General features: G+C 65.0%; 1 protein-coding gene across 1 annotated transcript; it reads right to left on the bottom strand.

The window, feature by feature from the left end:
- Positions 1–34401: 34401 nt before the first annotated feature.
- On the bottom strand, positions 34402–55786 carry CPZ (carboxypeptidase Z). Its single transcript, XM_079779145.1, is given in 12 exon segments — positions 34402–34838; positions 35488–35587; positions 39960–40099; positions 41849–41930; positions 41932–41985; positions 43619–43777; positions 44128–44289; positions 45840–46036; positions 48705–48917; positions 51124–51498; positions 52452–52484; positions 55655–55786. Coding segments are annotated over 12 exon segments (1950 nt in total). The 5' UTR covers positions 55731–55786; the 3' UTR covers positions 34402–34479.
- Positions 55787–70134: the final 14348 nt, after the last annotated feature.

Raw genomic sequence — 70134 nt, 5'->3', positions numbered from 1 at the left:
CCCTCCCCACAGCACCCCTCATCTCCCCTCCCCACAGCACCCCTCACCTCCCCTCCCCACAGCACCCCTCACCTCCCCTCCCCACAGCACCCCTCATCTCCCCTCCCCACAGCACCCCTCATCTCCCCTCCCCACAGCACCCCTCATCTCCCCCTCCCCACAGCACCCCTCATCTCCCCCTCCCCACAGCACCCCTCATCTCCCCTCCCCACAGCACCCCTCATCTCCCCGGGGTAGGAGAAGGCAGCTCAGAGGCCGGCTTGTGGATGAACTCACTTCTTGGCCAGAGCGCAGGACATCTGCACAGAACCCCCTTCATGAGGCTCTAGAATGGGGGAGCCCGAGGGCCTCTCAGGGGCTTTGAGAGCACACACACACGTACACACACACACACACACATGCACACAACAGACACACTCACTCACACACTCACAGATACACAGACACACTCTCACACTCACACACACACACACAGACACACTCACACACTCACACTCAGACACACACACACACTCACACACTCACACTCAGACACATACACACTCACAGATACATACACACTCACAGATACACACACTCACAGACACACACACTCACACACACACTCACACACACACAGACACACTCACACACACACACACTCACAGACACACACACTCACACACACACTCACACACACACAGACACACTCACAGACACACAGACACACTCACAGACACACAGACACACTCACAGTCACACACACACAGACACACACACTCACACTCACAGACACATACACACTCACAGACACACACAGACACACTCACACATTCACACACACAGACACACTCACAGACATACACATACACAAACATACACACACACACACACACAGACACACAGGGACACACACAGAAACACAGACACATGCAGGCACGTTTTGCGAGCAAACCAGTTCCTTGAAGGGAAACCTTGCCTAGAAATGCTGCTGCAGCGAGAAATGACCGATCGGGAGGACCTTAGCGCCCCCCCCCCCAGGGTTGGGTCCGCATCGGGGTGCTGGGAGCCCAGGCCGCCGCCCCGACGGCAGAGGTGCCCGATCCGGAGCCTCCCCGCCTCGCCCCACCCGCGTGCGGCCACGCCCGTCTCCTCCGCAGAAGGAGGAATTCGATCAAATGCTAATCCTCTCCACATGTCGAAGGTTCCAGATAGCCCCGAGCTCAGAGCGCCTTTTGAACTGTGAACAGAAATTGATTCAAGGTGACGAATTTGTAATCAGGTTATGATGGATGGGCCGCGTTTCCAGGGAGGCAGCTCCCTGTCCCTCCTCCGGCAGCAATGTGGTTCACTTTATCTCGCCGGGACGAGGACGGGGGAGAGTCAACTGCCAGGTTTAACTCCCCGGGACCGAGGCCACTTAATGAGGCCCCGGGCGGAAGCGCCGGAGCGGCCGGCCGGGCCGCGTCTGGACGGAGGGCGGATCGGATGCTGCGCCATTAGCGTGATTAGGCGGTAATGACTTTGGAACCCATTTCGCCGGCTTGGACAGAGAGCAGGACCGGAGGAAAACAGAAACATCTGCCCGAGCATTCTCATTTCAAAGGGTAATTGCCGAGGGCCTGCGCCGCCGCCCGCCTTCCCTTCTGCCTCGTCCTCGTCCTCCTTCGCTTTTCTTGACGTGGAAAAGGCCTCGCAGCCCCTCAGAGTTCAGTCCTCAGAGTCCACGGGAAGTTCCAGGGCGGAGCGGGCAGCGCCAGGCAGAGCACCCGGCAGAGCCCACGCCCGAGGCTCGGGAAGCGCCCGCCCAGGATGCCCGCCCGCCCGCCCGCCCGCCCGCCCGCCCTGCCGGGGAGACGCGCCCGTGGCTGGTCCGCAGGGGGCAGGGGCGCGGGCAGCGCAGAGCCTCCACCTTCTGGGCTTGGAATGCCTTTGAGAACCTGATGAAAGCCATAAGCCACCCGTCCCGGTGATAAAAGAACCGGCGCCCAGCACAACCGCCTCCGGCAGGTTCCGGGCCCTCACTGGCCCCCTCCCCGGCCCCGCGTCCCCGGCTTCTGCTCGCCTCTCCTCTCTCTCCAGGTGCCAGGGCTGGCGAGCCCAGGCTCAGAGCAAAACCCAAAAGAACACCCCTGGATGAGCAGCATCTGCCCATGACTGTGGTGTAAATGCCCCTGCAAGGCCCATTGCCAGCCACCAGTAGGGACCCCCTGACAGGGAGGCAGGGCCGTGAGGAGCCGGGGAGTGGGGAGCGTCCCTGGCAGGTGCAATAAGGAAACGGAGACAAAAATAATCAGACAAGGCCAAGAGCCATTCCCAGCCAGCTAATGGGCCCCAAGGTGTCACCTTCCCTCACCCAGGACACCAGGGAGCCGACGGCTTACACATTCCAGACCGTCCCGGGCAGACTGGCCTCGGTCCCGGTCTCTCCTCAATGACGTTATGACGTTCTTTCAAAATGAAACGAACCAGCCTGGCTCCGTGGGTGAGCGTCTACCTGTGGGCCAGGAGGTCAGCGTTCGATTCCCGGTCAGGGCGATGCCCAGGTGGCGGGCTCGATTCCCAGCGTGGGGCGTGCAGGAGGCAGCCGGTGGATGATTCTCTCACATGGAGGATGTGTATTGTGTGCATGTGTGTGTGTGTGTGCCCGGGCGTGTGTCTGAGACAGAGAGGAAGGACCTGACCCCGTGGGCCCTTCGCTCCCGCGGGGACCCCGCCTTGATGTCTGCACCACCTCGCACGCGGGTGCGCAGTGGCTGTGGGGCCCCCGCGTGAGCACGGCCCTGGCAGAGGCCGAGTGTCCACACCGGGCAGCCCCGAGCGCCTCGCCCCCCCCCCCCCCCCCCCCGCTCCCGGCAATTTCCTGGAGAAGAAAGCCAGGGCCGGAGAAGGCAGGTCACCCTTCTTAAGTCCCGGGGGCTGGGGGCGGGGGGTGACAGGTGGGTCAGGAGCCACCAGATCTCAGGCCCTGGCTGTGCCCAGCCCTCATGCCCTCATCCACACAGGCTGGACCCTTCCCTGGCACGAACACCCACAACCAGAGGCCACGCGGCTCTCTTGGGAGGGGACTCCCCTCGCCCCCCACATTCCTGGTCTGCTGATCCCCAAGCCCTGCAGCCCCTTTGAAGTTGGCCCCTGAAATCTGACAAGGCTTGACCCCCCTGTGGTCTCCCTCCCGGGGTCCTGGCGCTGCTCTGCCTCCTCCTGCCTTCGGGAAACAGCACATCCATGGGAGGGGGTGGGGGTGAGGCTGGGTGGGGCCGGGCCGGAGGGGCCCGAGGGCGGGGCTCACAGCCCTCACTCCCGCCCCGCCCGCTCCCGCACACCCCGAGGAAGTGTCTGACCTTGAGGTCAGAGTCAGCGCTCTGTGAAGTCCCAGCGGCATCCTCAGGACCTTGTGCGGGCTGCCCTCCCCCGCCGCCGACCGCTCCCCTCCCCCATCCTCACCCACCTGGCTCCTGCCCTGGCCCCTCCCGTCTGCACAGGGTCACCAGGGGACATGGCCGTCCCCACCGAGCACAGCCCTCCGCTCACCTCTGCTCTGTGCACCCTCCTCCAGGGGAGTGCTCCTCTCTTCCTTGGGGAAGCACAGCTGCCCTGGTCCTCGTCTCCCCTCCCCTCCCCTCCCCTCCCCTCCCCTCCCCTCCCTTCCCCTCCCCTCCCCTCCTCTCTCTTGGGACCGTTTCAGCCGGCTCATCTAGACACCTCTGGGAGCTCCTGCTGTCTTCCGGACACTTCCACCCGCTGGCCCTGCAAATTCAAGTCGAAGACAGAATTCACGCCTCTCCTCCCAGCCCTCCGGCCCTGCCGCTTCTCCAAGCCTCGATGGGCTCACCAGCCCCACATACCCCCTCCCGCCTCCCCCTCCAGCCCGGACATCTCTGTCTAGTCAGCCTCCAGCCCTGTGACCCCGTCCCCTAGCCCCTAGCTCGTGGTCTGTGTTTCCGCCCACCCCAGGCCCCGCCCCAGCCCTCCCAACGCCGTCCGCCCTGTTACCTATTTCATAGGCATTTGGGCTCCTGACTATGATGGAGACGTTTGTAAAAGACCAACACCAAGAACCACTCAAAAAACATTTAAAAACATGCGTGGAGGCCTCAGAGCGTCTCCCACGGGACCTGCAATGGCGAGGCAGACCCAGAGAGGCTCCCCGCCAGCGGCTTCCCCTCGAGACATTTGCCGAATCTTTACGCTTCTCGGAGGAAACCAAACCACGGCGAGCCGGCCGGGAATCTGCGTGGAGCTCTGGCCTCACCGTCCTAAAGGGTCAGATTTGCTATTTGAGGTCCCCCGACAAGGAGGGGTCCCAGAAGGCACCTGGAGGAAGACAGCCTGGGGGTGGGGGCGAGCCTGAGGGAGAACAAGGCTTACAGAGACTGTGACCCAGCCGCCGGGCGCTGGTGCCCTGGCCGCGTTAAAGCCCTCTGCCTCCCGCCCGGCCCACCTCTGCGAGGCTGAAGCCGACCCTTCCTGGAGAAATGCAGCACCATCCAGAACCTCTACCGTGTGTTACTCACGAGGCCTCACCGTCGTTCACAAGTTTCCAAGCAAAACGAGAAGCAGAGTCAAGAGAGAAAACAGACAGCAGAAGCAGACCCACGGATGACCTGGGTGTGAGTCACTGGAATGACCGGAGGGAGCGTGTGAGCAGAGAAAGGGGAGTGTAAAGAGCTGTCAATGGGGTTTGAAGAACTGGCGGTCCAGCCACTAAAACGAAGAACTCGGTGGATGGACTCCCCCGCCCAGGGGGCGGAGCAGAAGAAAAGGCTGGTGAATTGTAAGCTGGGGGGCGGGGGGGGGTTGGGTAGGGGCGTAAACTATCCCGGCTGAGATGAGGGGAGCGGAAGGAGGGAATGACAGACAAAAGAAAGAAAATCTGCTTGAAAAGGCCAAAGATAAATGGATGTACTTAGGTTCCGAGGTGGGGAAGAGAGCAAAGGAGCAGGATCGGGAGAAGTAACGGCTGGGGGTTTCCAAAACGGAAGAAAAGCACCAACGGCTGACTCCGAAGCCGGTAGGCAACCTAAGGAGGGAGACACAAGGACCATAATGATTCAAAGGCCCCAGACAGGCCGACGGCCGCTGAGACAGACCGCGGGAGCGCTCAACGCAGGCGAGAGAGGGGGCGCGGTGCCTTCCAAGGGGCGGCAACAGGACAGACAGACGACTTCTCCGCAAAGCCCCGCCATCCTGAGAGCGATGGAGGGCGAACCCTGGGACCCAGGTCTGCCCTGGCACCACGTCCTTCCAGGGTGAGGGGGTGAGGTCGTGTCCTAAGGAGCCAGGCCTGAGGGAAAGCCGCAGAGAGGGCAGCTGCGTGGGCACAGCTCAGTGGATGAAGATAATGCAGACGACACATGTCACACACACGTACAGGGGACATGAAGGACACGCGAGGCAGGGGAGGGTGCCTGGGGTCCGCGTGTTCTCTGAGCGTGTCCGCGTTGGCTGGGTGTGGTGGGCGCGGCGGGCAGCGTTTGGCTTTAATAAATGAAGAATGTCCTTCATCGCCAGGATGGCCAGTGAGGCAGGTAGCTACTCAGCCAGGAGAGGGAGAAAAGGGGCGTAAAATCCATGGTTGGTCTAAAGGAGGCATAAGACGGTGGGACAAACTGGAAACAAATACAAAGACGATGGAAATGCCGCTGTAATTCCATTAAAGGGGAACTGACTAAAATGCCAACAGCCACGATTGGCAGCCCACAGTCAAGCATACACTGAGTGGCCAGGTTATTATGATCTCTGAACGCATAATAATCTGGCCACTCAGTGTATATCCTATATAATAAAAGGCTAATATGCAAATTGTCCCCTCGACCGTTCGACCAGCAGGCAGGCCGGCCAACCGCCCATGTCCCCTCCCCCTGGCCAGGCTGGCCAGACCCCACCCATGTACGAATTCATGCACCGGGCCTCTAGAATATATATTAGAATATATATACACTGAGTGGCCTGATTATTATGGGTTCAGAGATCATCATAATCTGGCCACTCACTGTAGATGCCGCATAGAAGAGACACACCCGGAGGAGAAGGGTTCAGGAAGAGTAACGTGTGGGGGACGTGCAGGCAAACGCAGCGATTGTGGGTTCGGGTCCCGCCCGCTGCAATAAAGGGAATATCGCAATAAAGCGACTCACACACATAGACTGTTTTACACTCTAGCATGTGAAGTGGCAATAGCATTAAATTTAAAGAAACGCTGTACATCATGCTGATTCAAAACGCTTCATTGTTAAAAACTGCTAGCCATCACCTGAGCCTCCTGGCAAATGGCTCCGACGGACGTGCTCGATCGACGCAGGGTGGCCACCGACTTTCAATGTGTACAAGGCGCAGCGTCCGCGGAGCGCAGCAGAACGAGGGGCGCCGTGCCGGGTGGAACAGTCTTTAGGCCGAGACCGGGTCCGAAGACGAGAGCATAATGATTGAAAGGCCATTCACCAGGAATCCAGGCTCAACTCTGTATAATAACACAGCTTCAAAATACGACGAGAGAAAAAATAGCACGAAAAAAACAAACAAACAAACAAACAAAAATACGATGAGCAAAATCTGACAGCCCCAAAGGCAGGCTTGGCCACCTTCCGTCTCGGGGGGTCTGGGCCCAGCCCTGTGGGGCGCACGAGGTGCCAACCACTCACTGAACCTGACTTGCTGACGTTGGCACAGCACTGCCCCGGGCAGGGAGTCTGTGTCCCCTCCGTGCGCCTGGACAGTGTCTGACGCGGGCCAGGCCTGCCCACAGCACCGCGGGGTTACTCCAAAACGCAGCCCCACCCCCTTCCGCTCCTGCATTAAGCCCTCCAGATGCCCCTTTAGCCAAAGCGTAAGTTCCAGCAAGAGTCTCATGATCTAGACCCAGTCCTCCGCCCCTTCCCTGAACCCCCAACCCTCCACCCGGAGGTTACCCCGAGGCCCTGAGCTCCAACCCTGCACACGGAGCTCACAAGCCTTCCCATCGACCTTACACCACCATCAGGTACCCAGTGATCACAGCGTCCCCGGTCCCTGGGCACTTATCTGGGGATGAAGCTGAGGGCCAGACATTGACTCCAAGTCCGTGAACAATCCAGCCCCAGGCACCTGTGACCCGGCACCACCCCGGCCAGGCTCATAGGCATCCTAGTGCACGCCTTTGAAATTAGCACGCTGTTTGATTCCTTTCCACTGCTCTGTGCGAGGCGAGCCATCATCTGCTTCTTACCCCTCCCTGTGCCCGTGCACACACACACAGACACACACACCCACACGAACACGAACACACACACACACACTTACACACACACACGAACACCCCCCACACACATACACACGAACACACACACACACACACACAAACACTTACACACACACACACACATTGCTCCTGTTCAAAGCGAGCCATCATCTGCTTCTTACCCCTCCCTGTGCCCGTGCACACACACACACACACACTTACACACACACACGAACACCCCCCACACACATACACACGAACACACAAACACACACCAACACTTACACACACACACACACATTGCTCCTGTTCAAAGCGAGCCATCATCTGCTTCTTACCCCTCCCTGTGCCCGTGCACACACACACACACACGCACGCACGCGCACACACACGAACACACACACACACACACACACACTGCTCCTGTGCGAGGCGAGCCATCATCTGCTTCTTACCCCCTCCCTGTGCCCGTGCACACACACACACACACACACGCACGCACACACACACACGAACACGAACACACATACACACACACGAACACACACACACAAACGAACACACACTTACACACACACACGCACAGGAAGCCTGACGTCTGGCTGTGAACATTCCCTTCTGAACACGGGTGAGCAGCATTTCTTCGCAGCGACACCGTCTGGTCTGTTGGTTTGGTTTTGTCATTGTCTGGGCGTGAGACAGGAGCCTGCGCCCTCAGATCTTAGCCCGCTGCCAAGACTGCTTTTGGGTGCATTTTGGGGAGTCCTTCCCGAGGGAACCAGCAGCCAGAGCTGTGATGGGCCTGGGAGAAGGGGCCCCGCGGTCGGGGCCCACGTGCAGAGCCAGGACGGGCAGCGGCTCACCGGACGGGCAGAGCTCACCAGGACGGGCAGCGGCTCACCGGACGGGCAGAGCTCACCAGGACGGGCAGCGGCTCACCAGGACGAGGACGGGCAGCGGCTCACCAGGACGGGCAGCGGCTCACCGGATGGGCAGAGCTCACCAGGACGGAAGCGCCCAGCGCCTCCCTAGGAAAGGCCGGGCCTGGGGTCTGCACTGAGGGGAACGTAGGTCGTTATTGGGGTGGCAAAAGGAAATAATGTCTTGATTCAGGGGTTTCCCACAGTTCATGCGCTTTAATTAGAGAAACTATAGAATATGCTGAATGTAAAACCCGGAAGCTGTTATGAGAAAGGAAGGTGACGGTAGAGGGACTTTAAACGCGGAAAAGAAACAGCTAAGGAGGGGACCCGCTGGGTGGAAAGTGCGCCACATAGTGGCCATGCGGGGGAATGCAGCCCAGAGGCGTGGGAAAAGGACAAAATCTTTGTACCTGTGCTCTGCCCGAGGACTGAAAACGCTGAAAAATAGAAAGAAAAAAATCTTCCACAGAATCCCCCACTTTTTTCTCTAATGCTCTCTTGCTGTTGCTGTCTTCCTGTGTGTGTGTGTGTGTGTGTGTGTGTGTGTGTGCTATAGAGACACACAGATACAGCACCGCAAGGGGTGAGGGATGGACAGAGACGGAGAGCGCGTGGGGACCGAGGGGGAGCGGAGCACAGGCCTGCCGGAGGGAGGGTCCTGCCTCTGCCCACCGCTGAGGCCTTCTCCCTGGCCTCCACCTCCGGTGCGCACAGCGATGGGAAGGAGCTGCCCACCCCCAGGAACTGCCTTGTGTGTCTACGTCTCAAACCTTGGAAAGTTCAAAGGGCAAAACCGCCTTGGACTGGGCCTGGGCAACATTGTATCCAAAAAACTGGGCAAGGATAAGAAACAGAACTATGACTACCAGACGGATGACGCTGAGCTGAATTAAAAACACTGTTCAGACTCAGCGCCACCATGTTGGCTTGTCTGCGCCAATAGCCACGCCTTCCTCCTGTGGTGACGGGTCCCCTTCCCTTTCTCGTACGCACCCCCCGCCTTTGTCTCCTAATTGGACACCCTCCGGGCGGCGTACCTGGAGGAACTGCTCCCAGTTCCGCACACGCCATTGCTGGTGAGACCGCCCACCGGGCGGAGCGGGGCTGTGGCTCTTGGGGAGAGGACCCTGGTGGTGTTGCCAACACCACATTGTCATCCCAGGCGGCTCTAAGGTCAATACTTTGTTTGACCCTGAAGAGAAGGGGGCGAAGCTCCCTGCTCCCTGTGGATGACAATGTGCTCACTCTTTAGAGCCAGACAGCGTGGATCCCTCACCCACCCACCCACTCACTCACCCACCCACCCATTCACCCATCCACTCACTCACCCATCCACCCACCCACCCATTCATCCACCTACTCACTCACCCATCCACCCACCCACCCATTCATCCACCTACTCACTCACCCACCCACCCACCCACCCACCCATTCATCCACCTACTCACTCACCCACCCACCCACTCACCCATCCACCCACCTACTCACTCACCCATCCACCCACCCACCCATTCATCCATCCACCCACCCACTCACTCACCCACCCACCCACTCACCCATCCACCCACCTACTCACTCACCCATCCACCCACCCATTCATCCATCCACCCACCCACTCACTCACCCACCCACCCACTCACCCATCCACCCACCTACTCACTCATCCATCCACCCACCCATTCATCCATCCACCCACCCACCTACTCACCCATCCACCCACCCACCCATTCATCCACCTACTCACTCACCCATCCACCCACCCATTCATCCATCCACCCACCCACCCATTCATCCATCCATCCACCGACCCATCTAACTATCGCCCATCCATCTACCTGTTCACTCATCCATTCACTCACCCATCCACCTAACCACCCATTCACCCACCTACTCACCCATCCATCCACTGACCCATCTAACCATCACCCATCCATCTACCTATTCATCCATCCATCACTCACCCATCTATCCACTCACTCATCTACTCACCCACCCATCTAACCATCCATCAGTTCATCCATCCATCCATCCATCCATCCATCCACTCACCTATTCACCCATCCATCCACTCACCCATCCACTCATCCACCCACCTAAGCACCCATTCATCCACCCACCCATTTAACCATCCATCCATCCATCCACCTATTTACCCATCCATCCACTCACCCATCTAACCATTCATCCAACCATCCACCTAGTCACTTATCCACCCACTCATCTATCCACCCACCCACCCGTCCATCCACCTACTCACTCGTCCATCCACCCACCCATCCATCCACCTACTCATCCATCCATCCATCCATCCATCCATCCATCCATCCATCCATCCATCCACACACCTATTCACCCATCCATCCACCCATCCATCCACCCATCCATCCATCCACCCACCCATCCATCCACCTACCCATCTAACCACCCACTCATCTAACCATCTATCCACCCATAGATTTATTCAACAAACTTCCCCTTGAAATCATCAAGGTCAAGATCACTGCCCGTCTTCATCAAGCTCATGTCCAGAATTTCCACCTGCCGCTCTACCAAACCTCTCGGAGGCCTCATGGCGCCTGGGCACCAGGGCCCTCCATGCCCATCATGCTGGCAGTGGGCACAGGAGCCACGCTGCGGTCCTGCACAGCCACTCTGGGGCCCTCCACCCCACAGCAGCTTTGTCTCCACCCCGGAGCACATTCCCATCTTTCCCGTGACTCCCAGGACCCCGTCTCAGCCCCGGGGCCCCGTGAGAGGGGAACCCCGCGGGGGTGGGGTGGGGGGGCGGGCAGGCCTTTCCTCACGCCCATTGCTCAGTCTGCTGGGGCTTGAAAACTGATCTGCCGTCAAGGAGGGCGCAGCTGAACCCGAAATGGAAAACAGACCCGGGGCAGCTCGCAAACCGGCCGACAGCGGGGATCAAAGCCGCGGAGCTGTCCGCGCGCCCCAGCATGGCGTCTGGTTGTCAAATTTGCACTTGGCAGTGTCTCTCTGCTCACTCTCCTGGGGGGAGGGAAGATCCGGCCAAGCCCGGAGGACACCCCGCATGGGGCTGGCAGGACGCCCCAGGCCGAAGGGCCGCTGCCTCCGGCCTGAACCCCACTGCCAGGGTCCTTCTTGAATGCCAACCGTGTGCCCGACACTCGGCATCCAGCACGCGTGTCTGACCGCGGCTCCGGCACGCAGGTGCTAGTCCGCATCCGCCCGCCCCCCGCAGGGAAGGAGGTGGCTGCCCACGGTGTGTGCCGTGGCCGCGGCTGCGGGGCTGGGCCCAGCCTCCCACACCGGCACCGCCGAGCTCTGCTCTGCGGCTGTGCGTCCTGCGGCGGGAGGGGCCGGGTAGGGTCAGGCCGAGAGCCGGGTGTCCTGAGGGGAATGGAACCCAAAGGGACCGGCGGTCTGTCTGGGCCGGTGAGGGGGTGAGGAAGGAAGAGGCAGGACGGCCGGTGTCCACGCCACGCAGGCCTCCGGCCACTCAGTGCAGCTGCACAGCCCCCGAGGCTCGGGCGCCGGGGCCGGTGGCCGCTGCAGACCCGGAGCTCTGCACCCTGCCCGCCCCCGGGGAGCCGGCTGGGCCGTGTGCTCTGCGTGTCCCTGGGCTCCAGGCGCCTGGCACATCCGCACGGTGAGGGGCGAGGCCGGCGGAGCCGGAGGAGCGGCCGTGGCCCTGCAGCCAGACTGGGAGCCGGCGCAGTCACTTCCCGCATCCTGGGGTCAGGAGTCCCGGGGCCGATGGCCACGCACGGGCAGTGCGGCTGAGTCCATGGCACAGTGGGGGGGGGGGGTCAGGGGGATGGGGGGGCTGAGGCCACACACGGGCAGTGCAGTTGAGTCCATGGCACAGTGGGGGGGGGGGGTTGGGGGGATGGGGGGGGCGGGGAGCAGAGGATGGAGCCGCGGTCGGCGGCGCCAGCGCACAGGCGTTCTCGCTGTCTCAGGCTGAGAGCGGTTTCCGTCCATCGCGGGCCCAGGCTCCGTGTCCGGGGTCCGTGTGTGAATGTGCTCTTCCAGACGCGTCAGGGCCACTTCGCTGTCCTGTGCTGACATGTTTTTGTATGTATCGATACTGCTGCTTCCTTACATGTAACATGTGTCCATGCTCCCCTCAGGATGAAGGCGGCCCAGAGAGCTGGGAAGCATGTCCATCGAACCCCTGCGGGCCGCGGCCAGGCTCAGGCCGCCACTGCCCGCTGTCTCGGCGGGGCGCTCCCGCCTCAGCCCACCTCCGCCTGCTTGCCCGCTTAAATGCCGCCGTGGCCGCGGGCGTCCGAGCCCGTGGTCACTCGGCCTGCAGCGACCCCTGACCCCGCGGCGTGGTGTGGGCCTCTCTCCCGCAGCCAGGGTGACAGCACGGCAGACGGGCGGCCCCTGTTGGCTCCCGGTCCCCGCCCGGCCGGGCCCGCAGCCCCGGGCCGCTGGCTGAGCGGCGGCAGGAAGACGGATGGCCGGCCCCGGGCCTCACCTCGCGGAGCCCGCCTCGTCCATTATCGGCCAGGGCCGCCTGTCATCACGGTCCGGGCGCAAATCAGAATCAAATGCGGCCCGGACGGCGAGCGGCTGCACAGTGCAGAGCGCGGGGAGGGGCCGACTTGAAAGGGAAGGAGAGGCCGCGAGAGGCAAGAAGCTGCGAGGGTCCCCCCGACTTTGTTTCTCATTCCCCTCCCGCTCCGCGGGCTCACGCGGGACCGCCGCATCCCACAAGAAAGGCTGCGGCCGGGCCTAAGCGAAGCCACGTGTCCCCGGAGCGCGTCAGATGTCTCGGAATGCTTTTCAAACGTCCGGGCCCCCGGCTCTCCCACGTGCCTGCTGGGGGCCCCCAGCCGAGGGCGAGGGCGCGCTTCTCAGATGGAGGCGCCCCGGCCACATGCCCCTCAGGGGCCCCCCTGCCTCCCACTCAGACCAGGAGCCACAGGGGTCACATCACCCCCCAGGGACCACTTCACTCACCCCCCCTCGTCCGGCCCTCCCCGCCCCCGCCCCGGGAGGAGGAGACCAGCCGGCAGTGAGGTCTGGGGCCGGGTACCCCAGCCCAGTGCCCCCCCAGCCTGTCCCCTCAGCCCTGGGCCTCTGTTCCGTGGGGAGCCCTCCCAGGCCCCGCAGGCCTGCTAAGGCCTCCTCACTCCACTGGGAGGGAATGCCTCCCGCTGGCCGGCCGGGCCCCCTCCCTCCCACAGTTGTTTGTAAGTCCCGTCAACAGGGAGTGACACGCAGGTCAGCGACCTGAGTCCCTCTCCAGTCACATGCTTGCTGTGGCCTCTGGGAGCGCCCACTTGCCCTCCCTGCCCTCTCCCGCCCTGGAGGCGGCCTGTGGGGCGGCATCCATGGTCTGCTGTGCCCTGTGCCTCCCAGCGGAGGCCAGAGGGGGAGCCCAGTGGAGGCCGGAGGGGGAGCCCAGCGGAGGCCGGAGGGGGAGCCCAGCGGAGGCCGGAGTGGGAGCCCAGCGGAGGCCGGAGGGAGCCCAGCGGAGGCCGGAGGGGGAGCCCAGCGGAGGCCGGAGGGGGAGCCCAGCGGAGGCCGGAGTGGGAGCCCAGCGGAGGCCGGAGGGAGCCCAGCGGAGGCCGGAGGGGGAGCCCAGCGGAGGCCGGAGGGGGCCCAGCGGAGGCCGGAGGGGGAGCCCAGCGGAGGCCGGAGGGGGCCCAGCGGAGGCCGGGGGGGGGGGGCCCAGCGGAGGCCGGAGGGGGCCCAGCGGAGGCCGGAGGGGGAGCCCAGTGGAGGCCGGAGGGGGAGCCCAGCGGAGGCCGGAGGGGGAGCCCAGCGGAGGCCGGAGGGGGCCCAGCGGAGGCCGGAGGGGGAGCCCAGCGGAGGCCGGAGGGGGCCCAGAGGAGGCCGGAGGGGGAGCCCAGCGGAGGCCGGAGGGGGCCCAGCGGAGGCTGGGGGGGGGCCCAGAGGAGGCCGGAGGGGGAGCCCAGTGGAGGCGGGGGGGGGGAGCTCAGCAAGGTCAGGGCCTCAGTGCGAGGTGTCCTGAGCCCCAGGGCCTGTGACACTCCCTCCCCCCCCTTCTCTGGTGCAGTAACCACGGGTCCCTCCCTTCCCAGAGGACAGAGGTGCTGGCCGCTGAGCCGCTCCTGACCCTGGCTGAGCCTCCCTCCCGTCCCCTGCCCACCCTGGTGAGAGCCCCTCTAGGGACCCTGTGTCCAGGCGCCATCAGATCATGGCGGTTCCTCAACGACACACGTCCCCAGACGAGGCCGTGTTCGGGGCGAGCAGGAAGCCCTGAGTGGCCGGCACTGGGGTCCGGGCTCAGCCGATACCTCAGGGAGACCGGCAGCCCCGGCAGACACCGACCAGCAAGCCTCGGTGAGGACCTGCTGGGCCCCAGAACCCCGCGTCTTCCCTAACCCCACAACACAACTGCTCGGCCTCGTGTGCGCTCGGTGAACAGAGAGAGTGACCAGGAACGGGGGATCTCCACGCTGCCTGAGCTCCACCCCTGCCTGCTGTGTGACCTTGGGCAGGTGGCTGAGCTGCTCTGTGCGTCAGCCCTCTTTCCCCGGCACCACAGGGGAGGAGTCCGGCCAGGGGGCTGCGCAGGTCCAATGCGGAGAGGGTTTGCAGGGGGTCAGGCGCTAGCTACCTGGGAAAGTGGCCGACACCATCGTTCCGGACGGTCCGTGATCACCTGAGACCCCGCTCCTCCCCGCCTCCCCGGCCACGACCAGCTCACGGAGGGCCCAGCCCCTCCCGGTCGGCACCACCCAGGGCCCATCAGTGGCCCCGGCTCAGCACCCCCCTCCCACCGCGCCTCCCTCCCGCTTAACTTGGAGCGGACGCAGAGCGGAGCCTCAGAGCTCAAACAACACAACGTCCACATCAGCCGGGACCGGTGAATTCTTAATAGGACACAAAAGCACAAACTATGAAACAAACAAACAAAATCAATGTATTGACTCTATAGAAGTTTTGCTTTGCAAAAGAGGCTTTTAAAGAAAGTGAAAAAAGACCAGCCACAGACCGGGAGAAAAAATTTGCAAAACGTATACCCGGTAAAGAACTTATCCAGAATATATATATATATATATATCCGCTCTGACAAATCAATGAGATGACAAATCAATAAGATGACAACTTAAAACCGGGCAGGAGGTTTGAAGAGATAATCACCGAAGAAGAGACGCTAATGGCCCAGAGGCCTGAAGAGGCCCAGCACCCTGAGTCGTCAGGAGAACGGAAATGGAGACCGAGCGAGACGCGGTGACAGCCCACGGCACGGCTGCGGTGGAAGAGACTGCGAACGCCAAGTGTGGGCGAGGACGGGAGCGCGGGAGCCCCTATCCCGCCGCGGCCTCCCAAGCGTGTGGGGTCCCGAGTCTCCCTGGCGTGGCCTTCGCGGTCCCGACACCTCCTCGCCAGCACGCGTGACGAGATGTCCGTCATGCCCCAGTTCCCGCCCAGCCCTGGGACCAGCCCTGGCCGCGAGGAGCCGGGTCCTCCCGGGAAAGGATGCTCCGAGGCCCCGTCAGGCACGAGAGCACAGACACGCGCCGCTGCCGCCTCGCCGTGGCCTCCCCCGTGGATGGGGCCAGGGATTTCTTTTTCTTTCAGATGAACTGTCTCACGAGGTCATACTGACACTCACTGCAAACACGGCGCGAGAGGGTGTTACCTCGTCTTTCCCGTCTGTGCTCCTCCCCGGCTCAGGTGCCGACTCCCACACAGGGAATCACGTGACGTGGAAGATCACACAACAGTCTCCGAGCAGCCCTGGCCGGTGTGGCTCAGTGGGTAGAGCATCGGCCTGCGGACTGAAGGGTCCTGGTTTGATTCCAGTCAAGGGCACATGCCTGGGTTGCAGGCTCAATCCCCAGTGGGGGGCGTGCAGGAGGCAGCTGATCAGTGATTCTCTCTCATCATGGATGTTTCTACCTGTCTATCCCTCTACCTTCCTCCCTGAAATCAATAAAAATATATATTTTTAAAAAGTCTCAGAGCAGCAGCTGACAGGTGACTCACCGTGGCTTCAGAGCGCGGTGCGGGTTCTGTGCTGGAGCTATGCCAGGGACTGGGTGTTTGAGCTCCGCCCCAATTACATAGATTGAAACCCTAAAGTCCTTTTCATAACTTTGTGTTTTTATATGTTTTTATTGATTTCAGAGAGGAAGAGAGAGAGAGGGAGAGAGAGAGAAACATCCATGATGAGAGAGAATCACGGATCGGCTGCCTCCTGCACGCCCCCCTACTGGGGATCGAGCCTGCAACCCAGGCATGTGCCCTGACTGGAAATTGAACCTGACCTCCTGGTTCATAGGTCGACGCTCAACCCCTGAGCCCCGCCGGCCGGGCTCTCTTCGTGACTTTGGTGCCTAGTCTTCCTCTCCGGGTTCGAAGGCAGTTCCCGCGGTCTCCTCTGCCCTGGCTGCCTGCTGGTGCCGGCTTGTTCACCGACGACCTCCTGGGTCCTGTCCCCGCGGCGCCTCATTCTGACTCACGCTGTTCCCTCATTTCGTCGGCGGCTGTCTTCGTGTCTCGGCGGGCCTAGCTTGTGGGTGAGCAGGACGAGGACTCTGCGTCTTGCTCAGGAGGACGGGAGCCAGCGATTGTCTGGGACCTGGGACACGGCTCACTGCTGCAGGAGGGACGGCAGCAGGAGGGTCAGGGGTGCGGCGACCGTCGGCAGGCAGGCCCAGCGTGGGGCCGGGCGGGGCGGGGCGGGCGCTCTCAGGGAGAGGCCATCCTTCCCATCGGCCCCCGCGCCTCTGTGAGGTCCGTAAGGGGGTCTAAGGCTTAGGAACGGGAGGGACCAGCCCCCGCGTCTGGGCGAGGGGGTAGAAAACGGCTGAGCATGTTCGATATATTCCGTTAAAGTTGCCGGAATGTACGATGTTAGTTCTGACTCAGAACTGTTACCCTCGTGTGGGCTGTGCAGCGTCTCAGATGCCCTGACACCATCATGCTCCCTCTCCCAGCAGCCGCCCCCCGCCCCCCCGGCACCCACACAGGTTCCGTTTATTCCCGCCCCACAGGCGGGAAACGGAGGCTCCTGTCACTCTGGCCTGAGAGTGGACATTGAGACCAATTGTTCCGCACACACGTGACAACCAGTGGAACGAGCCTGCGGCGTGGCGACAGCCGGTGAGGCGGAGCCAGCCTGGTGGCCGTGGGCGCGTGGCGGCCGTTTTAGTGGAAGAACGCCCGGGAGTCAGGACACTGGACCTGCCGCTCCCTCTGCGCCCGCTTCGTGCTCCGAGCCCGCGGCCTCATCCACACGGGTTTACCCACCGGCTCGCCTCCAGCACCGGTGAGCTCCTGAAGGGGGCGGTGCAGCCACGTCTTCCGCCCCCACGCTGTGTGGCAGCGGAGGGCGTGCGGGCGAGCGGGGCAGTGCATGGGTGAATGGGAGCTGGGGAGCTGGGGGCCTGGGCAGGGCAGTGCATGGGTGAATGGGAGGTGGGGTGCTGGGGGCCTGGGCAGGGCAGTGGGTGGGTGAATGGGAGCTGGGGGCCTGGGGGCGAGCGGGGCCGAGGGTGGGACCATCGGGGCAGGGAGCCTGGCTGGCGGAGGAGCCTGCGGTCAGCACCACGGACAGCGCCCGGCCTCCCACCGCCGGGAGGTCGCCGGGCCTGAAAGAGACCCAGCTCCTGGGGAAGGCCCTCCGTTCCGGTTCTCGCAGCCACAGTCTCCCATCCCCTGGGGCCCAGGGGCGTCTCAGAGTGGCTCGCCCTCCGCTCGGAGGGTGTGGGCTCAGCTGGCCAGCTGCAACCTGGGGCTGGAGGGCGGGGGAGCGGGTGGGAGGAGCGGTGATGGCTGAGAGGGCAGGGCAGCCTGGGGCGTGCATGTCACTCCGTGGAACCGAGCGGAGGAGAGCAGAGCAGCCCCGGCCCCCAGGGCCCTTGTCCCCAGGAGACCACGTCCCGAGGCCGCCCTCCTGGTGGCCCAGAGGCTGCGCCCCTGAGCAGTGGGCGCGGCGCCTCCTGGCTCCTCCTCTGACCGCCTCCAGAGCCAACCGAGGTCCCAAGCCAGGCGTGGACTGAAGCCTTGACCCTTGACCCTGAGACGGTCACCAGGGGCAATACCTTCGGTCTTGGGGAGAGAAGAGGCCACAGGGGCTTGAGTAGCACTGGGCGGTCCTTCCCTGCCCCTCGCCAGCTCCGAGACCCCCTCTCTGACCGGCTCTTAAATCACAGGTGGGCACAGTCGCCCCGGCCCCCCCCCCCCGCACTGTGACGGGGATGGAGCCTGGGGCTCGGGGCTCCCGCGTGGGGCCCACCACGAAGGGCCTGGCGCAGGGAACAGCGGCCCCTCCCTCCACGTGCTGCGGGTGCGTCTGAGTGTCGGGGGTACCGGGGCGGGGGCGGTCCCCTGACTGTCACGCCACGCCCTCTTCCCAGAAAAGCTTCTGAATTTAGGCAAACAGGCTTTGCTCCTGGTGCGCGGCGATGCGGGCAAGCAGAGAGCCTGCGCAGGTGGGAATGGCGGTGGGGGCAGACGGGAGCCGCTGCGTCCTCGGCGTCGCCCCCCCCCCCGCCCCCCCCCCCCCAGCACCCGGCTCTGGGGCAGTGGAGGGAGGACCAGGAGCCCGGGATTCAGAGGCCCCTCCTCGGCCGTCTGTCTTTTGGGGCGTGGACAGGCGATGTCCGATGTCCTTTCTGTTGGAGAGCGGGAATTTTTGAGCATGCTTCCAGAGAGGCCGTGGACTATGCCCCAGATAGAGTTGTCAGTGCTGACACCAGGCCAGGCCTTGAGATACGGTCTCATGGCCCCTTCCCAGCACGTAGCCTTCTTTCATAGAACACTGTCAGCTTTCTGAAGAACAGGATGACCCTGTGAATAACATGGTCGTCATTGGCATGATCCTGACGTTGCTTGGGAAAAACTGTTTTGTCTTGGATTACCTGTTCTGCAAAAACAGGATGTGGTTAATGTGCTTAAAAGCGGTCCTACACAAAGGGTCGCTGCTGCTCTCTGGTCTCCCTGCGTGGAGAATGGCAGAGCAGTCGCCGGGTCGTCCGGCTGCCCGGCTAATAAAGGCTCCCTAAATTTTAATTTGGTCTGGGCTCCAGTGGTCATTCACTCGCATCTGCTCCACAACACTTTCCAGCTCTGGTCTCCAGGATCCCAAGATTCCCCACTTCCCTGGGAGCGGGTCGGGGTCCAGGAACCTGGGTGACGCACAGGAGAGCGGCCATTCCCGGCACGCAGCCCCCTAGAGGCTGTTCTTGAAACAGCAGCCAGCACCGTCCTTTCTCACCTCACCTCACTTCTCCGCTCCCAGGTCCCCAAGACTTCCTCCCAAGTCCTCCCGCCTGGCCCCGCCCCTCCCTCTGCTCACCCAGACCCAGCACCCGCCTGGCCCTGTCCCACCCTCTGCTCACACAGACCCAGCACCCCGCCTGGCCCTGTCCCACCCTCTGCTCACACAGACCCAGCACCCGTCTGGCCCTGCCCCTCCCTCTGCTCACCCAGACCCAGCACCCGCCTGGCCCTGTCCCACCCTCTGCTCACCCAGACCCAGCACCCGCCTGGCCCTGTCCCACCCTCTGTTCACCCAGACCCAGCACCCCTGGCCCTGCCCCTCCCTCTGCTCACGCAGACCCAGCACCCCGCCTGGCCCTGTCCCTCCCTCTGCTCACGCAGATCCAGCACCCCTGGCCCTGCCCCTCCCGCTGCTCACGCAGACCCAGCACCCCGCCTCTGGGGGCTCCGGGGGCAGCCACTCGGGCTCACCCCGGGGCCTTTGCACGTCCGCCCTCTCCAGCGGGGCACGCGGCCGCAGTCGCCTGCGCGGCTCACCTCAGTCTGTGCTCACACGTCCCTTCTCAGTGAGGCGGCCCTGCCCGTCCTGTCTCACCCCGCACCTCCGCTCAGCGCCTCAGCGCCTCGCTACTTCCATTTTCCCTCTCCCTGAGTCTGGTCCGGCATGTCTATCTTTCTAGAAAGCTGGCCAGTTCGCCTGCTGTTCCTGTATGACCTCTCCCGCGCGGATCATCCGCTTTAAACCACATTCCCTTCCGATGTGAGGGTTACCCCACAGTCTTCACCACCCCGCTGCTCCCGCACTGCTGTGCCGTGTCCCCTGGTCATCTTTTGCGTGTTCTCTCACCTTTGCGCTGACACACTGTTTGACTTCAGAGCCAATGACACGTGCACGTTACACTCGCCACACGTCTGAGGTTCGTTGACGTTCATTGAACTGCATGGAGGGCGGAGGCCGCGGTCTCCCGGAGTCTTCTTTGAAATCTGAGGACTGCTCAGTCCACGGCCTCGTTTTCAATCTGTAAAGCCCGTGCTCCCTCGGACACGGAATGTCCCAGCTGCTGGCGCAGTCCTCCCTGTTCGTTAGCCTAAGCGTGTCCGTGGGGTGCGCGGCGCTGTCCCGTCTTTGCTTCCTCCACCAGGTGCCACCCAGCGGCCTGCGGCCCGCGGGACGGGTCCGCCACGCGCCCTCGTGTGGCTCCACGCGTCTGGTCTGTGAGGTGCATTTGAAGCTGGTAGCGGGGGTGAACACGTTTAGAATCACGTCGAGGTGCAGTCTGTGTCTGAATTCGGCGACGCCCGTCCCGTGGCCGCGTTCCCTGGAGGCCCCTTCGGCTGGCGTTCCAGGCGCCACACCGGCGTGTCGATGAGAGTTTCCGAGACTTTGCTCGTGTGTTCCTTTTCGTCCGTCTCTGTCCTTACAAATGTGTCTTCCGTGAACAGCGCACAGATGTTTAAAAACCCCCTCTCGGCCCTGGCCAGGCGCTCAGCTGGTGACGGCGTCACCCCGGTACGCCCAGGTTGCAGGTTCCAGCCCCCGGCCCGGCACAGCCAGGAAGCCACCGATGAATGCATCATGAGAGGAACAGCAGATGGATGTTTCTCTCTGTTTCTCTCTCTCTCATCAATAGATAGACATTTAAAAGTAAAAACCCATCTCATCTGTATCTTCTAACTACCTAATTCTCTCCATTACCTCCTCCCTCGCGCTCCCTGGCCCTCCGAGGGGCGCTCCGGGGTGTGAGAAACTCACCCGATTTCTCACCTCTCCTGTCGCCATCGCTGTGCTGCGTCCTGGGACCCCTCGTCTCCGCGCCGCTCGCTCGCTCACTGTCGCTCAGCCGCACCCGCGCTGCTCCGGGCTCTCTCAGTCCGGTTATTCCCGCTCCCATTTCCGGTCCCCGTCTCCAGCCTGGCGTCGGCTTGGCCGGCGTTGGTACCGCCTCCTCCTTGGTCGAACCCTCAGCGGAACCCTGAGCTCTGAGAACGTGGAGTCCATCTATTCTCCACCCAGCGGTTCCTCCGAGCTGGTCTGTCTGCATCGGATGCAGCAGGCGGTTGATGGCGTGACTTTTCCTCAGGACGTAACTTTCCTTTGTGATTTCATGTTCCTGTCACTTCCTGTGCAGAACGCATGAGGCCCCGGCTTCAATGGGTCCCCTCTGCCCGACACCTGAGTCCCAGCCTCCCGGGACCCCCTTCAGCCTGACACCCCTTCCTGCTTAGGGGGGGCGGGGTAGTGGCGGGACTTCAGAACCTCACGGGGTTTCTTGTGTCCCATCTCAGAAGTGCTGGCTCTGGAGGCGGCTCTGTCCAGCCTTGACCTTGCTGGGGCCCCGCTTTTACCCCCCAGGTGCGTGGGGCCCTTCCGGCTTGTCTCTAGGACACCTGTGGGGGGGGGCTGTGTCCCCGGGACCCCGTCCTGTGCCGGCCCACCGTCCTGGGTTCACCGTTCTCTCCACTTCCCTGCTCAAGGGCTTCTCTTTCTTTTCTCCTCACGGACAGGTGCGCCTTAAAGGTTTGCTGTCACGTGTGTCCCTAGCATGTTTATCTCATCGGCCTGTCACACTGTTCCCCATGGAGCTGCTTCCTCCAGACCCTGGAGTGTTACCCTGCCCGAGGGCCCTCCACCTTCCGAGGGAGGAAACCCCCGTCCTCGGTGGACAGGAAGCGCCTATTGAGCACCTACTGTATCCTGGGCGGGGCGGTGCGGCGGGGCCTGCGCCTGACCCGAGGGCCCTGGCGCTGTGAGGAGCAGGCAGAGCCCAGACAAGCTCACAGAGGCAGCCCGTGTCGCTGGGGTGGTGGCTTGCACTTGAATTGAGGCCTTGGGAGTGGTAAGAAGTGCATCAGGTGGAACCCCACTTCCGGAAGGCTCACAAGCTGGGTGCACGGGACCCTGGGTGCTCGGGGCCCTGGGTGCATGGGACTCTCACTGCACGGGGCCCTGGTGCATGGAGACCAGGGTGCGGGGAGATCTGGGTGCACGGAGACCCGGGTGCGGGGAGACCAGGGTGCGGGGGACCTGGGTGCGGGGAGACCTGGGTGCAGGGGACCTGGGTGCACAGGACCCTCTCTGCGCGGAGACCTGTGGCCTAGGCTCCTTGGACAGAGGCGCTAAGCAGCCATGGCGGTGACTGCGGTGTCCTGGGAAGTGTATCTCTTGCTCCGCGAGGTCTCCCTGTAGGGAAGCATCGACCTGCCCTGGAGGTGGATGGGAGGAGCCGAGGCAGCCGAGTCCGCAGTCCGTGGAGATCTGCGCCGTCTTCAAGGCCCAGCCCGCGTCTCCTGCCGTCTGGGCACTCAGGGTGATTTACGGGCCCTCGTTAATGCGGCGGGAACTGGTCGGGCCCGAAGTCACAGCCAACAATTAAGACGCGCCATTGATTCCACTCAAAGCAAGTGGGCAGTTGAAGGGCACTTGAGAGGGGCCTCCGGGGAGGCACCGTGGGGACCACGTGGGTGTGCAGCCTGGTCCGCGGGGGCAAGCCCCGCCGTGACCTTGAGCCAAGCCGCTCTCTCCCCGCCCCACGAAGGTGAGGCCCCACCTGGCGGCGGGCTGCTGGGAGAGCCCATGAGGTAACGTGTGCCTGGAAGGTGGCGGCCACTCGATGCCTGTGGCCGCCGTTACATTTGAACAGGTAGTGGGGGGAGGGGCGGTGGCCTGTCAGGCGCTGTGGTTATAGGACCGTAGCCGCCATCAGTGATGGTGCATCACGTTGTAATATTATTAACACAAAGGCACCTGGCAGCCGGCCGAGGCGGAAATGAGCAGATTCTCTCTCCCTGGACCGCCCGCCCGGCCGCCCGCGGGGAGAGAAGGCCATGTCCCCGCGCCGGCCGCCGGGTGGGCTCAGGCTCCGTGACGCGGCTCTCATCTCCCATAAATCCTCCGAGCACTCCGGGGCGCATCAGACCCTCAATCGCCACTTAAGTGTCTTCCAGCTCTAACTGCTTCTGGTTAAATAGTCGGCGTTGATGCGTCTAGACGCGGCTGTGTTCTATTGATTCGTCCGGGAGGGTGGGGGCGTGCGCCGGCTGCCTCGCCGGCCGCTCCTCTCCGGGCAGGTTACTTCCCCGTGCTGGGGCCGCGGTGGAGCCCACGTGGGGGTCAGGAGGGCTGCACGCCCCCGAACGCCTCCCCACCTTTCGGGAGGCGCAGCCTGGAGCGAGGTTCCCAGCAGTTCTGTCCTCGCGGGTGTTGCGGGCGCCGGAGGCTCCGGTGGGCGGTGGGAGCCCTCAGAGGGGGGTTGAGACCCACTCCGCCGTAGGCAGCCCCGGGCTTGCCAGGCCTTTAAGGCCTCTGCGCCTTCGCCACGCGGCTCCCTCGGAGGAGAGTGCCCCTCCCGCCTCCACCTTGCAAACACCTGCTCATCCCTCAGGACCCCCAGCCGATGCCCCGCCTCCGCAGGGCGCCCTCGCTTCCCGACGAGGCGTGCGTGGTGTGGACACCCAGCCCGCAGGAGGTCCGTGGAGGCCAGTCAGACCCTCCCTGTCAGCATGCGGGGGAGACAGGCGTGTGGCTGCCTGGGGTCACCCGGGAGCTCTGAGGGGCAGCCGGGCCTGCACGGACTCCCCGGCTCCCGGCCCAGCCCGCCTCCCGCGGCGCTCTCTGCACACCCCGCCCGGCTGCCGCCAGGAGGGGCCGTCCCGGTCCCCGCTCCTGCCGCGGACCCCACCCGGGAGCTTGTGGCCAGAGAGTGACTCTCCGATCAATACCAGGAACTACGCAAAGCCACCGCGGCGGCTGGGTGAGTCCTGCTCGGGAGGGAGAGGGAAGCCCGGCGCCTCGCCAGCCGGCCGGCCCGGCCTCCCTCCCGCCTCCGCCCTCGGCCCGAGGTCCCGTGTCATCTGCGTCTCTTCCATTAACTGTTAACCCACAGGGAAGCACAGAGGGACGTTCCACCCAGGCCCCCGACCCCCAGCACCCAGATGCTCACACCCGATCACTTCTATTGACCTTTATTGAAACAAAGGAGAGAAACTCGCTGCCCCCCGCCCCGCCCCCACCACCACCCCGAGGCCACACTGCCCTGAAGTGGCTTCTCCCCGTCAGCTGCCAGGCCTCGTCTTGGCGCGGGAGCGGCCAGTGGGACTGCATCGCATGCAGCATGTGGCTGCCCTGTTGGCAGTGACTGCCATGCGCTGCAGTATGTCGCCGTGGGAACAGGCCCCGTGGTATCACCGTTCCAGACGACGGCGGGCAGGCTGTTCGCGATTTCTTCCGGGGTGTCCCCGTGTGCCCCGGTGCGTGTCCCAGCCCTCAGGTGACCTGGCATCGGTCTGTCTGTCTGCCTGTCTGTCTGTCGGACACTCAGACGTCCTCTGTTTGTGTCTTGGGCCCGTTTTTGTCGGGCTGTGGCCTTTTTCCTCTCTGCGTCGTACGGTGACTTGTGCACTCGGGCGGACGCGCTCCCACGCCTTTGTCTGGGGCTTGGTTTCACCTACGCGGGGGGGTCCCCCCTCCCTCCCCCATCCCCAGGCAGCGTCGTCCTCTGTGTGACCGCCTCTCCCGCTGCCTCACGCGTGAGCGGGCGGCTCTGTGTCGGGCCCAGGACTTCCCGCCCTGAGGCGTGGCTGCCCGGGGCCCGCCCCACTCTCCCGCCGCTCCGTTTCCACGCAGAGCCGTCTGGTCTCCCTGGGAGCGCTGTGGGGGCCTGGGTCTCGCCGTCGCCGAAACCTATGCACGTTTCTAAGAAAAGCTTGTTTCTCACGATGGAGGGATTTGATCACCTGCCGGCCTGACTTCGCTGGTTCTTCGCGTGGGAATTCACATACGAGTGCGTGAGCCTGGCCGCACCCGTCTGCTCCCGTGGGAATGGTGGGTGGTGACTGGGCCGCCCTCGAGGGGGCGGGGCCGTGTGAAGCCGCGGAGGTTGTCCGTGTTTGGAGATGTGTCAGGACGCACCTTCAAAGGGTCTGGGCTACTCGATGTTTTCACGGTTGTAGGTTTTCTATTTCCCCTTAAATAAAATCTGAAAACATATTTTTCTGGAAAAAGAAATCGATTCCTTCTCACGTTTCAAATGCAAGCCCGTGCCGTGTTCACCCTCGCGTCTCGTCCAGTTCCGTGGGGCTCGGCTGGGACGCCCTGGCCTCTACATCACCTAGCGCCTCGCTCCTCCCCTTCCTCGGTCGCGGCAAAGGTGTGTTCGTGTAATATGTCGACGAGCCACCTGGGGGTGGCTGCGATGGATGGCCCTCGGGGTGGTCAGCGGTTTGATTCTGGAAGGACAGGACCCTGCGGGGGTCACGCCCGGGGCTCTGCCCGTCCCCCTCGGCCACGTGGGTGACCTCAGGCAAGCCCGTCTCGCCCTCACCGAGGAAGACGGTGGTACCCACCGCTCGGTTCGTCGTGAGAACACTCGGGCCCGTCAAGAGTTGTCGGCGCTCTTCGAGGCCCAGAAAGCAGCGCCGCAAACGCAGGCCGGGGGGCCCTCACCCAGCGGGGCGCGCTGCCTGTCCGGGCGGAGGGCAGGCAGGGCTGGGAGGGGCTGCTGGCCACCTCTGCGTCGCCGCGGGGACCGGGCCGGCGGGCGGCCTCCAGTCACGTGACCGGCCCCAGCCTGCTCCGTAGGCAAGACAGAGACCTGGAGGACACGCCATCGGGCAGGGATTCCGGCCGCCGGTGGCTTCCCGCGACAGGCCTGTTCTCTGGGGAAGCCCAGCGTGACGGACAGCCGGGCCGTGGGAATTCCCAGGGCGGCAGGTTCTGCATCCCGGACCCGTGTGTTGTGAACCCAGCGCTGTGAGCCCAGGCCGGAGTCTAACGGTCACCACACGGCAGCGAATGTGGAACACCCAGAAATGAAGACGCAAACCATAAAAAGGCAGAGGCCTCTGTGGCGGAAGCTGTTAGCGTCACTAACGGCGTCAGAGCCTGAGCGCGTGGAGGAATGCTCCAAGTTCGTGGAGAGGAAAACGTGACTTTAAAGGGGTCCGCTCCGCTCAATCCGATCTCTGGATGCAGCCGTTCCAGCCACATCCGTGTGCGCCTGTGCGCATGAGCGCGTGTGAAACTTAACAAGCTGGTCCTCAGTGTTTACGAAAAGCCAACAGCCAGTAGCCACGACTCTGGTAAACAGCGCCACCGAGAGCGCCCTCCCCGGGCCCACAGCGGGATGGTCGCGGGACGCGGGCCTGCTCCCGGCAATGCCGCCTCGGCCGTGAGGAGGGGGGCTCGGATGTGCTGCCCCTGGTGAGCCTGGAGGACACGGTGCCACGTGAGAGAAGCAGACACAGGCCACCGATTCCGTGGCTCCGTTTCTGTGGCGCGGCCGGAACAGGCCAATCCGCGGCGACAGAGCAGGGTGGGGCCGGCGGGCTGAGGGGAGGGAGGGAGGGCGCTGATGCCGTGGTGTTTCTCTCGGGCTCGACAGAAGGTCCTCAAGTGGATTGTGGCGATGGAGGCGGGGTTACTCTTAATATGCTGACAGCCACTGACGTGCACACTTTAAACGGGTGAGTGTTAGCCCGGCCGGCGTGGCTCAGGTCACGGTTCGATTCCCGGTCAGGGCACAGGCCCAGGGGTGTGGGCTCGATCCCCAGTGAGGGGCGTGCAGGAGGCAGCCGGTCCATGATTCTCTCTCATCGTGGATGTTTCTCTCTCTCCCTTCCTCTCTGAAATCAATAAAAAAATATATTTGAAAGACAGTAAATTAAAAAATAAAGATGAAGGGGCGGGTCTTGTGGGATGTGAGCGCCATCTGGCGGGCAGGCTCCTCCCGTCGCCCCGTCTCCTGTCCCGGCAGGGACACGGCCCACGGCCCTCACAGCGCACCTCGCCAAGGCCCAAGGCCCCGAGTCTGTTCCCCGGACGCTGCCCTGCGCCTGCCCCCCCACCCCGAGCCCCCTGCCCCCCGAGCCGCCTGCCCACTGGCCGTCTCCTAACCTGCACACGCGGTTTGCTGCCACATCCAGTGCTCACTGCGGACGCCGGCTTCCTGAACGGCGCTGGCACCTGCAGGGGCTCAGTAAGGCCGTGTGGGGGGGGGGGGGGGAGGAAGGCAGAGGGAGGGAGGGGGCAGGCATGGGCGCTGGCTGCCCCGGGCGTGCGGAGGTCCCCTTCCCGCCTCCCACCCGGGACTTCGCAGAGTTCCTCCTCCTCCTCCTCCTCCTCCTCCTCCTCCTCCTCCTCCTCTTCCCGCCTCCCACCCAGGACTTCGCAGAGTTCCTCCTCCTCCTCCTCCTCCTCCTCCTCCTCCTCCTCCTCCTCCTCCTGGACCAGGGAGCAGGCGCAGGGCCGGGGGCTGACCAGGCCCAGCTGTGAATGGGCTGGACAGCCCGCCAGCTGTGCCCGGCCCGGCCCGCAGAGGCTGAGCCAGCGCCTGGGGCGGGGTTCTCAGGGGACGGTGCTAACCCCTTTGTCTCAGAGGGTCGGCGGCTCCTGAACGCTGTGCAGTAGTGAGCTCCCCGTCACGGGTGCCTCAGGGACCGCACCTGGGCCCCCACCCGCCCCCACCGGCCCCTCCACCACCGTGGCCGGCCTCCCTCCCAGGAGCCCGGGTGGGGCTGGGGCCCGGGGCCGCGGGGCTGACGCTGATGTGCTCGGGCAGCCGAGAGCGGCTGCAGACAACCTGCCGGCCTTTCCCGGTAACAGCCACGCCGACCCCCTCCCCCCGTGCCGTCTGGGCGCGGCCAGCAGCCGCCCTGGTCAGCCCGTCTGGCTGCACGCTTTTGACCCCCCGCCCCCCAAATGAGCAGCCCTCTGACCCCGGCCTGAGACGCCGATCGGCCCCCGGGGTCTGTTTATCTTGCACATTAATTCTGGCAACGTGGGCTGACCCCTGGCGCTGGGCAAACCTCTCCGCTGTCACTCATGGGGACAGGCTCACCGGACAAGCCGGACAGGCGGGTCCACGGCCCATCCTTCCCGCCTCCGGCCTCCCTCAGGTCCGGGAGCCTGCGGGCCAGGCCGTGCTGGGAGCCCAGGGGGTGCTGAGGGCCCGGGGGTGCTGGGGGCCCAGGGGGTGCTGGGGGCCCGGGGGGTGCTGAGGGCCTGGGGGGTGCTGGGGGCCAGGCCGTGCTGGGGGCCCGGGGGTGCTGGGGGCCAGGCCGTGCTGGGGGCCCGGGGGTGCTGGGGGCCCAGGGGTGCTGGGGGCCCGGGGGTGCTGGGAGCCCAGGGGGTGCTGGGGGTCCGGGGGGTGCTGGGGCTGCCAAGTGGGGCGGCTGTTGGGGTCAGGACAGCACATGTGGGTCACGAGACACCCCCCAGAGCATGTCTGAGGTGCTCCGCACTGGAGCCCAGCCCCGCGCACAGTAGGTCCTCAATGAGCACTTGCTGGGTGCAGTGACTAACCGCTTCCGTCTTTGGTCTGAAGCCCGGCTCGAGCTGCCAGCGCCCCGAGCTTGCGGCTGGGCTCCTGGCCTCCGGCCTCCCCTCCCCCCTCCCCCGCCCCGGTTTTCTGTGGGAACTTTCCCTTTGCCCGGGGCTCCGCGCGGGGGTCCGTCCTGCGTTGGGATGGTGCCTCAAAGCTCTCGCAGGCGCTTCGGGATCGGGATGGAGCGTAGAAATCTCCCACCGATAAACCCTCATGGCCACCGGGCTCCGCGGTAAAGGTCAAAGGTCAAAGGAAACGCAAATGCTGACGGGGCGCCAGGGGCTGAGGGTGAAGAAGCCGGAGACCGGGGAGGGCGGGAGGGGCCCGAAGCCTCGTCCATTCCGAACGCGCCTGCTTTGCCGGGACGGACACACTTGTCCTGACTTGGACTGGAGTCAATGTCACCGTGGAACTCCTGAGCACACAGGGAGTGGAGACCTGAGACCTGTGCCCACGTGCCACCTGGCCTGGCCTCCGAGGGGCCCGTCGGCCCCGCCTGGGCTCCCGCGGCTCCAGCACCTTCTGGGGCATAGAGAGGCCTCTCACTCACGGTCGGCGACTTGGGCACGTGCCTCTCACCACAGGGGAGACCATGAGCCCAGGAACCGACCAGGCCCGAGGGGGCGGGGGCGGGGGCAGCCGCCGCACCCAGGAGGTGAGCCAGGCACCTTCACGCTGCCCTTTGACCTGGCGCCCTCCTGTGGAATCTGAGTTGGGTTTTTAAACCATTTTTTATTTGCTGAGCCACGCCTTGCCCCCCATGGAAATGGTCAGGGCACCCCCTTTGCGCACCTCCAGTGTCCGCTTCTCGGAGGCCGCCTCCCAGGGCGGCCGGCGTCGGGGCCTGGTCCCCGAGGAGACGCCGCGCACGGTGCCAGCGGGGGCCTCACGGGCACGGCCCAGGGCGGCTCTGGGGCAAGGCCTCTGTGGTGGTCGCTCAGCCGAGGGGGTTCACGCCCTCCGCCTTCCCCCTACCCCCCGGCTGTGCCCTCCCAGCCGGCCCTCAGCCCGGCCTCCTGTCCTCTAACGAGGCCGCGGCCCCAGGGGCCGCCCTTCCAGTCACATCGATGTGTCTCCGCTGAGGGAGAGAATTGCAAAGCAAACAAATTATGCACGTCCTGCTGCAGCCGGGGCACGCGGCCGCTCAGGGCATCCGGGGATCCTCCCTCCACTTGTCTCCCAGGACGACCTCCCCCAGGGGACTAACGTGACACCCCCTAGCTCCTGACCTGTCTTTTCTGGAACGCCCACAGCAGCAAAAGCGTCAGGGGGTGGCCCGGACTCGCAGGGCGGCGGCTGGGGCAGGGGACACAAACCCGGCGCCTTCAAACAAGGGAATTCACCCTCTCAGTCCGGGAGGGAGTGCGGCCAGGGGGTGGGCAGGGCCCCGCGGCCGTCTCGCCTGCCTCTCTCCATGCTCCTCTGGCCGGCTCTTAAAGGACACGGCCATTGGGCCAGGCCACCCCTCCAGCATGACCTCGCCTTAGCCTGGCCACATCTCAGACCCCGGGGCCACAGTCACCGGGGGAGGGGGGAGGGGGCGGGACGGCCGCCTGTCTCTCAGGGCACAGCAGGGTCCCGTGCTGGTGGAACGTCAGCCGGCTAACTTGTTGGCTGGTCACCCAGCAAAGTCCCCACACGGAGGGCGGGACACGGACACAGAGGTGGGGACACGGAGCACGGGACACGGAGGGCGGGGCACGGAGGGCGGGGCGTGAGGAAGACCAGAGAGGGAGAGTCGTTTCCGGAAGCCTGGCCGTGGGAACGGAGGGAGGGAGGCGGGGGCAGCCGGCCCACGGGGTGCTGCGGACCCGGGTCAGCCCCGCCCTGCCCTGCGCAGTCAGTGGGGAGGGTGACGGGGAGGCTGCGTGGCGCAGAAGCCACGCTGGGCCCGGAGGCGGGGGCCCGGGCTCCCAGGGGCCCTCGTCCATTCCCTGCTCTTCAGGAAGCAAGCTCGCGGCCTACAGACGCCTCCTGAGCGCCCACCCCGCCGTTACCGCCCGCCGTCCAGATCCGCCCCAGTGAGATGGGGCCCCTGTGAGCGCCGGCGGTCAGCCCCGCTGGCCCTTCCGCCAGGGTTCCCTTCAGCACAGCAGCCACGCAGCGAGGGGCGCAGACCCGGAGCCCCTCTGCTGGCTGCAAGCAGGGCGGCCGTGGAGACCGGCGGGCCCGGGCTGGCGCTGGCCTCGGGACTCTCCAGTGAGCGAGACCGTCCTTGTGCCCACCCTGCCGGCTGCCATCTGGCCGCGCTGCCGTCTCGGTGAAGCCCTGAGCTGTTTCAGCTGAGAGACAGACCGGCTGAAACCGCCCCGATTCCCCGATTGAATCGGCGACGTTGGATTTATGGGGCTCAACTTTGCGAGGACAAAAAGGATCTGTGCGGGCAAACAGACAGCAAAGCTCAGGGCCCATCGGAGGCGGTCCGGGCCGCCGCCTCGGCCACCAGCGCACCGATGGTGTCATCGCGGGCTGGATGTCCAGGGCCCTTCGCGTCCTGACGCTCCATTAGAAAATTGTGTATAAATTCAATCCCCGCTAAAAGGCGGAGATAGTCCACCGCCGAGGGCCAGGCCCGCCCCGCGCCACGCCGGGCTTCACGGGCCATCAGCCCCACGGCGGGGGCACGGCTCCGCCACTAATCAATTCTCCTCAGTAACTGATCGTATATTACTATTGATGAAAGCCCATCTTATGTGCGTTAGGAGGGAGTCGGTTCTCAAAAGATTAGATTTGGACACGAAAATGGACGGGGAAACGTGCCTGTCTAACTCATTTGATGGCTTACGGTCTGCTGCCTGTGGGCCGGGGAGGGGGAGCGGGCTTTCAGCAGAGAGGAGGGGGAGGGCGAGGCGGGATGAGCCGGGTGGATGTGCCGAGCGGCGCCCAGCAGCCCGGGCACGCCCTGGGCCCCTCCCAAACCGTCAACCTCTCAGCCGGGGAGGTCCCATCAGTGTCATCTCCGGTGCTCCTTCTCTGCCTTTTAAAGACGGAGTTAAACTTACAGAACATGAAGCTTGCCGCTTGAACCCTTGGAAGTGCACGGATCCTGGGCTGAGCATTGCCCAGAGCTGAGCGTCCTCGCCACCGGGGGTGTGTGTGGGGGGGGTTCTAGGACCTTTCCTCCCGCGAGCAGCTGGCCCCCACTCCACCCACAGCCCTCCCAACGCCCCCCTGCCCCGCCCGCAGCCCCCCAAGCCGGCCCGCCGGTCCTATGCACGTGACCTGTTCACCTCTCCACTGCTTCCTCGGTTCCATCTGTAATTTACGTGTTTTGTGCGTTTAATTTATATTTTCCCAGGAAGCCATCTCTGTTGCTGGGTCTTCCGTTTTGCCGCCGCAGTTACGTGCCGTTTTCCCTAAACGCCTTTGATGGGTTAGTTACGCCTCTTCTCCATTTCCATCGGGGCCCTGGCTCTCTCTGTTCCTTCGTCGTGTTGATGAGAGACCTGCCTGATTGGCTGGTCTTTCTGGGTCTTTGTCACCCTGTTGGTGTGGGTTAGTTTGCTCGCTGTCATCTCTCTCCTCTACCACGTCCTTCCCTTTTAACAATGTCTTCTTAGGGTGGCACGTCCATTCCTTCTCGGTCGTCGGCTCTTCGGCACCTGCGTTCCCCGGGCCCTGCTTCCTGGTGTCCCATCGGGGGGCTGCCCTGCATTTACTTCTGTCCACGCCAAGGGGGTGGTGCAGGGTCTGATCGTCTTCCAAACTCCATGCTCCTCTTCTTTTACCGTGTAAAGGAGACCTTCCTTTTAGCAGCACATTCCCACCCCTATAAAACTACAACTCCCAGCATGCCTTGAGCTAGGCCTGACCATGTGACTGGGTTCTGACTAATGGGATGTGAGCAAAAGTGATGGGGGAAATCTTGGGGTACCATGTGGGTGAGGGCACCCCTGGGGCAGCAGGACCGTGGCGCCTGGGGTCCGCTGCCTGCCCGCCGCCCAGCCCAGACCTCCGGGTTAGAATGGGGTCCCACCGTATTAACCCACAGTTCTGTTGGTTCTCTAGGACAAAGCGTAGTTCAAGGGTGTGTTTCTTATTTTCCAAGTGGTAAAGGGATTTTTGGGGGGGTGGGTTAAAATTTTATTTATTATTTCTAATTTTTCAAGAATGTGGCTGGAGAAAATGTCAACCTTTTAAATTTTTCTTAAATTCTTTTTTTTTTTTTTTTTTAACTAATCACACTATCAGTTTTGAGAAATGCTGAAGGGGTCTTGAATGCATAATCATCCGGCTGGCATGGCTCAGTGGTTGAGCATCGACCTATGAACCAGGAGGTCACGGTTGGATTCCTGTTCAGGGCACATGCCTGGGTTGCGGGCTCAATCCCCAGTGTGGGGTGTGCAGGAGGCAGTCGATCAATTATTCTTTCATCATTGGTGTTTCTCTCTCTCTCCCTCTCCCTTCCTCTCTGAAATCAATAAAAAAAATATATATATATTTTTAAAAAAAGAATGCATAATCTCTGAGGTCAGAAATGTTTTGTACACCAGCTATTAAATTGAGTTTGTGGATGATGTGATTCCATTTCTCTAACTGGATGACTGCTTTATCGTGTCCTGGGTGAGTGGCTCTGATCGGTGCATCCTATCAGAATCCCGCTTCCATCCCATTCTTCTTGTCTTTTTAATAACTCGGCTTCAGAGAGTCAGCGGCTAAGTTGATTAGCGTACAGCACAGAGTTATTGCTTCATCGATTCATAAATTGTTTTAATTCTCCAGCATGTCTTTCTCCCATGTGAGGGCGGCCCTGCGTTCCGCCTTCTCTGGGCTGAAGAGGAACCTCGCCTTTCCTCCGGCGCGTTTCCCGGCGCCCCCTCGGCACCCCCTCTTCAGTCACTCTTTATCGCTGGCCCCTCCCACGCGCTCCCCTAAGCACACACTGCACTGCCTGTTCCTAAACCCCGATCCCTGGTCTCCCCTTTACCAGAGGCTCCGCCCAGGCCCACGCCTGGGGTCCGCATTGTACTCCTCGAGGCCCTCACGCTCAGCGCCTCCCGGGCTGCGGGCTCCTTTGCCTTCCCCTCGCCTTGCTGCTGTTCACCCCCCTCTCCTCCTCACACCTGGGAGCGACCCCCCACGAGGTCACCTTCCCTCTCCCCGCCTGCAGGCCAGGCCCCTGTTCTGGGTTATGATATGAAATTGAAACAGCCACCCACAGCCACCCGCAACCCCGGGCGGGCAGGCCCCTCCCGCCAGCCGGGCCAGCTCCCACAGCCTCAGGAGCCCAGTAACTCCCCCAGGCTCCTCGACCCGGCCCGAGGCTCTGGCGTCTCCACCCTCCCCCGCCTCTCCCCGGGGCTCTGTCCCGAGCCCGTGGTCCTTTGCTCGGATGGGCTCTGGGCCGTGGGCTCTCTGGTCCTTGCACATCGCGGCCCTCGAGGGACCGACGGGGCTCTAGGTTCTTGCCCGTTCTCCTGCCCTTGAGGCCTTGACCTTGAGGGGCCACCTGCTGCTCCCCCCCCCCAGCCAGGCACCTGACCTTTCCCCCCGTCCCAGCATCCCACCTCCACACCCTCCCAGACACACAGCCCCAGCGGCAGGGCCACAGCCTCGGCTCCTGCTCGGCCGGCACCACCCTCTCTCTCCGCGTGCCCGTGACCGTGGGCGTGCCGCGAGCTCGGTTCTGTGAAGTAGAGGCCCCCTGCTTTTGGGACTACGCACCTGCGAGTCGGAATGGCAGCCCCGATAGCGGCCACCGGGGGGCCTCACTGGGCCAGGGTCCAGCTGGTCCCCAGCAGGGGCCTCACACAAGCAGGTTTGTCAGGAGATAAAATGCTTTAATGAAGTGGCCGCGGCTCCCTGGGTGCCGCCGGGACACAGCAGGAGCCGGGGCCCCGGGCAGCACCTAGTACTTGAGCAGCCAGCGGGGCTTGTGCTGGCTCAGCGCCGTGAAGTAGGACCACCACCAGGGCTTGCCGCCGGCCCCGGGCGGCCTCCGCCGGGGCTCCTGGCCCGCCTCCTCGGGCGCCCCGTGCGGGCCCGCGCCTCCCGGTGGGTCTCGGGGCCCGGGCCTGCTTCGCCGAGGCCCCTGAAGGAATTTCGTGGGTCCAGTCCCCAGAGGCTGCAGAATGAAGTCCACGCGGCCCGCCCTCTTCAGCCGGGCGGGGATGGTGACTCTCTTGATGACCTTGGAGTAGCCAGGGGCCTGAGCAGTGACGATGTGCGTCCCTGGGGGCAGCAGTCTCCAGTAGTCGCCATCCGGGGCTGTTGACCAAGAGGAGGAAATGTACTCAGACCTGGGCTCAGAGTCCCCCTGAGGGGCGGATGGGAGTCAGTGGGGGGGTGGCCTGGAGGGCGGAGAGACCCCACGTTTACCCTGGCCTCGGTGACCTCCTGGAATGTTTTCCCACCTCCTTCCTATTCATCCCTCAAAACCCTGCTGAGGCACCACCTCCTCTCTGACGCCTTCACAGACCACCCCACCCTCTGTCCCCACACCACACCGATACCCCTCGCCCCCTCCTCTGGACCAGGTGACACGTCACAGGGCATCACCGTTTTCAAATCCGCTGTGAACCCCCCGGGACACGGAGCCCACCCGGGACGGGCCAGTGTGTCAGTGGGACGTTAGCTCTGGGATCGGAGTGCGCAGGCCCGTGGCTGGAAGAGGCACTGGCCCCGTGGAGTGTGAGAAGGCGGCTTCGCCCGCAGCTGTTTCCTGAGGAGCAGGGAGCAGCCAGGACCCGGGAGTGTCCCCGGGCCGAATGCTGCAGGAGGTAAGCTGGCGGGGAGCGGACGGTCCGTGCACCCTCACCGCCCAGGCGGGCGGAGGATGGGCTAGGTCGTCCCGAGGCGCGGGACGCAGAGCTCCCGGGAGCCTGGGGCCAGGACGCGGGCCCGGAGCGGCGCCCACCTGTGGTGATGTCGTGGCGAATCCCCTTGACTGAAATGCGGGCGTTTTTGACCGGCTTGCCGAACTTGTCCATCACCACACCTTTGATGCCCCGGTGCGCCTGCCGGGGCCAGAGAGGAGGGTGTGGGTGTGGCCACGCAAAGACCCAGACAGCCGCCCAGCCAGGCCCCTCTGTCTCTCCAGGGAGCCTGGGGTCTCGCGTGGGCTCGGCCCACCCCTCACTCTGCCTACTTGAGCGAGCCACTCCCCTCTCTGGGCCTCGGGGTCCGCATCTGTGAAGGGAGGGTGACCGGTGGGCCCACCTGTGGAGCAGGCAGCTCGGCCCGGGTCTGCGAACCGCCCGCAGTCCCGCTAGAGCGCCCGGCGGACGTTCCCGGCTGCGGGCCCCGAGCAGAGAACCCTCTGCCCACGGCTGAGCCCCTGCGGGCCCCCCTCCATCACCGGAGCCGGGCGGGTTCTGAGTCAAGTTCCTAAAGGCACGTGGGCCACCGGAAGGACACGGGCCAGGATTTGGGTCCTGGTGTCAGTCTCCGACCTTGGGCAAGCTGGTCTGTGACCTTGGGCAAGCTACCTCCCCACCTGTAAAGCAGGGCCACGCGGCCTGCCGGGGAGCTGGGGTGATAACACATAGCCATACGGACAGCGCCGGGGTGGCCACGGGCCCTGCCCTCCCGCTGTGCACAGGCCCTAGCACGCCCACGGCCCCCTGGGACAGCGGCGAGGCTGGGACACGGCTCTTTCCTGAAGCAAAGCCCCTCCCAGAACTGCCCCTCCTGCTGGCATGTCCCCTCCGAAGACAGCGGGGAACAATAAGGGCACTTGCTCTGTTGGCTGAAAACACGGGGTCCACGGGCCACGTCGCCTGAGGCCGGGACCACTGGGTGGAGCGGAAACCGCGCCAAGAGGCTGGTCTCCCAGGAGGCTGCGCCCCTCCCCCCCCTCCCCCCCCCCCCCCCCCCCCCGCCCCGCAGAGCGGCCCCAGCACCTCTCCGCTCCCTCACCGGCCAGCTCCTCCCCCTTCCAGACACGGTGCATAGACCTCTTCCTCCGGGAAGCCCTCCCTGAGGACTGGCCACATCAGGGGCCTCCCCGGGGGCCCCACGGTCCTGGGCTTCACTCTCCCAGCCCCAACCGCACTGGAATGCCCCTGACTGCCCTCCTCCCTGCAGCCTGAGAGCAGCGGTCAGACACACAGTAGGGCCGCATTCAGTGTCAGCTTGCGCCGGCTGGGCTGTGTTTGGTCCTTGCTCTCAGGGGAGGAACCGGGATGTGGCGCTCTCTGGCAGGGAAGGAGCGATGGTGAGCGCCCCTCCCCTCCCAGCCCCACACCCCCACCCCGGAGATGGAGACACCCCCAAGGCCTGGTCAGGATCACTGGGCAAAAGGCCTGAATGAGCCCCGACAGGCCGATCCTTATCTGCAGGCCGCCCGGCTCTCCTGAGGGTCGTCCTCGGGGGCGGCCGCGCCCGGCCGTGCTGCCCAGCCTCCCGCAGACTCTGGCTGGCTATTAAATCTTCATCTCCCCAGCCTTCACATACAATATCCTCAGAGCCATCCCAGCGCCATTTAAGGCTCCTTAAAACTCATTTGCACCAGACGGCCGTAAAATGAAATGAGCCGGGGTCTGGCCGCGAGCCGTTATTGAATGATGAGGCCCACACGGCCAGAGGTCGGGCGGCCGTAAAACGGGAGCTCAGCGCTAATGACCGGCGGCCAGCGATGACCTCTGCTTCCTCCTGCCGCTAGAGCTGCTGCCCGCTCTGCCTGGAGGAAGGCTCCTGCTCTTTCCAGAAAGGAGGAGACCGTGGACAGCACTGGCACGGGGCCTGAGCTCACGCTCCGGGCCGCGGCCGGTGACAGTGGACGCGGGCCCACCCCCGCCCTCCTCTGGCTGTCACTCAGCGCTGCGGGCAGGGACGGGAGGCGCAGGGCCCAGCAGCCCCACCTCGCCTGTAAGTGGCACCTGTCTGCTGCCTAGGATGGTGTCAGCACCGATGCCAGGAGGTGTGGGGGACCTCTGTAAAGCGCTGTTCACCACCCACCACCCACCACCTACTACCCACCACCCACCGCCCACCACCCACCACCCACACCCACCACCCACACCCACCACCCACACCACACCCACCACCCACACCCACCACCACCACCCACACCCACCACCACCACCCACACCCACACCCACTACCCACCACCCACCACCCACACCCACCACCCACACCCACCACCCACACCCACCACCCACCACCCACACCCACCACCCACACCCACCACCCACACCCACCACCCACCACCCACCACCCACACCCACCACCCACACCCACACCCACCACCCACCACCCACACCCACCACCCACCACCCACACCCACCACCCACACCCACCACCACCACCCACACCCACCACCACCACCCACACCCACACCCACTACCCACCACCCACCACCCACACCCACCACCCACACCCACCACCCACACCACACCCACCACCCACACCCACCACCACCACCCACACCCACCACCACCACCCACACCCACACCCACTACCCACCACCCACCACCCACACCCACCACCCACACCCACCACCCACACCCACCACCCACCACCCACACCCACCACCCACACCCACCACCCACACCCACCACCCACCACCCACCACCCACACCCACCACCCACACCCACACCCACCACCCACCACCCACACCCACCACCCACCACCCACACCCACCACCCACACCCACCACCCACACCACACCCACCACCCACCGCCCACCACCCACCACCCACACCCACCACCCACACCCACCACCCACACCACACCCACCACCCACCACCCACCACCCACACCACCCACCACCCACACCCACTACCCACCACCCACACCCACACCCACCACCCACACCACACCCACACCCACCACCCACACCACACCCACCACCCACCACCCACCACCCACCACCCACCACCCACTACCCACCACCCACACCCACCCCCACCACCCACACCACACCCACCACCCACCACCCACCACCCACACCACCCACCACCCACCACCCACCCCACCACCCACCGCCCACACCACCCACACCCACCACCCACACCCACCACCACCACCCACCGCCCACCCCATGGCCTCTGGGCCGTGGAGTTTCTCTCTCAGAGCCTGCTGCTCACCTTGGGTAATTCGTTCAAGCATTTGGGAAAAGATAGCAGAGGTTCCCACAAACCCCCGCGTTCCTCTCACGCACATCCCCTCATGCAGACCCCGTGCCACCCCTCGGCTGTGAGCCACGCTGGGAGACGGGGGGGCTGGGGCAGGGCTGGGGAGGTGGCCGGACGCCGGGCAGCTAGTCCCCGCTCGGTCACCCCAGATTTGGGTCTCCAAGTCCAGGGAGGGGTTATTTTATATTTTATTATTATTATTTTTAAATATTTTTATTGATTTCAGAAAACATCAATGATGAGAAAGAATCATTAATGGCTGCCTCCTGCACGCCCTCTACTGGGGATCGAGCCCGCAATCGGGGCATGTGCCCTGACGGGGAATCGAACCGGGACCTCCTGGTTCATGGGTCGACACTCAACCACTGCGCCCCGCCGGCCGGGCAAGTGAGGAATTATTTTAGCCACGTCTCCCAGGCCCCCACTCACGGCCCACCCACCTATTCCTGGGTGACTGCAGCCCCATGATGACAGTTCCCCTCCCCCTTCCCCACCAGCCCGTGCCCTCCCATCAGAGGGGCGGGCGTGCCCTAGGCCCGGACCATAGATTCCCTGCTTCCAGAGCCATCAGCCCCGCATTCCTATGGCCATCGGGACCCTCACTGCGCCCCCACCCCCACCCCTGCCCGAGCTCTCCTTGTCTCATCATCCCCAGGCCCCAGCCCCCAGCCCCCAGGCCCCAGGGCCCAGCCCCCAGGCCCCAGGCCCCAGGCCCCAGTACCCCAGGCCCCAGGCCCCAGTACCCCAGGCCCCAGGCCCCAGGCCCCCAGACCCCAGGCCCCAGGCCCCAGGCCCCAGGCCCCCAGACCCCAGGCCCCAGGCCCCAGTACCCCAGGCCCCAGGCCCCAGGCCCCAGTACCCCAGGCCCCAGGCCCCAGGCCCCAGTACCCCAGGCCCCAGGCCCCAGGCCCCAGTACCCCAGGCCCCAGTACCCCAGGCCCCAGGCCCCAGTACCCCAGGCCCCAGGCCCCAGGCCCCCAGACCCCAGGCCCCAGGCCCCAGGCCCCAGGCCCCCAGACCCCAGGCCCCAGGCCCCAGTACCCCAGGCCCCAGTACCCCAGGCCCCAGGCCCCAGTACCCCAGGCCCCAGGCCCCAGCCCCCAGGCCCCAGGCCCCAGTACCCCAGGCCCCAGGCCCCAGGCCCCCAGTCCCCAGTCCCCAGGCCCTCAGGCCCCAGCCCCCCGGCCCCCAGGCCCCAGGCCCCAGGCCCCAGGCCCCAGGCCCCAGGCCAGAGCCAGGCCGCCGGCTCACCATCTCCATGAAGCGCAGCAGCGGCTCCTTGTTGTGCTGCCAGAGCCCGTACAGCGCCTCCTCGGGGGGGAACTTCACGCAGCCCAGCTCCACCGTGATCTCAAAGCAGTTGCTGTGCAGGTAGTTGAAGTCGGACATGCCTGCGGCAGCGGCACAGGCCGTGAGCGGCACACGGGCGCCACTTCCCGGGCGCCGCGGCCACCACCCCGCTCCCCAGAGGAGCGGCATACCTGGCCCGCCCGAGTGGGTGAGGGACCGACGGCAGGAGAGAACCCGACACCTGGCCAAGCCGCCAGCCGGCCGGGCCCAGGGATGGCAACGCCACCACCTGCCCGGTCCTGACCACGGGCCCGGGGGGGCCTGTCACCTCCTTCCCTAGGGGACGCCGCCTCGCAGCTGGGCAGCCAGCGAATTGGCAGAGGGAGGCTCCCGGCAACCGTGCTGACCCGCCCCAGCGCTCCAGCCGGAGGGGCGACCGCCTCTGAGCCAGGCCCTGAGGGGAGCCCTGTGCCCGGAGCAGGGGACACCCCCCTGAGGAAGTCAGCGCCTCCCGGGAGCCCCGTGCCCAGTGCCGTGCCAGGGGCTTAGCATCCTGGCCTGCAGTGCAGCCACGCCCCCCACAGGGCCCCTCGGCGCCCCCCACGCTTCCCCTGGGAGACCCTAATGACACGGTCCTGACTGGGACTCGGGGCCCGGGGTCAGGGAGCCCTCGAGCCTGGGTGCTGGGGCGCGAGGCTGCTCTGCCCAGGAAGGGGTGGCCCTGCGGTGGGGAGCAGGGGGGGCCCGCCCCGCCAGGAGGGGGACAGGCTTGCAATGCGCCCCAGCTCTGCCGCCTCATCGGCCAAATGGCACCAACAGCGAGTGTGCGGTGGCCGAGCCGAGGCGGCAGGAGGAGCGCAGAGGCGGTGGGCCCAGCCCCGCGGCCCTCACGGCGCAGGGTGGGGGTGCATCCGCATTGCTCTGAGCCCCAGCCTCAGCGCAGCCCCAGCCCTCAGCGCAGCCCCAGCCTCAGCGCAGCCCCAGCCTCAGCGCAGCTTAAGCAAACAAGTGCAGAGTCCAGTCAGGTTGCGTTTTGGAGACAGCGAACGAGGGTGAGTGCATTCCTGCAGAACTGGCACCGACACGCTCAAAGCCTTCCTGCTCCCCAAACTCACTTCCTTGGAGACCCTTACCCACCGCAGCCCTGCAGACCTCGGAGGCAAACAGCACCAGGCGCACCCGCGGGCCATGTAACGGACCTGCCCCTTAACCAGGAAGGCAGCGGTGTCCCAGGTCCTGCCCTGCCGCCGGCAACCAGGACTCCCCTCCTGAGCGGGGTCTCCCCAACAGGCGGCCCAGAGTGCAGATCCCAGAAAAAGCTGGGGCCCAGGGCACCAGCCTCGCCCCACCCCGCCCAGGCCCCTCCCCTCCATCCCACCCACCCTCTCAGGCCCCTCCCTTCACCCCCCCACCCTCTCAGGGCCCCTCCCCTCCATCCCACCCACCCTCTCAGGCCCCTCCCGTCACCCCGCCCACCCTCTCAGGCCCCTCCCTTCACCCCGCCCACCATCTCAGACCCCTCCCTTCACCCCATCCACCCCTCTCAGGCCCCTCCCCTTCGCCCCGCCCACCCTCTCAGGCCCCTCCCCTTCACCCCATCCACCCCTCTCAGGCCCCTCCCCTTTGTTCCACCCATCCCTCTCAGGCCCCTCCCTTCTCCCCGCCCACCCCTCTCAGGCCCCTCCCCTCCATTCTACCCCTCTCAGGCCCCTCCCCTTCACCCCCCCACCCCTCTCAGGCCCCTCCCCTTTGTCCCACCCATCCCTCTCAGGCAGCTCCCCTTCACCCCGCCCACCCTCTCAGGCCCCTCCCCCTTCGCCCCGCCCCCCTCCCCTGCCCCAGGGCCGCACCTCCCGTGAAGCTGTACCAGTCGGCCCCGTTGATGATGCTGCCCCTCTTCAGGAAGTTGCCCCCACACCTGTTCTCCGACCTTGTCCATCATCATGGGGTGGGCATCCGCATAGGCCCTGGCCAGCAACTTGAACATCTGGAAAGGAGACCAGGAAAGAGGTTCCCCAAGGCCAAGACCAGGGGGGGGGTGCTCTGTAGGACACCCCAGAGCCCGGAAGATGGAGGGGCCTCCACAACGGACACCTGCAACCCAGTGAGACAGGGAACAGTGTCCACGCAGGGGCACAGCGTGTGCGAAGGCCCGAGGTGGACGGCCAAGCTCAGGGCGCCCGTGGAGGCACCTGCAGCTCGGAGCCCCTGCACACCGGCAGCAGGCCGACCTGGGGTGGGCGCTCCGGCCGAGGGAGGCATGGTGGGCAGGGGCAGGGAAAGAGGACCAGGCCGGGGCCGTGGGGAAGGCAGCCTGCCCGGCCCTCCGCCTGGGCCCCCGGGTAGAGCCAGCTCATCCCGCGGTGGGCGGGTCCGAGGGGGTGGCGGGCAGCAGGGCCGGAGCCCAGCTCAGGGGCAGGCCTTCCTGTGGAGCAGGCGGGGCGGCGGGGAGATGGGAGGAGCGGCCGGCCCTGGCCAGCCGGGGGGCCTTGAACGCTGCCCCGAGGCCCTGGCCCTCGCCCACGGGGTGCCATGGAAGTTTGGGGGTGACTCGGGACACTCTGGCCAGCCTCCCATCAGCTCCCCTGCTCCCCAGCGCCTCTCCTGGGACCTGGTTCCCCGGAGACCACCACGGCTGCAGGGCTGAGGAGCGGGCCGCTGGCTGCTGGCTGGTGGGCGGACGCCCGGTTCTGGCTCTGCGGGGACTCAGGAGGTGAAGGCCCCTGGGGACATGTTCACGTTCCTGCCTCTGAGGTCCAGAGACTGTGCCCAGAGCCCAGGGCTCCCGCCGCCCAGGGGCCAGGCCTCCCCGGGCGTTGGCCCTGAGCTCTGACAGCCAGGAGAGCCGAGGCCAGGGCACAGGGAGCCCACCCCCGCCCGGGCACCTACTGGGCTCTGAGCACAGAGCTGGCACCCCCTGCAGGCCTGGGCGGCTGCTCCAGGGGGTGGCACCTGAGCTAATGAGGGACCAGCCGCGGGCCAGCGGGTCAGGAGCGAAGGCAGAGCCTCCCCGGCCCCTCTCCCCCGACGCAGATTTTCAGCCACAGAACAGGGAGGGACCCACTCCCTCCCCTTCCCAGCCCCGCCCGTGAGCCCCAGTGCCAGGCCGGGGAGGGACCCAGGCAGGGGGCAGGGGGGCTGTGGGGCTGGGGGGCTGTCAATCTCACAGGCCTCCGCCGCCCCTGCGGGGAGGACCAGGGAGGGAAGAGAGGCCCGGAGAGGAGGAGGCCCCCAGGCCCAGGTGATGCTGGTGCCAGAGTTCCTCCCCATCCTTAACCCGCCAGGCCCACAGGCGGTGTCGTGAGCGTGGCGGCACTGCCCTCTGCTGGCGGCTCCCGGAACTGCCCTCCCCGTGGACAGGAAACACCAGGGGTCAGGGGGCAGGGTGGCCGCAGTGCCCACCCAGAGGCTCCCGCCTGGGCACTGACAAAGGGGCGGGGGGCTGCGTCCGCTGGGCCGGGAGGCTCCCTGGAGGAGGGTTTGGAGCTGGACTGGGAAGGGCTGCTCCGATTCAGGGACCCCGGGGTCAGCACAGGCCCCACACCAGGCCAGCCCGAGGGCCTCGCCCGCAGCTTCCCCTGCGCCCGCCGCAGCCCCACCCGCCCCGCGCCGCCTCGCACCTTCTCGTCCGGCGTGGGCGAGAACATCTTCTCCTCGTGGGGGTGCTGGGAGAAGTCGAAGGGGTAGGACACCACCAGGTCGCCCCCGTGCAGGCTGGCCGAGAGCACGAAGGGCGCCGTCCGCATCCACTTCATGATCGCCTTCGTCTCGGGGGCCACCTGCCCGGGGGCGGGGGGGGGGGGGTGCGGGGCGGGGGGCGGCCTCAGACAGGCCACCACCGCCGACCACCGGCCAACCGGCCTTTCGGGCTCGGGTCAGGCGCACGGCTCTCGCCTGGGCCCTCCTGCCCGCCAGTCTCCTGCCGCGTGGGGCGGCCACCCCCCAGGCAGCCTCTCCCCCCCCCCCGCGCCCCGCCCGGCTCCGGGGCTCTCCATGCAGGGTCCCAGCGGGGAGCTGTCCCCGAGGGTGAGGCTGTCACCACCAGACACCACCCTGAGGTCCTGGCGACACTGAGACCCCCCCCCCCCCCCCCCGTGTGTCACCTGGGCGGGCGGGCGGGCGCTCCTACCTTACCCCACCAGTAGTGCGGGGGGATGGCCAGGTGGTCGGTGCGCGAGCCGCGGGTCGAGACGAGGCGGTAGAACTCGGAGGTCAGGTCGGGGAAGTTGCGGTTCAGGTCCAGGTTCTGTGCGTTCTGCCTTCCGCTCGTCCACCCGTTGTAGCCAGCACCCTGAACACAGGCCCCCCCCAAACACAGGCCCCCCTAAATCCCCTAAATACAGGCCCCCCAAACACAGGCCCCCCTAAACACAGGTCCCCCAAACACAGGCCCCCCTAAACACAGGCCCCCCAAACACAGGCCCCCCTAAACACAGGTCCCCCCTAAACACAGGCCCCCCAAACACAGGCCCCCCAAACACAGGCCCCCCTAAACACAGGCCCCCCCAAACACAGGCCCCCCCAAACACAGGCCCCCCTAAATACAGGTCCCCCAAACACAGGCCCCCCTAAACACAGGCCCCCCCAAACACAGGCCCCCCTAAATACAGGTCCCCCAAACACAGGCCCCCCAAACACAGGCCCCCCCAAACACAGGCCCCCCTAAACACAGGCCCCCCTAAACACAGGCCCCCTAAACACAGGCCCCCCCAAACACAGGCCCCCCTAAACACAGGCCCCCCCAAACACAGGCCCCCCTAAACACAGGTCCCCCCTAAACACAGGCCCCCCAAACACAGGCCCCCCAAACACAGGCCCCCCAAACACAGGCCCCCCTAAACACAGGCCCCCCAAACACAGGCCCCCTAAACACAGGCCCCCCAAACACAGGCCCCCCTAAACACAGGCCCCCCTAAACACAGGCCCCCCAAACACAGGCCCCCTAAACACAGGCCCCCCAAACACAGGCCCCCCAAACACAGGCCCCCCTAAACACAGGCCCCCCAAACACAGGCCCCCTAAACACAGGCCCCCCAAACACAGGCCCCCCAAACACAGACCCCCCAAACACAGACCCCCTAAACACAGGCCCCCCCAAACACAGGCCCCCCTAAACACAGGCCCCCTAAACACAGGCCCCCCCAAACACAGACCCCCCAAACACAGGCCCCCTAAACACAGGCCCCCTAAACACAGGCCCCCCAAACACAGGCCCCCCAAACACAGGCCCCCCAAACACAGGCCCCCCCTAAACACAGGTCCCCCCTAAACACAGGCCCCCCTAAACACAGGTCCCCCCTAAACACAGGCCCCCCTAAACACAGGCCCCCCAAACACAGGCCCCCCAAACACAGGCCCCCCCAAACACAGGCCCCCCTAAACACAGGCCCCCCTCCCCGAAACACCGGCCCCCCGGCTGGGGCCAGCACCCCGCCCTGCTCCTCTGGAGGCGCTGTGGCTTCTCTCTGGTTTACGTGATGAACTTGGGAGCATGTCCACGTTTGACCTCTGCCCTCTCTCCGGCCCCTCCCACCCGGCCTCCTTGCTGACCTCCAACCTCAGGGCCCCGCACTGGCTGCTTCCCCTGCCTGGAGTGCCCCCCACCCCCCACCGCTCTGCACTGCTCCCCCCTCCTGCAGGTCCGAGAGCCACAGCCTCCAGCCAGCGCACTGCCCTCTCGACCCCCTTTCTCGTCTTCCTTTCTCCCCGGAGCGCATCACCTCTGTGACGCGCCATCGAATTCTCTGCCCGAGCAGGACCCGCCGATGCTGCCGCCGGCTGAAATCCCGTCCCCCAGCCCGGGGCGCACAGACCCCTCCCCCCGCCCCGATGCGTGCTCACCTCGGCGGCCGCCACCTCGTAGCCGTCGGGGTTCATGGAGGGCAGCAGGTGGATGCGGGTGGTGTTGAGCAGGCGCTGGATGCGGGCGCTGCCCAGCAGGTACTCGGAGCACAGGTACTGCGCCAGGTATATGAGCATCTCCCGGCCCGCCACCTCGTTGCCGTGGATGTTGCCGATGAGCTTCACCTCGGGCTCCACTGGGGGGACACGTGACCCTCAGCCTGTGGGCCCGTGGCGGGGGGCCATGTTCTGGGACCCACTCATACTTGTTTTGGCCCCGGCATCGCCATGGCTAATGAGGTCTCGTTGGGGTCATCACTCTGTCTAGCCCTAATGAGCAGCACGACGAATTGAGGACATTAGTTAACGACATACGGCAGCACTGTCTGTACGAGTGTCACTGACGGCCACGCTTCAGTTTGGTATGCATTGGTGCTTAGTGGGCAGGCAGACAGCCAGTGAGTGATGGGAAAAATGAAAAGAAGGACGAGGAAGGAAGGAAGAAAGGAAGGAAGGAAGGAAGGAAGGAAGGAAGGAAGGAAGGAAGGAAGGAAGGAAGGAAGGAAGGAAGGAAGAGTGAGTGGGTAGGGGGATGAGTGGATTAATAGATGGATGTTTGATGGGTGGGTGGATGGATAGGTGTATAGGCAGAAAAATGGATGGATGAACAGGTGGACAGATGGATAGATGAGCAGATGGGTGGATGGGCAGATGGATGGGTAGGTGGATGAATGAATGGATGGATGAACAGGTGGGTGAGTGGATGGATGGGTGAATGGATGAACAGGTGGGTGGATGGGTGTGTGGATGGATGGGTGAGTGGGTGGATGGACGGGTAGATAGATGGATGGGTGGATGGATGAACAGATGGGTGGGTGGGTGAGTGGGTGGATGGGTGAGTGGGTGGATGGACGGGTAGATGGATGGGTGGATGGATGAAGGAGTGGATGGGTGGGTGGATGGATGAGTGCTGGGAAAAGGTAGACCAGGAGCCTGGCAGCCTCACTAGCTGTGGGACCTTGGGCAAGCCACTGCTCTCTGACCCTCACGTAGCTCACCTGGAAAATGGTGTCTCCCTCCTGGCTGTGTGCGGCCAGGCCTTGGGCTGGGGGAGCAAACCCTCAGTTCCTCCGAGTGCAGAGTGTGGAGGACCGGGCTTGCCCACGGTCATGTTCCCCGGCCGCCTGCACAGGGGCACCCTCACCCACACTCCAACGCTGGAGGGGAGGGGCAGGGTGGGCATTGGAGGCTCGGGCTGCATGACCTCTGACCTGTTCCGGCTGCCCGAGCCTATAGGGTGAAAGCTGGGCTGAGGGTGGCCAGCGCAGCAAAGGGGCCGGGGCTGCTCGGCTGAGATGGGGTGTGTTTTTCAGTAACTTGTAAGGACCAAGGCTGAGTGGGGTCTGCCGCCCGCTCCCGCAGACTCCCTGGTCAGGGGACAGACGAGCTGAGGGCCGCGGCCAGGACGGGCCCCTCTCACACGCCCCCGAGGAGGCCGGGACCAGGCCCTGTGCTCGATGCGCGCAGTGCCCGGGGCGGGGGGGCGGGCGGAGAGGGGGTTCGCAGTCACCTTGCTCACAGGGAGCAGGCTGCCTAGCCTGGGGCGGAGCCTTTGCTAGAAACGCCCCGATTCCCAGGCCAGCCCCCAGCCCCACCCCTGGCCCACTGCCCTGTCCTGGGCCTGCTCCTGAAACTCAGTCCCGTGGTCACTTCCTCAGCGCCGAGCTCCTGGCCTGAGTGGCCTTTGTCCGTCACGATGGGGAGTGAACTCCTGCCCTCCAGCTGGTGGGCAGTGAGCTCTGACTCTGCCCTAAAGGACAAAGCTCTACAGCAGGGGCGGGGCCGTCCGGCCCGCGGCCGTATAAGGCCCTCGGGATCCTGTGGCCTGGCCCTGCCAGGGCATTGGGGGGAGTTAATTAAATGTTTGACCAAATGGAGCAGGCTGAGTCTAAGCGGATAATTGTGTAGGCCCGGGAGTGATGTGACAAAATCCAAACGGCCCTGGGCAGGACAGGGTCCCCACCCTGCAAAGGGGGATAAAATGTGGCGTTTTCCGTGTGATTCTCCGTCGTCTCACAGCAGGGCCTTCAGCCCTGGCCGGGGTGGCGCAGTGGGTAGCGTGTCAGCCCTCGGACTAAAGGGCCCCGGTTCGATGCTGTTCAAGGGCACGTACCAGTTGCAGCTTGATCCCTGGCCCTGGTCAGGGCACATGTGGGAGGCAACCAATCAATGTGTCTCTCTCCCATCGATGTTTCTCTCTCTGTCTCTCCCCCTCCCTTCCACTCTCTCTAAAAAAAAAAAAATCAATGGGAAAATATTCTCGGACGAGGGTGAACAGAAAAACCCACCGGCCCTGGAGGCTGATGTGAGGGAACATGGACGTGGGTTCTAAAGTGGAAGAACTTGCTCGCACGTTCTGTGAATTGTGTTCTCCAAGCCGCCGCACGGGGCCGGGGGCGGGGGGCGGGGGGGGGGTGCTGCACACACCTGCCTGGGGCGGGGCACGGTGGCAAACAGCACAGGGCACAGAGCGGCCGGTTCCCTGGAGACACCGGCCCGGGTGCCTGCAGCCGCCGGAGCCGCCTCCGCTTCTCCCTGCTTGTCCCCTTTGGTCCCCGCGATGACATCACTCAGGGCTCCCCGTGTCTGTGGGGTGTGGCCCAAGGCCCGGCCCCCCCCCCCCCCCCCCGCTCGCACCAAGCAGAGCCCTGAGCCTCCGCCCCGACCCTGTCCCCCAAACATCAGGGCTCTGGTTAGACTCCCGGGCCCCGACATGTACACCCCAAGGGTGTGCACCCCGAGTCCTTCCCCACAGGCTGGCTCACGCCGGCCTCGCGGGGGGCGCCCGGCAGTGGCAGTGCTCACTCAGCTCGTGCTGGCCAGGGCGGGCCGAGAACTCGATGACCAGCAGCTCCCGGCCGTCGAAGCTGCGCCCGATGCTGTAGGTCTTGGCGACGTGGGAGCAGCGGGCCGCCGTCCGCCTCAGCACGCGCACCATCTGGGCGTAGGAGTGGTGGCTGAAGTCCACGAAGGTCAGCGGCAGCCCGGTCGGCAGCGCCTCCCCCTCATCCAGGCCCCCTGGGGAGAGCGGGGTGCGGGTCAGCCTCGGCCTGGCTGCGGCCCCCCGACGCGGCTCTGTCTGCCCAGCCCGACCCCAGGGCTGCCGGGGGCGGGGACGCTCCAGGCCCTCACACCCCAACCCCAGCGCACGCTGGCCAGTCTGCCACGTTAAGTGAAGACCCTCTAGTTCTCAGCGGCCACAGCCAGACGGCGCCCGCAGGCGTGGAAAGCACACGGTGCCGCTGCTGCGAATGCAGGGACGAGTCACTACTTGGGAAATGTTCCAGAACAGAGCACGGAGGACGGCGACCCAGCGCCCTCTCCCGGGACACCCGCTGCTTGTCCTGCAGCCTCTGGCTGTAAGTCCGCTTCCCAGGAGCACCTGCTGTGACCCACCCGCTGTGACCCACCAGCTGTGACCCCCTGTGACCCCACCTGCTGTGACCCCCCTGTGACCCCAGCCGCTGTGACCCCAGCCGCTGTGACCCCACCCGCTGTGACCCCCTGCTGTGACCCCACACGCTGTGACCCCCCTGTGACCCCTCCTGTGACCCCACTCACTGTGACCCCACCCTCTGTGACCCTCCCCGCTGTGACCTGCCTGCTGTGACCCTACCTGCTGTGACCCCCCTGTGACACCCCCGTGACCTCACCCGCTGTGACCCACCCACTGTGACCCCACCTGTGACCCCCCCGCTGTGACCCCCACCCACTGTGACCCCACCCGCTGTGACCCTCCTGTGACTCCCTGTGACCCCCACCCACTGTGACCCCCCCTGTGACCCTCCTGTGACCCCACCCGCTGTGACCCCACCTGTGACCCCCCCGCTGTGACCCCCACCCACTGTGACCCCACCCGCTGTGACCCTCCTGTGACTCCCTGTGACCCCCACCCACTGTGACCCCCCCTGTGACCCTCCTGTGACCCCACCCGCTGTGACCCTCCTGTGACTCCCTGTGACCCCCACCCACTGTGACCCCACCCTCTGTGACCCCCTGTGACCCCCCTGTGACTCCCTGCCCACGTGGGCCCTGCAGGCTGATCCCGGGAGCGCTAATGGTTAGCGCTTTCCCTGAGTCTCCCTTCCCTGAGGGTTTGCTTCTGCTCAGAACGGTTTGGAGGAGGAAGAAAGTGGGCGGAACCGGCCGTTGGTGGGGAGTTGCCCAAAATAATCCTGTTCAGGCCAAGTCCCCGGCCCTCCCCTCGGGGCATCTGGCTTCCCTCCTCTGGTCCCCGCCCGCCCACCGCCCCGGGGCGGTCCCCGCCTCTGCACACCCAGCGCTGCCCCGGGACCTGCTCCTGCAGGGCAGCCCCTGGCGAAGGGACCCCACCGGGGCAGCTCCGGGGCGCTGAGCCCCTCGGGCAGGGAGGGCAGAGCTGGGACCCAGGCTGCTCCCTCCACAGCCCAGCACGAGCCCCCCAGCAGGTGCTCACGGTCCGTCCAGCAGCTGGGCCTCACCCGCCGCCATCGCCCCACCTTGTCACCTGCACGAGGGGGTGGTGGCCAGCACTCAGCCCCAGGCCACAGGCCTCACCGTGGCCTTCGTGGCGTGAGCACCGAGGCCAGAAGCAGATGTCCTGCACGTCCAGCGGCACGCACTGGCCGCACGGGGCTACTCATGCTTCAGCTTAAATTGGTTAAAATAAAATAAAGACTTAGACCCTCCGCCCTTCAGCCACACTCCAAGCCCAGGGGCCACGTGTGACGAGGGCATCTGGCCGGGGCGGCACAGAGAGCACCTCCGTGGGAGTGGAGCTTTAGCTCCTCCCCCTCAGCACCACAGCCGGGAAGCCCTCCAGGATTCCTCTCCCATCTCCTGAGATGAGTGCTCTCCAGCGCCCAGGGCTGCCCACTGCCCCTCTGCTGTGTCCACACGAGGAGCCAAAGCCCATCTCCGCAGGCCCTCCCACAGCTGCCTTCAGCCCGCGGGGTCCCGAGGACCCCACTTCCACGGGCCTGGCGGCCGGATAGCATCCTCTGTGCCATCTCTCAGGGTCCGCCTCAGGCAGTGACGGGCGTTGCCTCGCAGGCCTGCAGGGTCACGCCCTCCCCACGCCAGCCTGGAGCACAGCCCTGGAGCATGGGGGCGGGGGGCGGAGCGGGGGGCGGGGGGCGGAGGGGGGCTGCAGTGCAGGCAGGCCCCCCAGCCCTGCTCTGACCACATCTGCACACCTGACAGCTCAGCCCCGGGGGGACCCCCGCCCCCCGCTGGCCCCGCTCACCTCGCAGCTGCTCCAGGGGGTCGTAGCAGCCCTCCTCCTCGTCCCCGAAGTAGCGGCCGCAGTCGAGGAAGTAGGGCCAGGCCATGTCGATGGCGTCGAAGGCGGGCAGGCAGGCTGCCCGCAGGCCCTCGCAGACGCGCCGGCAGGGCCTGGGCGCCCGGCCGCCCTCGCAGCGCGGGGCCAGCACGGCGCAGCCCAGCAGCCGCAGGTCGGGGTTGCACTGGCCCTCGAGCAGGTGGTGCAGCACGCTGAGCAGCACGTACTCGGGGCTGGCCTCCACCGCTGCCCGGGACCGGTGTGCCAGCGGCGTGGGGAAGGCCGTCCGGTTGTAGGCGGCGTCGCTGCAGGTCCGGAGCTGCAGGTCCACGCACGTGGCTGGGGGAGCAGGGGTCACAGGTCACTCCCTCCCAGGAGGACCCACACCATCATCTGTCAGCCCAAGCAGACCCCCCCCCCCCCGAGGCCAGGCCCACACGGAGGGGCCCAGCAGGCTGGTGAGAGGGGCCGGGGCGAGGCCTTCTTCAGAGGAAGCCGGACTGGGGCGGGTGTGTGTGTGTGTGTGTGTGTGTGTGTGTGTGTGTGGCGGAACCAGGGAAGGCTCCTGACGCCAACTGGGCTTGGCCGCTCACTACTAAGGGAGCTGGGCCGGCCGCTCTGGGCCTCAGCTTCCACGTCTGTGAAATGGGAGCAGGAGAGCCGGCCTTGCCGAGGGTTTGCCGCCTTCGGGCACGCCGCCCACTGCCATAAAGAGAAAGCAGTTTCCGGCTTTAAAGAAAAGGTCCGGTCCCTCCGCTTGGAAGACAGCAGATCCGATCGGGCAGGGGAGACGTGGAGAGATGTCTGTTCTCCCTCCAGATACAGGAGACCCCGCGTGACCTTCAAGCCCTCAGGAGACAGCACCCTCCTCGGTGTGCTGGGAGGAAGCCCAGAGCGGGAGGTTCCTCCCAGCCCCGGCTCAGCAGGTGCGGGCGGGGCTGCGACCCGGGACCCGGGACGAGGGGCTGATGCTGAGTGCACACCCGAAGGCTGGGCCCAGCGTGTGCAGCCCACCTGGGCCGGCGGTGAGGGGCCGGCGGTGGGGGGCCGGCGGAGCAGGGCAGGGAGGGGCCGGCCTCCAGGAGCCGGGCCTGGCGGGGGCCCAGCCCAGGGCGAGGCCCTGCCTTGTCCCTGGGGTCCGTTTCTAGCCGCTTAGGAAGCGCCTGGATGTGGTTAATGGGCCACGTTATTCATTACACGTCAGAGCCATGGGTTCGGCTCTTTAAAAGCTTCGATGGGGCCGGGGTCTGCCTCGCTCCCACACACAAACACGGGGGCAGCCCAGTACGTACCGCTGTCTGTGGCCGACGGCCGGTGGCAGCCGCCTGCAAAGGGAAGGCAGCTCGGTGAGGGGTGCGGATCGGCCGTCAGTCACCCCCTAACACTTGGTGCTGGCTGGCCCGCCCCGCGCTGGCCCCTCAGGCTGCATCTCCGTCCTCACAGCCGCCCCGGCCCCGGTGGCCCCGCCCCGCCATCCGCAGTGCACAGGGTGGACACCGAGCCACAGGGTCAGGAAGGTGGACAGCCAGGGCGTGAGGGGATCCCCAAGCCCAGCAGCGTCTGGCAAACCTGCCCCGGAGGACAGGGCCTGCCCAGCGTCCGCCCGCCGCGCCCGGAGCCAACACCCCCTTCGCGCCGCCTTCCAGCCTCCGAGGCTACGCATCACGTTCATACAACTCCCCAACATCTAGCCAGGGGCCCGCCCACCCCACGGGACCCACCCACCCCACGGGGCCCGCCCATCCCACGGGAGTCGGGGTCCCCGGGGGTCGGGGCGCCGGCTCCCTGCCCTCCAGAACACTCGGCAGGTGCGGCGTTATTCCGCTTCCCGGGGCGGGGGCCTCCTCTCGGAGAACACACAGTATTTAGGGGCTCACAGGCCCCCTCGAGGCCCAGACACGTGGACCCAACAGTGAGACCCCGGGAAGGCCTGTACCATCAGCCGCAGCAGCCACCTGCGAGCCCGTCAGAGCGGTCTGCGGGGCCAGGCGGGAAGGGCTGACCCCAGGGACCGAATCGGGGTGGACTTAGCCCAGACAGGAGTCCTGGGAGGGAGGGGGGGGCAGCAGGAAAGAGGAGGGAGCGTGGGTGCAGAGGAGGCCGGGGGATGGCTCGGACCAGGGGAGAAGGCCGCGACCTAACCCTGTGCCCTCGCCAACCCCGGGTCAGCTCAGCGTAGTCAGAGCTCACTTCACCTGTCCTGCGTGTGGCCACTAGAAATGGAAGTTACATGTGACCGGCCAGCCAGCATGTCGGAGGCTCTGGTCCACACGAAACCGTTACGCCTCTCGACCACGAGGTGTCAGCGTTTGGCCGGGGCTGCCCTACAGACCGAGCTGGGTTACCCCTCCTGCCAGGGCCGCCTCAGCACGTGAGAACGGAACGGGGTCAGAGAGGTCCAGCCAGCGGCCAAGCCACACAGCGAGTGGAGGAGCCAGAGTCTGAGCCCAGACCCGCCGGGTCCCTAGGAGCATGGAGTCTCCTCAGACCCCGGCTCCCCATGGCGACCTGGAGGCCTCCACCAGGCCAGGGAGAGAGCGGGGGGGGGACAGAAGGGTCTGGGCTGGCCTGAGCCCTCGGGCACGGGAGAGGGGGACGGCTCCGTCGTGGATATGGGAGCCCGGGTTCAACTGCCCGGCTTCCCCAGGCCCGCCTGCAGCTGGGCACGGCAGCGGCTTCCGGCGTCCGCACGGCAAGGAGGGCGGGTCTGGAAGAGGCACTGATGCCGGAGGAAGGAGGGGGCTGCGGGTCCACGTCCGGAGGGGGTTGCCGTCCCCCTGGGAAGGCAGGTCAGAGAACGCTTCCCAGGAGGAGGACCTATGATTCCAGACATCGCCTAGGGGTTCAGGCACTGTGCACGTCCTATCCGCACCCGCATGCACACTTGTGTGTAAACAGGCACACTCACATGCACACACACACACACACACACACACACACCTGTGTGCCTCACACCCTGGCTGGCCTGGGTCTTTCTGCAGAAAGGAGGGGGAGGGAAGAGGTGAGGGCTCCGGCCAGAGGGGAGAGAAGGTTCAGGCTAAGAGGCATGGTTGCTCCTGGCATTCACTGGGCAGGTGCACGCCCACTCCAGGTGCACGCCCACTCCAGGTGCACGCCCACTCCAGGTGCACGCCCACTCAACACGGTACACACCCACTCCAGGTGCACGCCCACTCCAGGTGCACGCCCACTCCAGGTGCTCGCCCACTCCAGGTGCACAACCACTCCAGGTGCACGCCCACTCCAGGTGCACACCCACTCCAGGTGCACACCCACTCCAGGTGCACGCCCACTCCAGGTGCACGCCCACTCCAGGTGCTCGCCCACTCCAGGTGCACAACCACTCCAGGTGCACGCCCACTCCAGGTGCACGCCCACTCCAGGTGCACACCCACTCAACAGGTGCACGCCCACTCCAGGTGCACACCCACTCAACAGGTGCACACCCACTCCAGGTGCACGCCCACTCCAGGTGCACGCCCACTCCAGGTACACGCCCACTCCAGGTGCACGCCCACTCCAGGTGCACGCCCACTCCAGGTGCACACCCACTCCAGGTGCACAACCACTCCAGGTGCACGCCCACTCCAGGTGCACGCCCACTCCAGGTACACGCCCACTCCAGGTGCACGCCCACTCCAGGTGCACGCCCACTCCAGGTACACGCCCACTCCAGGTGCACAACCACTCCAGGTGCACGCCCACTCCAGGTGCACGCCCACTCCAGGTGCATGCCCACTCCAGGTGCACACCCACTCCAGGTGCACGCCCACTCCAGGTGCAGCCAGTTCTCAGACATCCACCTGCCCCTGCCTCCTGGGGGCACGGATGTCTGCTGCTGACCAGGCCCGGAGGACAGTGGACTGGACACAGGAGGGAACAGGCCCACTCCAGGAGGGGGGTGTGGCCCAGACCCCAAACTCCCGCACACCCCACACCCTCAGGCCATATGCAGGCAGACACACACCCCTAGGGTCCCTGGATCCCCCCTCCCTGACCAGAGCCTCCCAGAAGCCCCCACCGCTTCCCAACCCTCCCCTAGCATGGGATCCCCCAGGCGCGGTGCGCCCACTTCCTGCGGTTGTCCGGCCACATCACAGCCGAGCAGGGAGGGAGGGTCAAGAGTTTGCTGCGGCCCCCGAGGCCGCCCCCTTCCTGGAAGGACTTACTCTGACGGCCTCCCTTCCCCCCGTCTCCCCCCACCCCCCCACCCCCCCACCCCCCGCCACAAAGTCCTGGCTCAGGCTCCTTCGGCCCCACCTGCGGGGCGCCCCTCCGCTGTGCCTGACCAGAGGACCCCACGTGGGGGTACAGTGTCCCCCCGCTGCCCCAGCTGTGTGCGCTCCACCCTGGGGTCCAGCCTCGAGGTGCCGCTCCCGGGCAGACCACCAGTCCAAGGCCATGGCCGCCCACTGGAGTTACCCTGGGCCCTCGTGCCGGTGGGGGAGGGGGTCCTGGGCGCCTTGTCCCCCCAGGGCGCGCGGTCCAGCCTTACCGGCAGGGTCCCAGGCGGGCTCGCACCCGGGCCAGGCGGCGGCGACCGCCAGCGCGGCTGGGAGCAGCAGCAGCATGGTGGGCGCGGGCGCGTGATGTGGCACTACAGCTGGGACAGGACGGGCACAGAGCTCGCTCCCGCCCCCCACGAGCGAGCGAGCGGAGTCGGGTTACAACCAGGCGCCAGGACCGCGGGGAGGGGGCGGAGGACGGACCAGCCAGGCCCTCCACGGATAGTCCCGCCCCCGGGGACGGGCGCCCCGCGGGGCTCAGTGTCCAGCCTCCTACCTGCCAGACTGGGAGCTGACTCCCGGTCACCGGGGGTCCTGCCTGAATCCCATGCCTGGGCCAGTGGGGGCGCTCAGACCCCAGCTGCGCGAGCCCGGCCGGTCCCCAGCTCTGGCTCCACCCCCTGAGGGAGGGAGGGAATGGCTGCCCGCTTCCCCACCTGCCAGGGTGTGGGGGCCCGAGGGTGGGGGGGTGAGGTCCCAGAAGGCAGGGGGCTCCCCTGTGGCCTGGGCTGCTTGCACCTCGGAGCCTGGCCTCGCTCCGCACCTGGGGAGCAGCGCCCCTGGTTGGCGACCAGCAGGGGGGGGAGGGCACCAGCTCTGGGCACCGAGGGGACGATGGCTGGTCCAGGGGGTGGCACAAGGCTCACTGGGGTGCGTCTCCCCTTCTCCCTCCCACCTCCCCCCAGATGAGGGGGGCGATGTGGAGGGCCAGAGAGCCCACACAGACAGGCCGGCCTCCACCTCCACGCGCCCTGTTCTCACCTCCCACCTGCCTCCCCTCCCCCTGCCCATGCCTGCATCACCCCAGCCATCTGGGCAGGAGGCCAGAGGGGCCTGGGAGGAGGGGGTCCAGGACCCGTGGCCACAAGGTAAGGGAAAGGGGGACCCCCACTCGCTGTCTTCCCGGAGCTCCCCCCTCCCAGGCCTTTGAAGCCCCTCCATGGAGCTGCCGGGGGATGACTCTGCCGTCCAGATGTGCACACACCCCTGCCTGCCGGCCCCGCTCACAGCCCGCAGCCTCGGCAGCCAGTGTGCCAGGTGCACGCATGCCTGAGCCCCGAGGACAAGGCCAGCCAGACGGCGAGGCCGAGCCCGTGTCGCGCCCAGCGATCCCCGGAGCCATCGCCCGTGGGCTTCCTTCACCAGCTGTGCCCTCAGCTGCCACGCAGCCCGAAGCTGGGTGCGGGGCGGGACCTGCTGTGGAGAAGGCGGAGGGGAAGGCCTTCGACCCTCCTGGGCGCCTCCTGGACTCCAGCTGCCATCTCAGAGCCTCCGGAGTCCGGGTGTCCGGGACCCACACCACCATCCGCCACGGGGGGCCGGGTGGTGAGCCCACAGTGGCCGCCCGTGGACCAGCCGCACGTTCAGGGCAAAGCACGGCCGTCACTGCGCCATGCGTCATTCATCCACGCGCTCCGCCGCTGGGCACCGCCGCTGGGCACCGCCGCTGGGCACCGCCGAGACCGCGTCAGCCCCACAGCCCCCTGGGAGCCCCGCTGGTGCTGCTGGCAGGGCCGAGGCAGTGGGGGAGCGGGAGCCCCTGCCCGCGGGCGGCCTGGTCTGTCCATCAGGGAGCTCAGTGGGCCTCGCTTTCCAGCAACGGCGCAGCCGGCCTCGGGCTCCGGCAAAGCCAGCCTGTCCCCTTCGCACAGAGACCCAGAGCCTTTGAGTCGATGTTTCCGGCTCACGGAGTCCTTGGGACACGGCACTGTTTTGCAAGACAGTTAAGTTCACATGAAGCGTCTTTCAGATTCAGAGAAGACCGCACGCCCAGCGGCCGGCCGCACAGCGCGGGAGCCACAGCGGGGGAGGGAGTGTTCCAGAACGCCCAGCGCGGACACAACTCGCAGCACCTCCCTGGGGCCACGGTGCCTGCGTGGCCTTCTAGAAAATTCCGTGGAGGCTTCAGAGAGGGCAAAATGGAAGAGGAGCAGTCACCCCTCACAAAAGGGTCTCTTCCCCCGGGCGCTGTCCGGGTGCACACGGCCCAGGACTGGACTAAGGCTGGGAGCGTGGACTTGCACATGGCACGGCCGTGCCAGCTCAGGGCCCAGCCCGGCATCGGGCACGCTCCCCCCCCTACACTCCCCCCCCCCCCCAGGAAGGAGTGTCACAGCCCGGCTCTGGGGTTCCGGACAAGGGAGACCACACCCTGCTTGGCGAGCGCTGGGGCTCCCGGCCCCCTGCCCCCGGGAGCCAGGCAGTGACGGCGCCTCAGTCTCACACCAGGAGCCACGCCCAGAGGAGGACGGGAAGGACCTTCCAGTGAACTGCCCGGGGTTGGACTTTTTGTTTAACTTTTAAAAACCACCTCCTGCCACACATGCCTAGTTCCCAGGCCTAGCCACAATTTACCGCGTTGGAATCACGTCTTATAACCACTTACCTACGCCCTGCGGGGGCGGGGCCATTAAAGAATCAGCCAAAGCAGCTGAACAGAGCCTGCAGCTGGAAGGACGGACAGACAGAGCTACTGACTGGCGTGCACCCGGCCCTTGGGTGGGATCCACGGGGCCCCTCAGAGGCCCCCGCCCCTGCTGGCCCGATCGTGCCCGCCCTGCTGCGGGGCACAGCCTGGCGGCAGGACGCAGGAGGGACTGCACACTCACGCATCTGCTCACCCTCCACACGCTCCCCGTACCAGGCCTGCGACACGCCCCCCGCCCCCGCCCCTCCCGGCCCTGAACGATGACAGAGACGGGTATGCACAGCCCGGACACGCCCGGGTCCACTGGGCAACAGTGGCAGCGCCCCCAGCCACCAGGGCCCCCGGGGACACTGCTGTGGCCCAGGGAGCGGCCCTCTCTCGCTCCCCAGGGCTGGGCGCGTGGCTGAGCTGGGGAGGGAGGCCCCCCCCTCCTGGCCGCTGCCCCGACGCCCGGGCTCTGCCCGCAGCGTGAGGAGGGCGACAGCGTCCACGTGTTCCACATCTTCACCAGGAAAGGCTGGGTCCTCCCCGGGAACCAGGACAAGACAAGGCGGCGGGTGCAGGCGCCAGGGAGCCCAGCCCCGAGCCGCAGTGAACAGACGTGGACAGATGTGTCCTCAGTGGCCGGTCGGCCAGGCCAGCCAGGACCTGGTGAACTGCTGGAGGAGCAGGGGGTTGGTTCAGCAGCAGCAACCACACGTGCACACACACACGCATGCACACACACACGTACACACACATGCGCGCGCACACACACACACGTACACACACACACACACACACACACGCACGCCCGTGCTCTAGAGGGTTGGAAGGCCCTCACACCGCAGACAGGTGCGAACGGCCGCCATGCCGCGTGCTGGCTGAGCGCTCCCTGCAGGGTCTCTGAGCCTCCGGCGGAACGTCAGGCTGAGCCAGGACAGGGAGGAGCCGGAGAGTCCTGGGCCGGTGGAATGAGAGAAACTGAGACATAATTAAACCAGTCAAACAGTCAGGGCAGCTTTCAGCCAGCTAGTGCGGCCCAGGTCCTATCTTCCCTCGCCCAGGACACGGGGAGCGAACGGTTTACATTCCAGACCGTCCGGCAGGCTGGCCGGGATCCTGGTCTCTCTTAATAATGTGCTTCTCAAAGGAACTGACCAGAAAGTACCCTGCCCCTCCCCCCCCCCCCCCCCCCGCTGCGATGGGTGCCACACGGAGGACTCACTGAGGGCTGAGGGACAGCCTGCTGGGCCCTCCCCGGGGACCGGCCCCCGGCTTCCGGCCGCCAAGGAGATACAGCCTCCAGACACAGGCCTCACGGCCGCTCACCCGGATCTGTGCTTTCTCTAAACTCCAAGGCTCCCACGAGACCTGAACCAGGGCGCAGTGGGCAGTGGCAGCTCGTCCCGGCTCACCCCGAGCCTGTCTGCACCCCCCCTTTTCTCTGACTTCCCTGGGAGCTGACAGCAGCCGCCCAGGCTCACCGTCCGTGCCTCTTCCTTCTCAGGGCATCCGCGCAGCCCAGTGGGGCCACCGCTTCCCCGTAATGTTTCTAAACCCACTCCTGCCGCTCCTGTCCCGGGCCTCCTGGTCTCGCTGTCCCTGTACATCCGTCCCCTCCCAGCACTGCACTCGGGCTGTGAAGTCTTTCCTGCACCAAGTCCAGAGCCCACACACCACCGGCCGGTCCGGGCAGAGCCGCTCGGGCGGCAGCGCAGGAGGGAGCGTGGCAGCACAGGGCCCGCTGGGGGGCGGGGGAGGAACAGAATCAGAACCGAATCGGAACCTCACACTCCCGCGGGCGGGTGGGGCTGCGATTCGGCTGCTGATTTGCCCGGACGGTGGGCCCCGCCCCAGAAGGCTGCGCCCTGTTTGCTGGGAGAGTTCAGGACCTTCTCCCGGGAACGGTCTGCACCCCTGGGCCGCGTCCTCCAACTGCGCAGCCTGGAGGTGGGTTCGCCTGGAGAGCAAGCAGCGCGGCAGAGGGCTGGAGCCCGCGGTGCATGAGGAAGGGAAGGGCTGGGGCCGCCGAGTTCTCCCTGCTTCTCAGTGGCCGCCCGTGGGTTCTATCTCTCAGGCACCAGTGTGGATTCAGCCCCGGGTGTGGGACACACGGACCCCCTCCCCGAGGCAGTCTGGGGAAGGAGGGGGTGGGCCCGGAGGGTGAGACACAGTCATGCTGCCCCCACCAATCCCCGATGCCCTCCCTCCGTGGCGACACCTGCCTGTTCTTGTTGACCCGCGTCTCCTGCCGTCAGAACCAAGAGCCCATCGCGGGGCTGCCTGGAACCAGGAACCGCAGAGGCCTGCCCAGCCGGCCGCGTACGGGGCAGAGAGGACGGAGGAGCCAGGAAGATGCTGGTCTTGGTGGCGGCCCGTGGAGGCGCGGCCCTGGCTCACGGAGGCAGCGCTGCCGCCCGCTGCGGGAGGGGAGAGAGGGCAGCAGCCGGGCCCGGAGGGCGGGGGAGCCGAGCCCAGAGCCGGAGCTGGACCGGCAGGGCTGGGATGTCCAGCTGGAGAGCCGAGGGGTACAGAGGGACCGGCAGGAGAGGAGGAGCCACGCAGCAGGCGGCTTTCTTCTGCAAACGTGAAGTAAGGCGTGGGGGCCGCACAGAGGGCAGCCCACCCCCCCCCCCAGGCCCCTCACCACCGCCAGCAGCGACGCCCGCCGGGGAGTCTGCGGGCAAAGGCACGCCAAGTAGTGAGCAGACGGAACCGGGAAACCTCCCCAAGACGGGAGACCATGCGGTCAGCAGGAGCGTTCAGACCCATGCCCACCTGCCCCAGGAGGGGGCGGCTGGCTGCCCACACAGCTGGGCAAACCCTCCCTGGGTGCCTGGCACATGATCCACAGTGAAATGCCCTCGGGGAGCCGACGCACAGAGTGTACCAACGGGCCAACGTGGGACCCGGGGGGCAGCGTGCAGGGCAAGCCCACCACCCGCCTCCGCCCGGGCGGGACGGGGCCCCGGAGCTCCCCTGCGGCCCTGCGAGCACCTGCATGTGACATCGCCCTGCGCCACCCGCGGCAGCTGGAAGGAGGTGGAAGGGAGCTCGGAGATCCGCAGGCAGGAGCCCGCGGCCGGTGTGGTGGGGAAGGCGGGGAAACGCGGGCACAGGGGCAGGACGGGAAGGCGTGCCAAGACCCGAGCAGGCGGCCTCGGCAAACGGAAGGCCAAGACAGTCTCCACGCAGTAACCGGAAGGAGCACTGCCGTGGCCACCAGCGCGGGCACAGCGCACCGGGAAACGGCCGCCAGCCCCGGGCCGCCCGGCTCGCGGAGGACGCCAGGAGCGGTCCAGCACGCCGACCGCTGACCGCCCGAGGCCCCGACCGCGCGGCCTGCAGCACCGGGCGCCGGTGAAGGGGTGTCCGGCGCCCCGGAGCAGGGGCCCGGCGGCAGGTTCACCAGGAAGACTCGGGGCCGCGCAGCAGAGCAGCACCGGCGCGCTGGACAGCGGCGACTCCGGACCAGCAGGCAGCCGCAGCGGCGCCGGCGGCTCTCCAGGTGCCCGCGGGCCGGTGGCTGCAGCGGGCCCTCGCCCACCGCTCGGCCCCGGAGCGGGCAGGGGAAGCGCCGGGGAGTCTCCGAGCCGGGAGCCGGGGCGGCGTCGGGAGCGGCGCGGAGCGGGGAGCACAGGGTGCCAGGCGCCCGGGTCGGCGCCCTGCGCTGCGGGGCTGGGAGCCGCCCGGGGCGAGGAGCGCAGAGGCCGCGCCCTCCACCGCCCGCGGCGCTGTCCCGGGTGCTGAAGGCGCTCGCTGCCCCGCGCAGGCGCGGAGCTGGCCGGGCTGACTCCAGGTGGGAGGGCGCGGGGTGCAGGTGCCCCAGGTCTCTTTGCAGTAGCCTCCTTTTCTCTCCCCGCTCGTGGAGTGGCGGGAGGGCGCCCCAATGTTCTGAACCAGGTCGGTCCCTGCAATGGTCACCCCTCCGCGGGCGCGTCAGGCGCTGCCTCATGCGCGGCTGAGACTCCAGCGGGCGGGTCTGCCCCTGGGAGGCGTCGCCTTTCACCTTGCGCCTCGCCCTCCCCTGTGCTGGCACCACACTGGAGTGATCCCAGCGGTTTGTGGGGGGCGGGAGCCGTGCAGGGCGAGCAGAGGGAGCTAGAGAGAGAAAGATCTTTCGGGCTGGGTAGCTCCCCTTCCCCTCCCCCAGCTCAGGGCCGGGGACTGATCCATATGGGAAAGGAAGACACAAACCAAACTCAGCCGTCATGGCACGATCTAGAGCTGATAAGCTGGGCAAAGAGGTGGGATACAGGATCCACACCCAAACTGAGCCGTATTCTCATACACTACCCCCAGACAGTCCCAAGGTCATACACTAGCCACAGGCAATCCCAAGGTCATACACTAGCCCCAGATAGTCCCAAGGTCATACACCAGCCCCAGACAGTCCCAAGGTCATACACTAGCCTCAGACAGTCCCAAGGTCATACACTAGCTACAGGCAACCCCAAGGTCATACACTAGCCAGGGAAATCCCAAGGTCAAACACTAGCCACGAACAACCCCAAGGTCATACACTAGCTACAGGCAATCCCAAGGTCATACACTAGCCAGGGACAACCCCAAGGTCATACACTAGCCCCAGACAACCCCAAGGTCATACACTAGCCCCAGACAATCCTAAGGTAGAATTAAGAAAATTCCACAATAGCATCAGAACAAACAAAAAATCCTGAAGAATAAATTTAACCAAAGACATGCAAGACATGTACGCCAAAAACTACAAAACAATGTTGAAAGAAAGTAAATCCCCAAATAAAGTGGAAAGGCATCTTGGGTTCAGGGACTATGAGACCTAACATTTCGTCAGGATGGCAAAACCGCCCAGCCGATCTGCAGCGCCCATGCAGTCCCTGTCAGGATCCCCGTGGCCCGTTTGGCAGAAATGGAAGCACTGACCCTAAAATCCATGTGCAGTGGAAAGGGAGCCCAAACAGCCAAGACCATCTTGAAAAAGAACAAAGTTGGGGGATGGACACGTCCTGGTTTCAGAATTTACCACGAAGCTGAAGTCAGCAAGACGGTTCTGCTGTGAGGAGAAACGTGGATCGATGGAGAAGAACTGAGAACTCAGAAATACACCGACACTGTTATGGCCAATTGATTTTCTACAAGGACAAAGGCTGTCCATGGGGACCGGTCTGTTGAACAAACAGAGCATGGATATTGGCTATCCACATGCAGAAAACAAGTAATGTGGATCCCTACCTCACACCATATACAAAACTAACCCAACACGAACTCAAAGACCTACCTCTGTGTCAGGGCTAAAGCTACAAAACTCCCAGAAGGAAACACAGGTGTAAGGTTTTGTGAACTTAGACTTGGCAACAGTTCCTCACATATGAAATCAAAAGCATAAGCAATAAAAGGAAAAATAAATAGGACTTCATCCAAATTAAATACGTTTGTTGCAATGAACATGCTCAGGAAAGTGAAAAGAAACACTCAGAATGAGAGGAAATATTTGCACATCATAAGCCTGATGAGGGCATAGTGTCCAGAATCCATATATATAAAAATCCAGCGACTGGAATGCCGTAACGACCAGAATGACTGGTCGCTATGATGCCCACTGCGGCCAGGAGCCAACTGATCGGGGAGTGGGGCTGGTGGCCAACCTCCTGCAGCCCTTCCCCATGGCCGGCCACACCCCCAATTGACCCCCCCACCCCAATTGGGGGCGGGCCGGCTGGCCAACCTCCTGCCCTCTCCTCCTCCCTACAGACCCGACCCCACCCGTGCCGTGCACGAATTCGTGCACTGGGCCTCCAGTATAACAATAAAAGGATAAATAATCCAACTAAAAATGAACAATGGATCTGAAGAGGCATTTTCCAAAGACAATGTTCAGATGGCGAACAGGTCCATGAAAAGACGCTCAACATCACTAACCACCAGGGAACTGCAAACCAAACCACAGGAGACACCACTCCTCACCCGCTGGGCCGGCTGCAGCCAAACACAGAAAACAGCCCGCGCTGGCGAGCAGGTGGAGAAGAGGGCACCGTGGGCACTGCTGGTGGGAACGCAAACAGTGCAGCCACTAGGGAAACAGTATGGAGATTCCTAAAAGAATAAAATAGAGTTCCCATATGACCCAGGAACCTCACTCCTAGGGGTATAATCCTATCTAATAAAGAGGGACTATGCAAATTGACCATCACACCCCTCGCACAAGATGGCCACCCCATGTAGTCACAAGATGGCTGCCCCCCCATGTGGTCACAAGATGGCCATGCCCATGTCATCACAAGATGGCTGCCACAAGATGGCCGGCAGGGGCGGGCAGTTGTGGGAGATCAGGCCAACAGGGGAGGGCAGTTGGGGGCGACCAGGCCGGCAGGGGAAGGCAGTTGGGGGCGACCAGGCCTGCAGAGGAGCAGTTAGATGGTGATCAGGCTGGCAGGGGAGTGGTTAGGGGGTGATCAGGCTGGCAGGCAGAAGCGGTTAGGGGCAATCAGGAAGGCAGGCAGGCGAGCAGTTGGGAGCCAGCAGTCCCGGATTGTGAGAGGGATGTCCGACTGCCGGTTTAGGCCCGATCCCTGAACTGGCAGTCTGACATCCCCCGAGGGGTCCCAGATTAGAGAGGGTGCAGGCTGGGCTGAGGGACACTCCCCACGCCCCGTGCACAAATTTCATGCACCAGGCCTCTAGTTTAGTATAAGAGACTTGAAAACACATGTCACACGAAAACGTGTACACAAATGTTCATAGCAGCATTGTTAATAACAGCCCCAAAGGGGAACCAACCCAGACATCCATCAGCTGATGAGTGGGTTCTAGGTGTGGTCTGTGCATACCCGGAACATTCCTCAGCCACGGAAACGAGGGCACACTGACTCCTCCCACTGCATGGGTGGACCGTGAGAACATGACGCTGCGCGAACTCAGACACAGAGTGCAGGCCACGTGATTTCACTGAGATGAACCGTCCATCACAGGCCAACGGACAGAGGCCGAGGCCGGCTGCAGGCTGCCAGGGGCGGGGGGCGGGGCCGGCAGGTGTGGGCTTCCCTGTGGGGTGACGAAAGTGCTCTGGAACGGCACACTGCGATGCCGCACACGTGAGCATGCTGAGCCACTGGCCCGCACTTTTATCTGGACCTTCGATGGAATGTGGATTATAGCTCCACAAACAACGCCATTCCGAAAGTAACGAAGACATGGACGCCGTTTCCTAGACCCGCGGGGAAATCAGAACAGGCCCCATGTTCGCGTCATTGGGCTCCGGAGGCCACGAGCGGAGGGCGGTGCAGAACAAAACACACAGGAAGAGGCAATGGTTGCACACGCCCCAAATTTGGCCAAAGACATAACATGAAACAATCCCGATGTCCTCCACTGGCGAACAGACGAACGCATGGGGCTACATCCGTGTGACCACGTGACAGAGTGCCACCCGGCGATGCCGCGCTCCAGTGCCCACCTCCTTCCTGCGACTTCCCAGCGGTTCCCTCCCCGCCTCCGTCAGAGAGCTCCCATGTCGTCCTTCATTTAGACGACCTTCTGGAAAAGCAAAACCCGGGCACGCAGAGCAGGGCCGGTCGCCAGGGGTCAGGGGTCAAGGCTGGAGAGGGGCCCCGGAGCGAGAGGGGCGCCCTGGTGGCTGGGCTGCTCTGGACGGCCCGGCGCGGTGCGCTTACACACATCTACACGCGTGTGGGAGCTCACAACACTGGACGCCAAAAGGCGAGTGGCCAGTGTGACCACTGAAACAATAACATACATCAACAAAACATTTTCTAAACCTGGATTCTAAGGAAAGACATCGGGGACCCGGATTAAGAAACTGTGGAAGCCAGCGTGGCTCCGTGGGTCAGGGTTCGATTCCCAGTCAGGGCAGAGCCTGGGTTGTGGGCTCGGTCCCCAGTGAGGGGCGAGCAGGAGGCAGCTGATCGATCCTTCTCTCCCCCTCCCGCTTCCTCTCTGAAAATAAACATATATTTTAGATCGACCCTTCATCTCGAGGGGACGCTGAATCGAGGGGATGTGGCTTATCGTCCAGGCAGCGAACCCCTGCAGGGTGCCTCCTGGGTGTCGGGGGTTCAGGACTGCAGCCCCCCCCCCCCCCCCCGCAGGGGCAGCCACGGGAGGGAGGGGCAGAGCCAGGACGCCCCGTGTGCTCTGCCGTGAGCCTGGCTGCAGCCCCCTCCTCATGTGCAACCCCTCCCCTCCCCTCCCCCTCCCCCTCTCCCTCCCCTCCCCTCCCCTCCCCTCCCCCTCCCCTCCCCTCCCCTCCCCTCCCCCTCCCCCTCTCCCTCCCCTCCCCTCCCCTTACTTCCTCTCCGCTGCGGGCCGTCTACTCCCTCTCCCCGCCTCCTGCCCGGCTGAGCCTCCAGCTGAATGGACCCAGGTGGGAGCATGTCGTGGCCGGGCTCTGTTTGAGGCATTATCCTTCCTCCGCCAAGTGTGACGTGAACCGGGGGCTTCGTAGGTGCCTTCATCGGCGGCAGGAAGGCCTTCGGTCCTGGTGTGCTGAGAGCTTTTATAAAAAATGGACGTTGGATTGTGTCAAAGTATTTTTGTGGTTTTTTGTGTGTTTGTTTTTTATTGCCTCTGAGATGATCATGCGGTTTTAGATTTTTAGCTTCTTAAAGTGGCAAATTACACTGATTGCTCCTTGGATGTTAAACCAACCTTGCATTCCGAGATAACTCTGGCTTCTCAATAGATATGATCATATTTACACATTATTGGTTTCAATTTGCTAAAATTTTACTTAAAAGTTTTGTACTTCTGTTCATAAGAGAGATTGGTCTGTAGTTTCTTCTTGTAATGCTGTTGGGTTTGGGATTAGGGTAATGCGGGCCTTACAGAATGAGCTGAGAATTATTTCTTCCTCTTCGATTTTCCAGAGGAGTTTGGGTGCAACTGGCAGCATTTTTGGTAAAATTTTCCAGTTCCACCACCTGGGCCTAATTTTCTTTATGGGGAGGTTTTCACCTGGTAATTCAATTTCTCCAGCAGACGCAAGGCTGTTCAGGTTACGTTTCTCCTCTCCAGTGAGCCTGGGTGTCCAAGGAATGTGTCCACGACAGCCAGGCCATGGGGCCCGCTGGCATGAGGCTGCCCACGCTGCTTCCTCCTCTCCTTCTCACGTCTGTGGAATCCGCAGTGACGCCGCCGCCCCTCCCGATATTGGTAATGTTGGCAGGCTCTGTGTGACAGGATCGCTCACCAACGGGAAACCCTTTCCCCAGACATGCCGAGTCAGCTTCTCCAGCAGGCACTCCCGGCCTCCTTCCTTCCCGTCCCCTCCACCGGGGCCTGCGTCCGGCGGGGCCCCAAGGATGGCAGAGCCACGTGGGACCGGGGACGGCTGCAAACCGCAGGAAACAGAACCAGGAGGCTGGGCCAGACCACGGCCACGCTCTCAGGTGGATGCCAGCAGGTGGGCAGGCAGGAGGGGTGAGGCCGGCGGGGACCAGACCCCCCTTTCGGCTTCACCATCCTCAGTGCGCGGGGTCTGTCCTCAGGGTCACGGTGTGGCTGCTGGAGCTCCAGCAAGCTCAGCTGCCTCCCAGCCAAGAAGGGAGAGCAGGGCCCCACGGGGGCGAGCACCTGCTGTCTGTCCCCCTCAAGGGAGCGTTCCTGGAGTCCCACTCGGGTATTTCCACGACACCTCACTGCCCGGCCTGCAGTGGCGGCCTCACCTGCTCTCGTGTGCCCTGGAGCTCACGCCCCTGCGGCCGGCCTGGCTCCTCCCTGCAGGACTGTCTCCTCGGGGCTGTATGAGCTCCTTCCCCGCTGGAGCTCCGAGGATGCTCCGGGTGGAGAAACTGAGGCCCCGAGGAAAGGGGTCCCCCAGGGTCGCTGCACTGCTGGCGACTCCGCAGGGCGACCACACCAGCCACTGCCCTCCGGGGCGTCGCTGCACCGTCCGGCTGGCTCTCTGAGGGCCTGGCTCTGAGGACAAGGTCCAGCCAGGTCAGCGGGGCAGCCAGGCTCTCACCGCACCCACGTGGGCTGGCCCTGACACGGGCAGGTGCGGTGCCGCGTGGGGCCCAGCGACGGCTCCTGTCTCCTCCCGGGGCTCATCCCTCACGCTGTCCCCCGCCTTCGCCTTCCATCTCCGGTGAGGGCACCCGGACCCCTGGGAGCGCAGCAGATGGAAAACGGGGTTCAGGGGCAAAAAGCAGGAGAGCAGGGCAGAGCCCCCCCGCGCTCAGGGCCAGGCAGAAAGCAGCCGGCCCCTCCACGGCCTCCCAGGGACAGGTAGGCGGCGGAGGTCCCAGGAGCCCGGTCCAGGCCGTGGGACGAGGCGGGTGTGAGCACGTGCGCCCGCACCCAGGCTCCCCTGTGCCCTCCGAGGTGAGGTCTCCCCTCCTTTGCAGGTGGGAGCTCAAGTTAAATGGCCCGAGGGCACCCGCTGCCAGGAGCTGGTGGGGGCCTGTGCCATGGAGGCCTGCTCCCCGCCCTCCCGGGTCAGGACCCCGCGGGCTGTCCGCTCCGCCCAGCCGCAGCCGGTGGAAGCGGCCTTGGCAAGGGCTGGCGGGAGCGTTCTCAGGGCAGAGATTCCTGAATCCAGCTCGGTTCTTGGAAATCCCTCTCCCCGCAGCCAAGCAGAAAGCAGCTGCAGGCGCGCCCTGCCTCCCCGGCCAGCAGTCGGGCCTCCTGGAAGCTGGAGAGGCCGCCTCCAGCCCGGCTGCTGCTGGCGTGGCCCGGAGCGGAGGCCCGGAGCGGGGTCAGCGCGGGGCAGTGTGGGGCCGCCCAGGGCCCTGCAGGGAGGAAGCCTGCTGCCACGTCGTCGGAGGGGCTGGTCCGCAGGCACGTCTGTGGGGCTCGCTGCCCAGGGAGCCGAGGAGACGGCCCCGTCACTGTCCCCGGGGGGAACAGACACGCAGGGCCCCCGCCCAGGGCCCCCCAGCAGCCCTGCCACGCTCCCTGCCCCTCCCCTTAAGCCAGGAGGTGCTGCCCCGCGCGGCGCCCACCCGGGGGCAGACCCTGACCCGTGACTCAGGGGTGCGCGGCACGGCCTGTGTGTGACCCCCGCGCGCCTGCCCTGGCGGCCACGCCTCCCGGGCTGCGTCTTCCTTGAGGTTCGGACCCCCATAGGCCGTCGACACCAGGGGCCTGGGAGCCCCGAGCTGAAGGACCCTAGGACCTGCCTGTGTGCCCGAGGCCCCGCAGGGCGGCCTCCCAGCTCACTCAGAGGCTCCTAACCCGGACACCCGCACTCCCCTCCAAGTGCCCGGCTCTCCGCTCCCTCCTCCTGCTCCCGGCGTGGGGGAGGGGCAGGGCCGCCAGGGCCGATGCTGGCTGTAAAGGTCCGGGCGCCCAGTGCGCACCGTGGGCAGCGTTCTTAGTCCCGCCCTCCCCAGGTGACGGACTGGCGACAGCCGTGCACCCGCCCCTCGCTCCGCGTTCCAGATCAGCCTGGGGTGCGAGGCCTCCGGAGAAACGGCTGCTGGCAGAGCAGGCGACGGTCACAGGTCACAGGTCACACGGCGGCAGGTGTCACTGGGGACCCCGCGCAGCCCCCAGCACAGGGACGTCCCTGGTCAGTAACTCGCTGGAGGGGGGGAGGGGCGTGGAGATGGGGAGCGGGAGGATGGGAGCCGCGGCCACAGGCGCCCTCACTCACTCACACGCTCATTCTACAGATTTCACCGGCTCCGCGGCCCGATGGCAGGCGTCCTCGAACTACGGCCCGCGGGCCACATGCGGGTGTTTTTGCCGTTTTGTTTTTTTACTTCAAAATAAGGTATGTGCAGTGTGCATAGGAATTTGTTCATAGTTTTTTTTAAACTCTAGTCCGGCCCTCCCACAGTCTGAGGGACAGTGAGCTGGCCCCGTTTAAAAAGTGTGAGGACCCCTGGATGATGGGGAAGCTGGGCCCCCGTGTCTGGGTTCAGACCGTCAGTGACCTGCGCGGCTCAGAGCTCCCGGCCTTCTCCTGGTTAATCCTCCCCAGAGGGCAGTTCTTCTACTGCCTCGAGAGGGGAGGGGTGAGAGAGAATCATCAGTGAGAGAGACGTCGATGGGTTGTCTCCCGCAGGCACCCCAAACCAGGGCCGGGGGTTGAACCTGAAACCTGGTATGTGCCCTTGA

Source organism: Cnephaeus nilssonii (assembly GCF_951640355.1).
Source record: "Cnephaeus nilssonii genome assembly, chromosome: 1".
Taxonomy (NCBI): Eukaryota; Metazoa; Chordata; class Mammalia; order Chiroptera; family Vespertilionidae; genus Cnephaeus; species Cnephaeus nilssonii.
This window is presented reverse-complemented; position numbering and strand designations above follow the sequence as displayed.